Source organism: Phaethon aethereus, assembly GCF_964289735.1.
Source record: "Phaethon aethereus genome assembly, chromosome: 18".
In the NCBI taxonomy this organism is placed as follows: domain Eukaryota; kingdom Metazoa; phylum Chordata; class Aves; order Phaethontiformes; family Phaethontidae; genus Phaethon; species Phaethon aethereus.
Genome location: NC_138594.1, coordinates 6,679,378 through 6,750,439, shown reverse-complemented (window position 1 = coordinate 6,750,439; position 71,062 = coordinate 6,679,378). Strand labels below are relative to the sequence as shown.

Here is a 71,062-nt window from a genome sequence, read left to right as displayed (position 1 = left end):
AGTCTAATAATTGCAAACGCTTTACAAGTATTAATGACCCAAACCTCAGATGACTGGAAACAGGAGAATAACGACGGGCATTTTATGCTTGGAAATTGTAGGCTGTCATCTCAGATAAAATCCACAGTTCTGTTGAGAAAAGCAAGTGCTTATCTTGACTCTGTCCTTTAGTACAGGAAAGGAAACCAGAAAAGTGTAGTGGGTAGTTCAAGAATCACTAGGTTGGAAAGGACCTTTAAGATCATCAAGTCCAACCATTAATCCAGCACCACCATGTCCCCTAAACCATGTCCTGAAGCGCCACATCCACACATTTTTTGAACACTTCCAGAGATGGCGACTCCACCGCCTCCCTGGGCAGCCTGTTCCAATGCCTGACCACCCTCTCAGTGAAGAATTTTTTCCTAATATCCAATCTAAACCTCCCCTGGTGCAATTTGAGGCCATTTCCTCTTGTCCTATCACTAGTTACTTGGGAGAAGAGACCAACACCCTCGTCGCCACAACCCCCTTTCAGGTAGTTGTAGAGAGCGATAAGGTCTCCTCTCAGCCTCCTCTTCTCCAGACTAAACAACCCCAGCTCCCTCAGCCGCTCCTCATAAGACTTGTGCTCCAGACCCCTCCCCAGCTTCGTTGCCCTTCTCTGGACACGCTCCAGCACCTCAACATCCTTCTTGTAGTGAGGGGCCAAGAAAAGACAAAGTTACCAGAAACACTTGTCTGTAGCAGTACAAGTGACAGATAAAAGCTGCTGTGCTGATGAGCCTGTGAGCTTCAGGGATCAGGCAGATCATCTGGAGCCTTGATGTATGAGAGACAAGACATAACCTCCATTTCTTTAATCTCTCCAGATCACCTCATTGTACTAACTCTTTAAAATGTGCTTATTCCAATAGCTGCAAAGATATCAGATACATCCCGTGGGCTGGGAGGGATGACCCAGCAATGAGAGCATTGCTTCAGATGAGTACGAGATTGGCCAAGTGACATGCAGCCGAATTACTAGCGGAAAACAAGCTTCTGCAACCAGTAACAAGCTGCGATACATTAGAACTGTCAGGAATGTTTTTCAGGGTTGTTTAATCTCTTCTTTAAAGAGGAACCATCAATACTAACAAACTGCAATTGTGACAGCTCAACGCAGAAACCCAAATATTAAATTCTGTATCTGACTGTTCATGTGGTAAAGGGACTCAATGCTGCAGGAGCATCAGGTCTTTGTAGGAATCTTTTGACTCTTTTGCTATTGTATTAGATGTTAAAAATGTGATGGAAGGCCTCAAAGACAACACAGGCAGTTCACAGAGTTACTATCTGAGAAGCAGTTCATATTTTGGAACATATTTGCCATTAAAAAACTCTGCAGAAACTAATTTTTCTGCAAGTACATTCCCCAGAAGACAGGCATCTCAGGACAGAAAGCAGCAGGGTACAGTCCAGTTACTGCAAGCTCTGGAGAAATGGGATTTATCAATAGAAAACCTTCATTGCAGCTCCCGTGGAAAGAGCTATGGGATCAACCAGACCAGGACACCTCACCAACATTCAGAGTCACAAGCAGAAAATCCACATCACATTTCTCCCCTTGCAAGAAGCTGTTGGGTTATGTCTGTCAACTCATTTGCAAAGGAAGCTTTGAAGATAGGTCTCATTTTGGAAGAAGCAATGATCCCAGATCACAGCTGGAGAAAAGCTGCTCTATCTCTTCCTCCTATCAGCTAGAATGGGATAACTCCTAAGGATACCAAACAAGTTTTAAGCAAATTCCGCAGCCCTTTTCTCCTCCCTCACCTTGATGATGAGCTAGAAAGAAGGGCAGTACTATCCAAACTGGGTTTGGCTTGTAAAGCACTGCACAGAGGGAGGAATCTGGAGACGGCACTCGTGGTGGTGAGGGGACAAGAGCTGGTTCCTGCAGAACAGGGCACCAGGAAACAGAACTCAGCTTACTGTTAGTCTTTCAATCAAACAAGCCTGACTCCTGAAAGGGCAAAGCTGATGCATCTCAGGGTAAAGGAAGCTTTGAGAAATATGGAGTATAAAGGACAATAAAGACTACAGAAATTCCAAAATATATATTGCTTTTAACCAAATGAAAGAATGAAGAAACAGCAAAAAAAGGGAAGGCTAAAACAGGTTTATTCCTCACAAAATCCAAATAGGAAATTTTATGACTTGCTGCTCTTATTAACTCCCAAAAGAAGAATTGCTGCCTGAAAGCAGAAGCCACTCAGTGACCTGCAAGATGTCTGCCTGCACTTGGACAGTGTCACACATAACGAGGACACAGCCGGCAGCAGTGGCTCTGCAAGTAACTTATATTACCCCATCCTGCTGCTTCACATCACATTTGACATTTTTGTGTCAATAACTGTATTTCAGGATGCATTTGTGTGAACAGCAAACACCTTGAGGAAAAAGAAGTTAGCCTTGCTTGAGTTGTAGCTGGTTGGGAGAAGGAAGAGTGGGAATGAGTATTGATTAGTAGATGCTACTTTTGAAGCTTGCAAAATTGTCTTAGGTGACACTTCTGCAACACCCTCTGGCCATGTTATAAGCATTAATAACTCCATATCCATAACTTGCAGAGGGGGCAGAAATGAAATTTTCCCCAATTTCTACAGTTGGGGAAGCTGGTGGTGATATATTCCAGCAAGACATATCAGATCCTGACCATTCCCCTGTGATTTGCTCACCCTGGGGTATTTACATCTTTGCACAGACCGCCAGATGAAGCGGCAACCTCTCCAGCAGTCTGTCCGCACAGGAAAACCAGAGATGCACACACAGACTCTGGTTTAAATGAGATGAGCTGATGGCACTTCAGAGGTTTTGCCCTGGGTGATAAGACAAGGTAAAAACATCTCAATAGTTTGGCATAAATTTCTTTCCTCCTTTTCACTCCTGACCTGACTTTTTTCTCTTGGGCTTCTACTTAGAGGCTTCCTTTTAGGTTCCCAGGAAAGGTTTTCACCAGCCCCCGAGGTCAGGACACCACGATGACAAGCGCGTCGACTGGACAAAGTTGGTCAGTTTTCATCAAATCACTAGAAGTGAGACATCTTTAATCAGAAAGATCCATGACCAAGGGTGAGGATACAGGCACTGGGAAAGGACAGAGATGCAAGGAAGCTCTAACGACTTAGCAAAGAGACCAGTCAGCACCATTTGTGCCTCTTCAGGAGAGGAAATAGTCAAGAGAAACCAGCAGCACCTCTGGAGTCTTGTTTAAAGCTCCAGAAGGAGCAATGGGCACTGGAGACTCAGAGCCAGGCAATTTCAGCACTGAGGGAAGACTAGCCAAAAGGAAAACAATCTTCTTGATGTTTGATGAAAGAAAGAAAGAAATTCTGGGTTTGGTTCTTTTTAAATAGACCACATCCAGAAGTTAATTCCTGCTTTCTCCTACAGAGGAAAATGAAAGGGGAAAACAACAACAACAACAAATCAAAGTCAGCTGAGTCTTTCAAGCAGACTTTGAAAATAGAACTACTGAGTTAATTAAAACCAGAGGTGAGTTTTACCAAAATCTATTGCAGTCTTATTTGCCTTGTTAGCACCTGTGTCAGGGCAGTTTATTTTGGCTATAAGACTGCTGCTTATGATACTGCTGTTCAGCTGGCATAGGGGTTTTCAAGATCTGTGTTCCGTGCCTGTTCAGGCTCCCCTTCCCGGGCATGCCCCAGCCGTGCTGTTGCTGAAACACCCTGCACAGCAAATTAAATAAAACCACCAAAGCGTAAAGCAGCATTCACTGTCAGCAAGGGTATGTTGGCAACATAACTATCTAACAGAAAAATGAAAGGTCCTTTCTGAGCCCTGTGAGAGCTTCTGGTCCACATGTTTGCCACCTTAGTTTCCTCCATGATAGACAAAAGTATTTTAACTAGTCAGAATGAACCTAGTGCTCAGAGCATCTCTGCTGAGATATTCCAGAAGCTGGGCGACTGAACTGAGTAAAGACTTAACTTTCAACCCTAGACTTAGGAAAAGTCCCCGCCCTCATACATATCTACCTGAAATCAACTGTCAGGCTTTGTTGGGCTGAGCCCAAGCCTGAGTCCATCCCAGCAGCCTGCCAAGCAGCTCTGCATCTGCAAAAGGGGCAGCATCGTCCCCCGAGGCTCTATCACAGGCACAGCCACCACACGCCTGGCTGCACCTCCAGGTTCACACAGGTTTGTTTCCATAACCATCCTCCAGGGTCAAACAGGGACACATTTTTAGCAAAACTTCACTTTCTTCTGGGGATTTATTATTGATGTTGCTATGGTTCCCATCTTCAGCTCAGACCTTAAAAGTAAAGAGTATTGCTGTGTGCAAATTGAGAGAATTTTCCAATCGCAAACTCAGAGCGCAAAGGGATGCTGGCTCTTTTTGTACCTCATTTTTATTTATTACATTTGTGCAGAGGGGCAAGTTCTCATTGTGCTATACAGCCCTCAAATCAGCAGCACTTAAAGCACAGTTAGTCAATAGACCTTTTTTAATTCAAAAGCTGAATGAATTTCAGCTGATCGAATGACTTGCACAGCTTTTTTTCCCTATTGTACAATCAGTTTTAAAAGTCAACCCCCACATTTGATTTTCTGTGAAGTCAGAAACAGACTTCAGTCTGTACTGTTGTACAGTAACAGATCCAAAATCGAGTGAATCGATACCTTTTGAATGGATTTCCCTGCAGCTGTGCTCACACCTTTATTTACTTCCTGCAAAATTCTGGGTGAATTTACTTTACCTGCATAAGCCAAAGCCTGAGCTTATTCTTCTAGGTGTGTACGTAAGAACTATCCCTGCTGTTTATGCACCGTTGAGTCAATATAACAGAAGGATTAAACATCATGTTTTATTATGAGCACAACTGTGCACACACGGGCCTCTCGCATACTGGCATACAGTATTTAACAAACCAGAAATGCACGCTAAACTGCTATAAATGCAGTGATTATTCAGATAGTCACAGATAGGGCGTCCACACAGGGGAGGCAGATCAGAATAGCTACAGCACAATTATAACCCTGCTGGATAATTTCCTAGCAGACACGCCAGACTCCCCCAGCACACAACACAGCCTTTGAGCCAAAGATCCGTAAGTCAATTTACATGGAAAATTAGGAGGTGTCAGAAGAGGCAGAGCTAGACAGGTCTCAAGGATATTAATTCCTGCTTCTTTAGCCTTGAGCTTTCAACATATCATTAATTTAAGATCGCTGATGTTAGACTTTCGTCAATGCCGTGAAAAGAGGGAATACTTCACTTACGCTGTGCTTGTGCTGGGTGAAGATAAACCAGCTGAAGAATCAGGCTGCATGTGCAGGTTAAAGCACCTCAAGCCCAGGCTCATCGAGACCCTCGCTCCGACAGCGGACAGACCACGGCGCACTCCCAGCTCTGCCCTGCCTGCCGGGCTCCCCCCAACCCACAGCATCTCTCTGCACCACAGACCCGAACTGCGTGTGCGCAGCAGGGACGAGATGACAAATGACACTAAGATACTTCCACAAAGAGCTTTTAACTTCAAAGGTTACCCTTTTCCTATTTTCACCTCCTCTCGAGCTCCCTGACCAAGGCTGTAGGCACCCAGGGCAGTAACGCCTGCTCTGGAGCACACCTCCCTCCCTCCCAGCACTACGAGCTGTTAATCAGAGCTTGATGCTCAGGGGTTTAGAGGACACCCAGCACCCCACCAATCTAGTCTACCATCTATGAATTTATGATACATCTGCAAGCAATTTGCTCTGGGACAACGAAGCAGCAGCCAATTAATTTGCGGCTGGGTGCAGTTACATCAATAACAAAGTGGGTAAGGGATGCAAACTAGTAGTGCCTGCTACAAGCAAATTAACTATCCATTTAGGCAGAGCGGCACGCAGTAATGAGCTGATAGCCATATCAGTGAGTCATTAGAGGAGAAACTAGAGCTCCCGTTGGATGCTGTTACCAAGTTTTAGCTCTCCCCAGAAGCGAGGGCTTTGCACAAAGGCAGGGCAGAAGAGGCCGTTTCCGTCAGGTTCAACAAACACAGCTGTGAGATGCTGAGGTTTGGCCACGCTGCTTCTCACAGGGCCTCCAGCCCGCAGCCGAGGTGCTCCCCAGTCTGGCCCTGCATCCCCTGCCAGTGACACCCTGCGTGCATCCGCACGGCGAGCGAGGGCTCGTCGGCAGCGGCTCCGGGAGGCCGCTCCGCTCGCCAAGGAGGGCTGTGCTGGCCGGCTCGGCCGTGCAAGCTGCCCCCACTGCACCGAGTGCCTCCTGCCCTGCCCATCAGCACGGCAGCCTTGGCACCTTCGCTGGTTTGAATACAGACACCTAGGGTTTGGTTTTTTCCTCCTCCTTTCCCCAAGGAGCAAAGGCTGGAAGCCCAGGGGATCGTTATGTCTTACTGTGTGTCTGACACGGCAACTCCCATCACAGATCTCCAGTTCTGGTCTTTTGGGCATGATTGCAATATAAATATCTGACTTGCCCTAGTTAATGCCTGCAACCTCCAAGAATTCAGCAACATCAGACAGACCGGACACCATATATAACCCAATAACATGGGCAGCATCCTTCCTCCTTCAAAGCTCTCCCCCACAGCGCAGGAAACCAGCCTTTCAGGGGCTACAAGGATAGACAGCAGCAAGTTCTCAGCTCTCCAAATATCTGGAGGGTTCTGTGTGAGATGTGGTTGTACAGTCTCTCCCACCTGCTTGCAACCCTATAACGAGTCATTTCAGATTCTTATCCTTGACTACTGGTGCTTGGTGCGACAGGACTCTAACCCTCTGGCATTTCAACTCTGCCATAACAGGGTCATCATCAGTGGAGTACGTGCTGGGTGTGACAAATCTCTGCCTGGGATCACGTATATTTTCCTTCACCTTGAGAGGGAAGCTTCCTCTGAAGGAAAGGGCAGCAGCAGTTAAAAATCAAACCAGACAGCCAGACTGGGACTACAACCACATAGCCATGCATGTTGCTGCTGTAGGCAGTGCTGCTCCTAGCACCTTCACACTGAATTCACACCCTACTTTTTTAATAAGGCCTTTTGAGACAGGCCATGAAGTTACATTAAATTAAATACCAAGACTGAGACTGCCACATTGGAGGCACTCCTCTTCCTCCCAGGAACCTGAATGCTTTTTAGCTCAAAACTAAGAGGTCTAGTGAGGGGAAAGTGCTACACTTCCCCACTTCTCCTCAAAAGAAATACCAAGCAACAACTCCAGAATCTCATTTCTCTTACGAGTTGAAGTGGTGGAGAAGAAGCAACTAGGCAGCACTGTTGCAGACCAACAGAGGAGAGAGATGGCCTCAGCAGCAGTTTCAGTCTTCCAGTTGAAATAAAGACCCTGCCCAGCGGCAGCTGCAGCTCCTCATCCAATTTCAACCCTGCAACAAGGCAGCCGAGCTCTGGCCTCTCTGTAGACACCTCAAACCCTGGGCTCCAGCCTGCCAAACCAGCTGCCCCTGCAGCAAAGCACTTTCTCCTCCCAAATCTCTGCTTCATCCTGCAGCTTTTTTGGGTGATTTCATTTAAAGCCACAATTAAGGCTCAACCTTTCATGTTCTTTATCCTTAAAGAGCTGCAAAACCAGAAAATCCTTCACATCTGAGCAGGGCCAGGTCATCCTACATTAAAGATGGGGCAACAGAGCTGCATTTGTGCTCAGGATTAATTAGCACAAACTGAACCCAACCCAGGCCAGGCCCTAGTTTGCTGAGCAGCCACACAAGGAAGAAGCTGGACATCTTTCAGCAGCGAGCACCTGCTGAGACCTTTGTGGAAAGACAACCTTAACCTCACATGGGTTAAAGTTTAGAGCTCCATTCAGTCCTCTCCTCTTGCTCCAACTGGGGGGCAACACTTCCCTCCAGCCAAAGGACCCATGACTCAGCTATGAATCACCAACCAGCCTTTTCATCTCATCCACCCGGCACCAAACATTGCCAACACTGCACAGAACAATCAGATTTATTGTCATTCTAAGCAGCCTGCTGGGCCCCTGTGGCCCCCAACAACTCCTCCATTCACCATCTGGGTTGCAGAGGCAGAGGTATTTTTAGCATAGCCAACATTTTTAAACAAGAACTGGAAACGGTGCTTTTCTGGCCGATTTACCAGCGGTGGTTGCAGAGCGCGGGGCTGCACCGTTGCCAGCCGCGAGGAGCGGGAGTGCCGAGACACAAAGCCCGAGCAGAGCAGCAAGGCTTCGGGGAGTTTAAGCCTCCAGGCTGCCAGAGCAACGCACAACTTCAGCAATGCCCTTTGCAGCAGACATCAGCCCAGGTCTGTGTGCTGCATCCTCCAGAATGGACCCTGCTCCCAGCTGCAAGCTGAGCAACTGCTGCCCACAACAGTTTGGTTTAATCATTCAGCTCAAGTTGGAGACTCATGCTTTTGCCCATGGAGAGTTAGGGTGGCAAAAAGTGGAAATGAGAGGTTTCAGACAAGGAAAGAGCCAACAATGCTTTTCCCAACAGCTGTGCAGGCAGACAGTGGCTCAGCATGCTGCAGACACCCCTTTGGAGGGATCACAGTGGCTCCATCTCCACAGACTGGTGAGCCTCCAGCACGAGCACACCGTCAGGCAGTGATGCAGGACAGGTTTCTGGAGGTCTTCGCTCTCCAGTACTGTGGCAGACAATTTTTTTTCCCCAAAATGATAGGCAAAATTATCAAGTTTTCCAAGTACACTAGGGGATGAAGGCAATGACAGAGGCAGTGAAGGACTGCCAGCACGGGGTAACAGTCACCTTTATACTATAAGGTAAGCTACATACTACAGGAGAAGTACAGCACTGCTTCACTCGGATGGGACAGGGGTGAAAGGGCTCATCCAAAGCAAAACCAAAGCAAAGACACTTAAGCTTGCTTTGCAAGAATTAATTCACTATATTGCCCTCCAAAAAGTGATACTAACTAAACCCTGCCAGTCACACATTAAGCAAGTTCGAGAGCAGTTTTGTGAGCAGATTATATTTGGAATATGTTTTAGTTTCTTTTGCTAAGTGCAAGATGTCAGTTGGTTTCCAGGACAAAAATATTTTTATTTCAAAAGATGGATAAACAGTTTCCAGAGTTCATTACTCCACAAGCTTTTCTGACACTAACTGTAGCTGGTGACAATTCAAACTGAAAAAGAAGTCCCTTGTATGAGACAGGGACAAGACATTCGAGGATCTGCTCAACTTTAAATAGGGACACTTCAGAAGGCAGCAGCCACTTCCAGAGCACCTCAGGCACTTGAGAAGCTCAACATCTTTGCACATTGGGAAACCTACATTTTAAGGATCAGTTAATGGGCTGCAGTAGCTAAATAGCTTGTTCACATCCATCCTGGGAGAACTTAGTCCATTCTGCTTTTGCAAGGGAACAGGATCAGCCTCCACTCACCCACAGGCAACAAAGCAAGTTCCCCAAACCTTCTTCCACCACCCATGCTGGCAGCCTGGCTCCACCTCTGCAGGACATCCCTTGCCCCCTGGTAGCCATATCCCCACCACAGACCAGGAGCTGGGGGTCACACTCACCCTGCACTGGTCACTGCAGCTCACCTGGCCCAGCGAAGCCCAGCTCCCTGCAGACACACGCTCTGCCTGTGGAAAGCAGGACAGGCTAAGCTCCAGTGTCTCTTTTGTCTGGGATTAAAACTGCTCATCCAGCAGAGTTACAGGCAGAATTTATAATCTCCCAGCATAACACAGGCTTAAGAGAAAGGATCAGTTGGAATGAGACAGGAGACATGCCAGTGCCATCATCCCCTCCCAGACGTCCAAGAGGCCAAGGGTCCTACGCCTTCCAATGCCCATGGGAGGAGAGCAGGCTCTTGAGTTTGGACCCTGTCCCCTGCTGAGCTGCCAGGGCTCTCTGTGTGCACACAGCCAGGAAAAGGATCGATGTCCTGGCAGGCAAATTTGCAGTTGCATGGACCTACAGCCCAGCACCCTCCCTGAGCACAGGCTGAAGGAAACATTGCAGCAGCAGGCATGCTGCACAGCAGGAACCACACAGTAACTTTGCCATCTTCAAAAAAAAAAAAATCAGCAAATCTCTGCTTTAATCATGTTTACTGGAAGCCAGAGGACCACAAAGGTGCATCATTAAAACTGATCCATCTGCCCTGGAAAACTCATCTGATCCCCTTCAGCAGGGGAGGCCCAGGGAGGGAGTGCGGTACAAAAGGAAGAGGGATGGGTTCCCTCCCATTGTCCATGCTCAGCACCAAAGCTTCGACTCCATTATAAGACACCTCCATCTCATCTGCACAGAGGCAAATCTCAAAGAGAACAAGCGATTTAAATGGACCAGCTTTTATTTCCAAAGGGAAAATGAATTCCTATTTGTCCTCGGGATAGCAATTTTCTCCCCATGCTGCAGAGGGTATGAACAAATGAGCAGGGAATGAAAGGGATTAATGAATGAATGAGTGGGACCTTGGCTCCCAGCTGCAGGAGGAAGGGGGGAAGCCAGCCACAATGCAAAGGACTGCCAGAGCGAGGTAACCCATATGGCTAATGTTTAGCATTACAGACACCAAGAGCTCCTGGGGACACCTCCATTCAAATGGAGATGAATTGACAAGCATCTCTGAAAGGATTCACTTAAGGGGAAACCAGAGAGAAAGGTAGGAAGGATTTAAAGTTTAGACCAACCACGTATTCCATAGAAAGGGCTGGTTTTGCAGAAGTGCTGAACTGCTGACAACACTGTTCCCAGCAGCTCCTCCTTGAGATGGACCCACATGATGCTACTTCCTTCCCAAAGTCTTAAAAACTGCAGAAAACCAAAAAGGCCTTTGGTATTTACACCAAGTGTTGCTCATTTAAGGCCTACTGACTCTGCTGGCTGGATCAGGGACACGCAGCCCTGTAAAACAAGCACAAATTAAATCTTCCTTTTCCCTTATTTTCAAGCTATTTTAAGTCAAGTCCAACATCAGGAGATCAGAAGCAAAGTTTGGGATTAGGATTAGTTTTCAGCTTGGTGAGAGCGCTGGTCTGATTCACACAGCAGGCAGTTCCTGGTACTGATGGCTTCCAATACACTGCATCACTGCACCATTTGCTCCCAATGCCCCAAGAAAGATCTTTGCTTTGGCTGCCCAGTGCTTGGGAATGACGGGACACACAAAAGCTGCATGAAAGCCATCACAGTTTGTTTGGGTGAGAGAAGCAAGTGACACCACCGTGTAAAGAGGTAGCAGCTACTGATCATGCTGTTATAATGCATGGCTTAATTTAAAAGCAAGCTTAACTTGCAGATTAATTATGGATGCAAGCTCATCCTCTGACTGGATGAGCTTACAATAAATCATCTGGGTGTGAAATTGCACAGCAATTACCTGATAGCACACTCGGCATGTAAATGTTGGTAAAGAGGTGTCACCTAAAGGAGACTGATGTTGGGAACTGCAGGCTACAGCCAGCAGAAGTAAGTCACAGTGCAAAGCAGGTCGGGGGAGTAGGTGGCAAACAAGAACAGAGATCAAAATGTTTAGCACCATTCAAATCAGCCTTCAGAAGCAACGTGAAAAACCAGTGCAGGATTTTCAGGGGCCAGCAAATTATGATGGAAGCTACTGGAATTTCTCCCAAGCACCAGCTGCCAGCACAGCACCAGTGCTGCTGGGTTGGGCAGTCCAAGAGGCAGAGGGAAAACATCTCACCTCCCCAGAGCTGATCCCAAAATGAGCAAGTGGCTTTGCTGAGGAAAAGTGGCACAGTCCTGCAGAGCTGGAGGAAGCCAGGAGATAGCAAAGCATCTCAGTCCATCAACACTAACACCACTTGTAGCCTCATAGGTGAGATTCAATTTTCCAGAGGAGCTGGGATTTATTACCATGATCAAAGGGCTAGGAACAAATGCAAGCACTGTTGGATGGAAGTTGTGAACACTACAGCATTATAAACACTCATCCAGGGCTCGAGTTGAGAGAAGCAGCTGAACCAGGCTGCAATCTGCATCCAAGGCCAGGACCCTGATTGGAGTCAGCAGGAGATGTGGATCCTTCTCTAATCCACAGCCTCCTCCTTCACCGAAGGCTGCCCACAGGGTTGCTCAGCAACATAAGGGCTGATACTGCCAATTTATCTGGAGCAAGCCCTCAGGCTCTCAAGAGGACATGCTCTTACCTGACACTGCGTGCAAGTTGCATTTGCGCTCAGCCATGGTGAGCTGCCAGGGAAAACCAGGAGTCCCCCGTACCCCCATCGCTCACAGGGCTGTGACCCTGCCTGCACAGGATGCGCCAGGCAAAAAGCAGCACATTTGCATGGCATGGCTGCCTGCAGCCCCCCATTAACACATCCTCTTCCAGAACACAGGATCCTGGCACCAGCCCCGGTTGTGCAAACTGGAAGTTGCAGTAGAGCTAGATCCAATCCAACGTCAATGCTCTGTCATTTTCCAGTAAGCTCCTGACATGAGGCAAGCAGAGGAAGCACACACCTGGACCTGTCTCTAACCAGCAGGATCCTTCTCCAGGCTGAAAACAGGTCACCATTGAAGTCCTGCAACCATTGCAGTCCACAACTGCATGATTTCCCTCCTGCTCTTTCCCCTTAACTCCCAAACACAGCTTTTCAGCAGCAGCAGGCTCACCTGATGCACAGGACACTCCTGGAATAGTGTTTGCTGTGAGCGTGGCCCCTCCACCGGAGGGTCAGGATTTGTCCAAAGCCCCATGGCAGTGCCTGACAGCATCCAGGGATCTCGACTTCTTAACCCAAAGGGCCAGCAAACCAGCAACAGCCCCAGCTGCAGACCCTATCTACTTCCCAATACTAAAAAAAAAAAAACCAAAAAAAAATCTAGAAAGTCCAAGTTCATATTTATGACTCCTGATTATCTGCATTATCAGGAAATTAGCTATGCTGTCAGGGGCAGCCGAGACAAGCTGTTCCTCCAGCCTCCAGAGAGCCCCATGAGCCATGCCTGGAAGGATCAAAAGCAGGAGGAAAAAAAATATCATTCTTTACTAGGAACGAAAAGCTTCATGAGGAATAAAAAAAATGACAAAAGCTGCTTTGCTGTTGCAGAGCTCTCAGGGAAATAGGGCCAATTACAAAACCTGCCTGGGACTTAGCAGATAGCTGCTGGAAAACATGTTGATTTAAAGAGAAATTAGGTTGGAGAAGTATTAGCAATACAAGAGAGACACTTTCCATGCTTTACACCTGAAGCCAATGCAAGTGTCTGTAGCACTTAATCCTTCTCAACACCTGGTTGCACAGCTGGAGCTACAGGTCCATCACCCTGGGGATGGTGGTGACTGCCCAGGGCTCAGGCCCAACTCTGTTCCTGCTCTGGGTAGTTCCAGACTCGTCTTGCAAGTGGAGCCTTTGCCTCTTCCACCTCTGACTGTCCAAGCTCCTTTGCTTTAAGACTACATGCAGTGGAGAAGTAGGTTTTGGGTTTCAGTTGTATGCAAGTTTTGACATGTAGGATTAAGCTGATTGGTCACACATTTTATTCTGTGCAATGGGAAAAGCACAGCTCTGCTACACTAGTACTCAGCATCTTTCAATGCTGAACACATGATGGGGCCCCAGTCTTGCAACCCTGCCCCTGGGCCACCAATGCCTCGCAGAACTGTCTCCATTTGCCTCTAGGAAGTATTTAGCCTTTGGGCTGACACATCCAGTTTATTTACTTGCTTGCCTGTGAGCTGGTTATCTTGCTACTAACTAGTTAGTTCTGCACCAAAAGCAAACTGTGATCTTTGGTGTCCCTAAGAAGCAAGGGCATCTCTGGAAGGTCTGAGTCTCCATTAATCTCCAGACAGTTCTCCATTCACAGCAGAAGGGAAAGGTTTCATTAAGAAAAAGGTGAGCCATTCCCCAAGCAAGACAGCAGCTAACAAAGGAAATCACTCAAAGTCACCTCCCAACACATACAACTTAATTAAACAAGGATTCTTTCTCAAAGGCACCATCAGATTTCTGGAGCCGTGGGAGAGATGAGGGAAGAACCAAGCTGCCTGCAGCCCCAGGGGCTGTGTTAGCAGGTCACAGCTCCAATGCCAGAGAAAGATGCTCCATTTTCTTGCAAATAGAGCTCATCAAGACCAATGCTTCCCTGAAGGTTTCCCATCCCTGAGTGGTGCCATAGCCCAATGCTGCATCATCCCATTTGCATGCCTAGATACAGGGCTCAGACCTGGACTCCCTCCATCGTTAGGGCTCCCTGTATCCTCCCTTGGAGACCCGTTGACTCCTTGCAGCTTGCAACAGATCTGCTTGACCCACATACCTTTCATCTCCAATTCATAAGAGAGAAGACTTACTTTATCAGTTGTTCTAAGCCCGACACTCCATTTGTCTCTACACCACCAGTCAGACCCACTGGCAGCTTTTCCATCTGCAGATATGTCATTTAAATGGAATTATGCCAGTAGCAGGGATCATGCTGTTCCTGTTCTGTAGCCATGCTTTGGAAATGGATGCAAACTTATTAAATATCACATTCTGACTTTCCTCGGATCTGTCAGTACAGCTCCCTTGGCCTCAATGCAACTGAAGTGCTGTGTGCAGCTGAAAGCAGGATCTAGCATACAGCGCTCTGGAGTTATTAGCAGTGCATGAATAATCCAGATACAATGCCCTTTTAATGCCAACAGCAGTGATAAAAGTGCAAGAACAGAGCCAGCAGAAGTAATTTTTCTGCTCACGTATGAGCACAGCCTGCTTTCTACCCACCGCCTCCGGCAAGCTCAACACTAGGGAAGACCACATCTGCCATCAGTTCACCAAACACCCTCTGGACACCAGAGCTTGTGGAGGCTGAGTCCAAGGCAGGACCATACACCCACCTAACCGCACAGCTGGCCTGTCACAGCCAGTATGAAGAGGTTGGCTAGATGTTCAAGGGTGACCAGGAGCCCCAGGACTTGGACCCTGCAGCCTCACACCGCTGACAAGAGAGCCCGCTTCGACATCCTGGAGTGGGAAACACCTCCTCTTCCCATCTGACCACTCTAATGACTATCACCTTGTCAGCCAAATGAGGTGCTTGGTTTAGTCAAGATGCAAGACAAGTCTGGCCAATTCATGCAGTCCCATCAAGAGACAAAATTTCCCCCTTGGGGTTGAAGTCATCAGCAGATCGCACAGTATTTCTAGCTTCAATTGGTCCAATTTTATCCTTCAGACACAGGCTCTCATTGTGACTTTTTTTGCAAGAGTAAAGTGCTCTCTGCTATCTGGGAAAGTACTTAGTGTAATTAAGTTACTCAGTCCCTTGTTTGATAAGGACCAAGCAGATTGAGTTCTCACATTCTTTCCCTCCAAGGTATTTCCTTCTACATGCCTTCCAAGCTTTCAATATCCTTTTAAAAACCCTGATACCAAAGCTGTACAGGTGATTTTAGCATCTCTGGTCTTGCGGCTGCCCAAAGGGGGAAGAGCTCACCTCCCTGCCCTTGCCACCTACCCTGTAACCATTCCTCCTTCCCACCCAGCAGCAAGAGGCAGGGAGACAACCTTCCCCATCCTCCACACCCTTGGAGGCTCCTACATTTCACCTATTTGATAGCAGTGCTGCACAGTGGTAAGAGCAGCCTGCTGCAGGCATCCTGTTAGAGCATCGGGCACTGGTAAGAGAAGGGTTTGTGTACCCAGGGTTACCTTTGGATGCGTAGGTATAATCAAAGGGCTTAACCTTGCCTGTTCCCACCCCAGATCCTGCTAGGCTGGCAGGATTATTGCTAACCCACATGGCAGATGCTTTCCAACAAAACTCCCTCCCTCCTAATGCTGTCCCCTGTACGCAGGGCAGCTTGCTAGTAGGTATTTCAGAGTCAGCTCAGGAAGAAGCATAAATTCAATCTCATTTTAGGAATGCACCAAGGAAAAAAAGTAGTCTCTCTAGAGGCATTAAGATAAAGTTACACCTAGCTCAAGTTGACACTGCACAGCCATTTCTGCTGGAACAGCTTCTTACTTAAATCTACCCATCCCTACAGCTCTCAGCAACACCTGGAACTCCTGAAAGAAGGAAAATGGGGCTTTCAGAAGAAAGAAACATTTCTATTCACTTCAGGGGCATTGCCCTCACTTTTCCAAGTACCTTGTTCAGAGCACTATGTACAAAGATCACATCCCAGCCAGTCCCCCCAAGTTCAGCCTGAGCACACCTTTTAGATTTTAAAGCCTCATAGATGGACAGAGAAAGTGTCATAATGCAAACCATCAGTGCTCCCAAATGAAATAAATGAAATAAAAGCTGTTGATTTAGCTGCACACTAATGGGACCTACTCAAGCCACACCTGAGGCAGAACACAGCCCAGGTGTCTGGAGGTTCACAGCCCTCACACTAAATTGTGCTTCCTGATGTACAGCAGCACACCAGCAAGGGAGCAGCTGGCATAGGAGCCAAGAAGCCACTCCAGGATCAAACAAGGCTGCAGAGGGTCCATTTCCATCATATCCTCTATTCCCCATTGCAGATACACACTGAACTCTTCACTCTGATTAAAGACAAGTATATAGGTACCTTTTCCTCCTGCAAGACATCTTGCAGCTACCCCTTTCATGCTGAAGTCTCAGTTCTGTGGTTGAGGGAAGCTGAAGCACCTCTTACAAGAGGTTTGGTGGGCTGCCATAACCACTGGCAAGCAAGAGCTGCCCTTGCAGCTCTAAATCAGAGGCACCTGCCAACTGCTATTGGGAAGCTCAGTGCCCCCAGGATGATCAACAGCAGGGCAAAAGCTACCCCCCCAAAGCAGACAGGAGCTCCCCCAGCTGCCCCTTGCTTCCAGGCAAGCACAGGCAGCAGGGACCAGCACAGAAGTGGACTATCAACTTTCTTCAATTTTTAACAACTTTATGGAGGGAGAGGGGGAAAGCAGCTTGGTTATTTGGAAAAGACTTATGGGACAATCCCTGTATGTGTGGCAGGAGCTGGCACATGCAATACTTGTCTGGATGTCCCAGGGCTACTGCCCACAACTAGGTGGACTCCACACCTCCCCCAGCTGTTCCATCTAACACATCTGCTGCCAACATGTTTTTAGGTGACTAAAAAACACCTTTGCTGGGTAAGGTGAAAATTACTCTATCCTTCAGCATAAAGCCTTGTTGAAGAGTAAAAAGCAGGTAACTGGCTTTGCAGGCTGGCCCCAGACCCATATGTGGCTGGCAGAAAGCTAACAGCCCTGAGGCATTGAGTGTTTTTCCACTTACACAGCCTTTTTAGTGCAGAAATGTACCACTTCTAAAAATCTGCCTTTTTAATCCAGATTGAATCCAATCACACAAAATACCACATAGACATTTGAGAGATTCTCAGGTTCTAAGTTTGAAACAAAAGGGAGTTACAGCCTTGATGTGGGCTCTGAAAGTGTGTACAACTTCAAATGCAAGAACCACTACTTAGTTGGAAAATGGCCTTAAATCAAGGTCAGTCCTGTGCAAAGGTGGCAAGAAGTCAGCTGGAGTCTTTAACACCTACTGAAAGTCCCCAAGGGACAGGGCTCCCTGGCAGAATCCCACAAGTAGTGGGACATTTGGGATCAAAGACCCTCTGGGCATCCCATCAAACCCACCAGGCTCCCAGCTTGGCTCCTGAAGCCATACATCCAGAAGAAAGCCCAGAGGGGATCAATATTAAGGGGGACTGCAGGTATCATACTGCTGCAAACCTCCCCACAGCATTCAAGAGGTGCTCAGGAGAGCTGAGTACCCAGCAGCAGGCAGCAGTGCAGAACACAGGGGCTGGCAAGGAGAGAGGTATCAGACAAAGTAGTCGACAATGTAAAGAGGCTACTATTTGTTTGAAGACTATCACGTGAAGCTTCCTAGCACCTTCCTCTTCAGAGCAGCACATGCCAGCCTCTCCAATGCACCCCACAAGCACTTTGACAGCCGCCATGGGCCAGCTTTCAAGCAGCAGCCCGGTTTTCAAATAGCCCAAAGCACAATCACAACCAATCTTACTTCCCGCTACACTCCTCAGTGCCTGTTTTGTGCCAGCTGCTGGCTGGAGACTCATCCCTTCCCACCCCATCCAGTAGCCATGTTGGCAATTTGCTTCCCATAAGCAAAGAACACAACATCCTTTTTAGCCTTGCGTACAGAGAACAACTCAACATACCCTAGTGCTGTAATTGAAGTGGTCTCGATCTGTCACCATCAAGGTGCTGTAGATGGGACTTAGTGTTCACAAGGCTGATTTGTTTGTGGAGCTGTTAAAATATCTTCATTATTCTAATCTCTTGCTGTATCACTTGAATTAGACTTAAGAGCTCAGAGGAGCACACATTGTTCGTGCTCCAACTAATCAACACAAAAACCTTCAAAACGCAAGCAGCAACACAGAAAAGAGTTTAGCAGTCTCAAGAGTTGCTGGTGCAGACACTGAGCAGCTCTTCACCCTTCCTTAGCACCTTAAATCACCAAGTGCTTCCCAGTTCATTGTGGTTATGGACTCAGCCTTAGAAGCAGCACAGCACAAACTGTTCATCCCATTTGGTTTAAAGCCTAGGGTGCCCAGAACAGGTAAGGAACAGCCTGGAGCTTCACAAGCTAATGAGACACTGCAGAGAAGATCCTTGATGTCCCAGTTCCTTGCCTTAAACAACATTTCCTCCTTTCCAGTCCACAGCACAAGCCAAAGACACCCTGGGAATCCTGACTCAGTTGCTTGTCTCCGAGCCAAAGGCCTGTCCCCACCAGGCACCTCCTGCCACAGAAAGCCCAGCAACATGCAGCAGGTTTTTGAGTACTTCTCCAGACCAAAGCCCTGGGAAGACATTTCAAAGTACCTGGTGAGTGCAAACACATTGCAGGAGAAGTTATGAAACCTGAGCAGGGAGCATAACCTATAGCCTTGAACTCTAAACAGTGAGGCTCCTTTACCCCAAGCCAGGCATCCCAGTGTAAACTTTCAGTCTGTTCAAGTGAACCATGAGCAGGATGCCAAGGCAAATTGGGGAAATGAGAAAAGCTTCAGCCATTCTCTCCAGACGGAAATAATTCAGCATTTCTCCCAGCCTAGTGCATTGCACGATTGAGGTAAGAAAAACTCCTGACTATTTCAATCATGCTTGCTGGATTTGGTCCGTGGTTCCTTGGCTTTTCACATGTAATTAACAATGTGCAGATTCCAGTAAATGATATCAAATAAATCCTTAGACTACTAACAGACAGCGGTTCTAGAAATTCACATAGTGGTGATTGAAAGCCTAGATTCAGGTCATTACCTGGGGCCTTAGCTAGCTCATTGTGAGCAAATGCCTGCATAGCAATACTATATCAGTTTTCCTGCTGCAGAGCAGAGCCCCAAGAATTGTGTTGTAGTCTGTAGATGGTCACACCGAAGTGCTTTCTACAACCTTATCAGAAGGGAGAAGGCAACATTTAAGCTCCTCCATTTCTCAGTCAGAAGGCAGCAGAAGCTGCCAGTGAACCACAGCACACACACAAGTTATGTAGAAGTATTAACTGATTAATCCCCAAAACCCTGTTCTCAAAGACAGGTTTTTTTTTCCTTAAAAAAAACCCTTGTCCTTACACCTCCCAATCCCAGCCCTTACAAGTGGCAATAAAGGTTTAGCCCAGAAACCTTCCTCAGTAATCCGCTTTTTGGGCAAAAGTCTCTTTCCAATGCCCTGTGAAAACTCCCAGCTGTAACACACTGCAGAAATAATCACAGGCATCACAAATATCCTACAGCAGCAAGGAATTTGCCAAAAACTCACAGGTGAGGCCAGAAGACAGACTGGTCCCACACTTCCCAGACAAGCTCTAACACTGTTATCTACTTTTCATCCAAAACTAAGCACTTCAGTGCATATTTAAGGTCTGCCAAATCCTGCTAAAATTGATTGCCAAATGCACCCTTCTTATGTTCTACTGTAAGAAGTTGTCTATATGATGCTCTAGAAGCTCGGAGTGGAGATATTTTCCACTAGAATATAATTAAGTATAATTATTAGACAACTGTATGCTGAACTACTGCTAACCAGTGATAACAGGGTTGTTGCACAGTGATGATATGAGCATAGCTCAGAGCTAAGCAACTGTGATAACATCACATGAATTGCAACACTCAGAAGAATTTAAGCACGTGCCAGTTTTAGGGAGTTTGTAACATCCTTTTCTGTCCCAAATCACGTAGCCTGTCTACACACAAAACCTCTGGGACTCAGGACATACTTCATGGGTTACAATGAAGTCAAAGTGGATGGGCCATGTTAGTTGTCTCAGACATCGTTTTCCAAGTGGTACCATTTGTTGGCAAATAGATAAAGTCTGAGCCATGAACAGCTGAGGCACAGCTGGTTTCTGCAGAGTTACTAAAATATTTCCAAATACCATGCCAGGAACTGCAGGAGTTGTTAGCACAGGGATTAAAGCAGGTAGCTGTACCTGGCAGAGCTGCTTAGCTCAAGCATAGAGCCCACAATTCCCCCCTGGCTTGTGCCTTGCACGCTACATGAAACTAGAACAACAATCACAAGGCTGTACTTTCTCCAATTTTCTCAAAAACCACTATGAGTCTATTTACACTAAGTTCATCCAGGAGTTAACCACAAGGAACTTGTGGTTACAGGGGCTGCACAAACACGACTTGGACACAACAGAAAAGGACTGAAAGGGCTCAAGCTCATCCCCTCACACCACAGCTCTGCTCCTCCTCGGAGCACCAGGGTTAGCAGCAGAAGGGAGAGCTGGGAGCAGGCTACCCCATTCAGAAGAGGCAGCCAGCCCAACATTTTCAACCCTGAGAGTCTTTTTATACTTTATCAACATGTTTTCCCCACCAAGAAAAAAAAAGAAACCAAGTGGGCAAAACCACCACACTTACCTGCTCTGAAAGCCAATGCCCCCGCAGCACAGCACTGGTATGTTCACTGTTGTGTCTCTCCAGCCAAATCAAGCACATTTCCTCTTGGGGCAAAGGCAGTATGTCACAGGAGTGCAAGGAGCAGCCTTGGCCTCCACCATCAACCCCCTCACAGCGACACATACTACCCAGATGATGAGGGCTGGATCCTGCTCTGCCACCTGGTGCCACACACTCATACTCTTCCTCCCCAGCAGCTTCCAGTACCATATCCATCCTTATTTCAGCCCACAGGACTCCCCACGCAGACCATTCCTCCATAAAGTCAAGTTTCACCACCACTCAGCTTAGAGACCCTTCAGACATTGTTTGAGCTCCAAGAGGAACATTTTGCAGCTGTCCACCCTCTCACAACCCTACCACAAAGACTCACTGCAGAGAGCCCAGGACAGTCCCCATCAACTGCTTTTTAGGTCTCCTGCCACACACAGCTACTCCACAGAAGATGCACCAAGGTCCCACCTAAAGCAAAAAGACCCCAAACTTAAAAATAACACCCCACAACCAAAAACCACCAGAAGCACCACAGCTATGGCTTCAAGGCAATTGTACAGAAACTTAACATTAAAAGTCCTAACTTAAACCCAGAATAATATCTAAAGAGAAAAAACCCAACCCACCTCACTTTCCATTTGAAAGTGGGGAAAAATAAAGTGCAGTCCCGCAGGACCACCCACACCCAGCTGATGACACTCAGTCCATTAGAGCTGATAAGAGGTTTCAGCTGGGGATAACATGAGTCCCACCAGAGACAAGGCTCTGCTGGTGCCCCTGTGAAGAACAGGACCCCCCCACCCCAAGCCCTGTGACAGCTAAAATCCCGATATTGAAAAGAAATGTGAACCAAGATTAGTCTTGACATTTCTGGGTCTTGTAATTACGGTGGGTGACAAAAGAAAATTCTGGATCAGAGCCTTTCCCAGAACAATTTAAACATATCTATTTTAAGGAAAGACAGAGTTAAACAAAGGGGTGACAGCCCGTAAGTTGAAAGCTGCAGGATGTAGCATCCTGGGATTATATTAAAATCAAGCAGTCCGAGTAGCCTCCAAAACACATGTTTTTTGGAAATCCAGTAGAAAAAGCACTGCTAGCGCACAGCCCGCTGTCCCTCATGCCATCCATGAGTCCTCGTCCTACCATGTGTCACGGAGAGGCACTGCTGACCAAAATCACTCGACTCCTTTGCAGGATGAAGGCTCAATTCAGAAATAATCAGGCAGGAAGTGAAAATTAGACCATTCAGTAGAAAATGGAGGGGAATGGTTTTTGCATTCATCTGCCTGTGCTGGCATCTTGTCAAAGGACTATTATTGGGAAACTGCAGTGGGAACCAGGGACTTTGAGGGGGGAAAGCTGTATTTTTCCTACTTGAGGCTTAGTGACTTCTGCGAACTATCCTGCAGCAAGAGAAGATGGGCTTGAGGTGAAACTTGAACTTTTGGTGCGTTTCCCCGTCAGGTCCATTCACGCCTCCCCAGGCAGCAAATCCAGCTGTGTCAGCAGAGGCGCGAGGCCACAGTGCAGGGAGGTTTCACATTTTGCAGCCTGGCTGGACTGCTGCGTGCTCCACACAGCCTGGTGGCACCAGCACCACACCGACTGCTGCTGGAGCCTGAGCCACAAGAAACAGTGACATCCACCGAAGGGAGAAATCTCCTTCTCCAGCACTGCTGCTTCTGCTCTGGGGGCTGCGGCACATGCCCAAGAATGCACAGCACCAGCCGTGGGGGCTGCGGGGGGCTCTGAGAGGATGGGGCTGCCCCATGCTGGATGCAGCTGCTTCCAGATGGTTCTGGCTGGTTCCAGATGACTCCAATGGCCCCATCACAGGGCACAGCTGAGCCCATCAGTGATGCTGGTGGTACTGCTGGGGAAATGTATTTAAGAAAAGGCAAAAAAAAAAAAAAAAAGGGAGTGTGATAGTGAGGGGGAAAAGTGTGAGAGATGGCTCTGTGAGCAGTATAGTTAAGGGAAAAAGGCTGTGGGGAAGAAGAGGCGGTCCAGGTGCTGGAGCTGGCTCTTCCCTGGAGGTATCCCCAGCAGAGCAGGTATCCATGCCTGGGGCTAATATTAATTGGCAATAAATTAATTTTCCCTGAGTCAAGTCTGTTTTGCCTGTGATGGTGATTGGTGAGTGATCTCCCTGCCTTTATCTTGATCCATGTCTCACTTTACTTTGTCCCCTGGCTGTTGAGGGGGAGTGAGAGCAGCTGGGTGGGTGGCTGGCAGCAGCTGAAGTCAGCTCACTCCAAGGGCCCTGGGATACGGCCCTGGGGCAAAGCTCGGTGCGCAGCCCTGGCACACTCCAGTGCACCCACCGGTGCCCGGCTTCTGTGCGCGGTGCCGCACGCAGCCCGATGCGCGGCCCGCTGCACGCCTGATGTGTCTCGGTGCTAGCCGCGGGCCGCTCTCGCCCCTGCTGCCCGGTGCCCGCTCCTCGCAGCCCTCCGAGCCCCTAGGGGGCGCGCTACCGCCCGCCTCGCTCCACCGGCGCTAGGGCCCGGCGGCGGAAGGAAGCGGCTTCCTGCGACGCGCCCATGGAGGCCGGCGGCTCGCGCCGCCTCAGGTAATGGCCCGCGCGGGCGGGCAGGCCTCGGCGGGACTGCGCCGGTGCCGCGGCCCCGGGGGTTGGTGCCCGGGCAGGGTGGGAGTCGGGGCGCTCTCCTCTCACAGTGCTTCCCGTCTCGCAGCGCGGCGGAGCTGCTGGCGGCCAGCGGCCGCAAGGCCCCTCAGCGCCCCGGCGGCCAGAAGGACTTCATCCCCGACGGCTCGGCCGAGCAAGCGGAGAAGCTGCGCCTCTGCCGGGAGGAGCAGTGGCGGCTCCTTTCCGAGGAGCGTGTGGAGCGGCTGTGAGTCCCCGGGGCTGGGGGCGGCCGGGGGTCGCAGGGCTGTGCTAAGCCACCGAGCACGGGGTTGTAGACTCCTTTTTCCCCGGGAGGGACCCCGTCGGGGAGCTCTGGGCACAGCTGCTGTCCGCTCAGGTGGTGGTAGTAGAATGGAGCTGTTAATAGCCAGCAGATGTTGGCACAGTAAGTTCCCTTGCCCATTCCCTCAGTTCAGCTGCTCACAGCGCCCTGGTGGGAGCAGCAGCAGGGGGCACACCCCGGCTGCTCCCTCAGGGGCAGAGGGTGATACCGGCACACCACTGGCTTCAAGGTGTGTGTTCAGAAAGTCCCTCAAAGGGCACGTAGTTTTCTCAGCTGTGCGCATAATCCCATAGCCTTTGCAAATAGCAGCCACTGACTCCTTGGGCATGGTCAGTTACACAGCTCCTTGTTGATGCTCATGTGTGGCCTTGTGCAGATTTGGCTGACTCTCAGTGTCCCTGGTTTATCAGTTTTGGTGGTTTCAACAGTGCTACCAGTCTCTGGAGCTTATCATTTCGTGGGAGACTTTCACACGCTACCTCTCAGCATGTGTTTTCCCTGTTTGGCCTGGTGTTTTCTGGTAACAGTTACTCTGTCTGCACTGGTCAGCAGCAGCAGAAACTATTCGCATAAAGTCATACCGCTGGGTGTGAATTAGAGACTGGTGACCTTCAGCAGACAGGCAGGTCAGACAGCGTGCACTGTTATCTTCCACTGTTGTCACAGTCGGCTTTGTTCAAATACATCTGTAAATACGTGTCTGGGGCAGCACTGGAGACTCTCAGGATGGGAGGGCAACTGGGTAGGTTTAGGTTTCCTTTCAGATGGGGAAATTGCACTACTGACTAAAGATGTAGAGGAAGTGGACCCTATAGGTCTTCAGCTGGTACTGCTAGATCCAGAGGATGATGTCATTCGAAGGCCTTACTTACCCTGTAAAAATGCCACTTGGAAGTTTGCTGCCTTTTGACACCTTCCTGAGCTTGTTGTGTTGCTACAATAGGAGTTGAGTGTAGGACACATTAGTAATAATAAACCTCTGCAGTAGTAATAATAAGCCTTTAACCTTCTCAGGGGGAGTCTGGTGAAAGCTGAGTGGAAGCCAGGACAGGGCATCGTGGAGCTGCAGTCTCCTGCGGTGAGTCTGTTACAGAGGATACTCAGTGTCATCATCTCCTGCTGGTCTTTGCGGATTCCTTAATTTGCTTCTTGAAATGGGAGAGAGCCTGGTTGTCAGCAGGGAACAGCCAGAGCCCATCAGGGATTTGTGCTTCTGTTCCAGGGGAAGTTCTGGCACACCATGGGGTTCACAGAGCGTGGCAAACAGTGCCTGCTGCCCGAGGAAGCTCTGTACCTGCTGGAGTGTGTAAGTAGGATACCTGTGCGTGGATGGGGGCATTGGGTCCCTCCAGAATGATTGGAGGAACTGTAGCTGCTTTAAACTGAAGTCTGAAATCACTTGACTTGTGTTGGTCGCTGCTGCAGTTCAAGCAGCTGATAAAGACCTGGTTCTCAAGGAATTGTCTCTTAGACTGTTTGCTGATGGAGCTGTTTGTCTCCAGGCCATGGGTTCATACGTTGTCCTCCAAAGCAGCCGCTGTGTCATTGACAGCATGTGTTAGTTGCTCAGTGGCCAGTTTATCCAGCTGGTATCATGTTTGACCACTCCTGTGTCAAACATGACAGTAGAAACTAGGAGAGTTTTAGCTGATCCAAATTTCTGTTAGTACAGCTGATAAGTCAGCTCTCTTATCAGAATGAGAGAAACATGAGGAGCATGTTAAAAGTTTTCTGAGGTCTCTATCTACTTTCTTGCTCTGGGGGCATTGAAACACATTTATATATCAATTACTTCTTTACCGAAATCTATAGGTGTAGGGACGTGAACTTCCACAGTCCAGGAAAACTTACCGTTCAGGGAGTTTCTGGAAACCAGATGAAACCATTATCTTCTGTTCCTTGCAGGAGTTAATTGAGTTGATACTGAGAAATCCTTTTCCTCAGAACTGGTGTACAGTTAATAAGGACATCTGAGACTGGTCAGTGCCTTCTCGGGCATAAGTTGGCTTCCTCCCTTAGCCAGTGTATCCTACATATTTTGCAACGACAGGGTTTGCAAGTTCATTAGCACAGTTTTCTGTGCTTCAATAAGAACCTGATAGGAATTAGTGAAACTCTGTCCAGCTTGGCAGGGCCACATTTAGGCACTAATTTGGATCTCTCTGTGTGAAGGTGGTTGGCATGGGCGGCGGTTATTTATCAGCCAGCGCTGTACATGCTTTACACTTAAGCAGAGATCTTTGGGGTTGCTGCTTGGCATCTCTGCCCAGTGTATATGGCAGAAAGAAATTTAAACGTGGCTGGCAGGGGAGTGAGACCAGGTTGGTTTCAGTGCTTCTCTGCTTGCGGAAATGCTGGTTAGGGCTCAGCTGGATTTCTTTGTTGTAGAGAAGATTTTTTTGTCTCTCCACTGAAGCCTGTTACCAGTAGAATAGATGCACTGATATAAAGGAGAGCTTTTTTCCCCTTAGCAAAACTTAATCAGATTATAGGCATCTGATGCCATCCCTTAAATCCCAACTGCAAAGGTAAGGCGCTTTTACCTCTGGCAATTTGACAAACAATAGACTGTAAACAAATTGATGACAAGAAAATTGTTTAGTCGGTTGCTGAGTGTGAAATCTGTCCCCAGAAGCAGAAAAGACCTGTTAGATGCTTTCAGCTCATCCCATGGGAGAGGTGTGGTTCCTAGTGTTTTGTTTTCTTTATGAGTAAGCACATTTTAAAAAAGGCGGGGAGGGGAGATATGTAGCCTAGAATTGCCTCCTGGAGGTTGCTACTGCCTGGGGAAGCTACCTATGGGATCACTGGGGTTGCAGTAAATGCTTCTGAGGATGCCATCAATTCATCTGCTCTGGCTCTCACAGTTGTACTGGTCCTAAATGTTTTTGTAGTTGTGCTTTGCCTTGAATCACTAAAATCATCAAAGTTAAAGGAAATTATCTCCCAAAGCAATGATTATTTTAACAATTGAGCATCATACTCCCAGCTGCATCCTCTGAACAAATGCAGTGCTGGAGCAGGAGCTGACAGCTGTGGGTGGGAACTTCTTGCTTTGCTGTGAAAACCAGGTGATGGGGGAACTGGGGATGAGAGAGGGACTCTAAGTAATCCAGGTGGCAAATGGGGAGGCATAGATATCATGTGAAGGAGGGTGGGAAGAGACTGGTGTGAGCTTGGATAGATTTGTTCCCTGTGATTCTCTCAACACCAAACTTTTGCCCTGCAGGGCTCTGTTCAGCTCTTTTACAGAGATCTGCCCTTGTCAATCCAGGAAGCCTACGAGATCCTGCTGTCCCAGGAGGCAATGAGCCTGCCACATTACCAGGTGTGTTTGGACCTACAGCTATTGCAGGGACAATGAAGGCAGAGACCCCAAGCCTCTGCCACACAACCTCTTCCAGTGGCTGAGAGCAGAGTAAGGTGGTTAGGGAGGGAAGGGGAGACGTTCTCAGCTTTTTCCCGCTCACCTTCTTCCAGCTGATCAGTTCCTGTTTCCCCACCTTTGCTTTGGGTCTTAACCCTGGTGTTTTCTCCTCTGCCAGTGCCACATTGTGTTTACTTCAGTTCTGCTACAACTGGGTAAATTGTTTGGTTCTAGGGTAGTCATTTAACCCTCTTGCTTTCCTTTGCTTGAAGGTGTTCAGCCACTTGAAGCAACTGGGTTATGTTGTACTGAGATTCGACCCCAGGTAACCAGCTTTTTCTTTCCATGCTCCTTTCTCCTTTCTGAAGATCCTGAGCAGCTCTGTGCCCACTGCATGGCCCCAGTGGAACGACAGAGAAGAGGACTTTGATCCTGCATTCCATCTCTTGGGAGGATTAAAGGCTAAAAGTGGCTCTCTACCCTTCCTTGCTCCTCCCTCTTGAGGAGGTGATTGGGAACATGAAATTGGGCATGAACTGAGGACCATCCTGGTCCTGCTTGTGGATTTTCTGTGCCTGGAAGAAAAGGTTTTGTTGCTGTATTCTGGGGTCTGAGCAGAAGGGTAGTTTCACTCTCCTGCCCTGCTGTCAGCCTCTATGTTGGTGTCTCCTTACAGCACTGTCCTGTCTCCCTACGAGAGGCAACTGAACCTGGAAAGTCACTGCCAGAGCTCTGGGAAACACCATCGCAAAAGGAAGAGGAGTTCCAGCCCCCGGTAAGGATGTGGCCCAAAGCCTTTTTCCATCTTCTCCCAGGCTCTGCAGATTGGGAACAGCATCCTCAGTCCTTTGTGCTGTGGGTGACCTGTCTGGCACAGCTGCTTTTGGCTGTCCCCAAGCAGTGCAGTGCTTTCCCTGAATTCTTTGCAGTGTGCCCTTTCGTCACATCTGTACTTCATGCAGGTCTGATAGTGGCAAACTGCCCTTGAGCCTCCCGGCTGCAGTGGTGAGATGCCAAAATAGAAGGGCAGAGATCAGTGTAGAAGAAACACTTACCAGATGTCTCCTCTTGCTCTTTTTTGAGGGAGTGCAGACACCACAGTGTGCATCTTGCACTTATCCACCCCCTCAATGCACCTTACATCCTAAGACTGTGCAGCAGAGAGCATAGCTGGGTCTTGATCCTTGCACATGGCCTCTAGATGTTGCCAAAGTGCAAACAGAAGCTGAGATAATTAGTAATTTTGCTAATAATTGTGACAGCTTCCAGTAGGTGGCATCATCCTTTAAGAAACAGAGAGGACAAGACTGGTCTGCAAGTCCTCTCCTGTTAACAAGTAAATCAGTGCCTGAGGACTTAGGAAATATTTGGAACTGGGAGATAAAACTGCTGGTTTAAGAATTGCTCCATCTTCTCTGGGACCAGGGACTGAATCTCATACCAGTAAGAGGTGCTGGCAGGAAGGTTTCTGCCTGGCCTGTGCTGATTTGGCTGAAGTCCCTCATGTTCATGTGGAGGTGTTTGAGTCAGTATATGGGCTGTGTGGAGGTTGCATGGCAGGTGGGGAACGTGTGTCTATACAAATCAAGGCTGGGATTCTCCTGGGTGTTGAAGTCCAAGCCTTATGCAGGACTGCTGAGAAGTTTATTCTGCCTTTGGTATTCACTGCTTGTTTTTTTGGCCTGCTTTTCTCCCTTCTCATTTTGTTACACAAGCAATTGCCCTCCATCCGGCCAAGAGGTTGTTGTCAAGGGTGTGCAGACCTGTCTGGGGGTTCCTGCCACCTTTGCTGTCCTTCCTTTAGACTTGGCAGACTTCATTCTCCCTGTTAGCAGCGAGGAGGCAGGATTCAAGGGCAATAAAGTTCCACCACACACTCTCCTTGTCTCTTCTGCTGCTGCTTCTGTCTTTTAGGTCACATGAGAAGAAACATAAGGTATCTGAGGACCTTCCAGAAGCTGAAGGGACCTCTGAAAAAGCCGAAGATGACTGTGGAGACTCCAACTGCCTTCCCATGGATGAAAAGCCTTTGTCAGAGGAGCCAAAGGAATCAGATGCTGGCAGTGGAGAGGGGGAGTCAAACCCAGTTCCTCTTGATACTGGACAAAAGGACTCCCTGAGCCCCTCCAGGAGCCAGGCTGGAGACCACAAGGAGAGCAGCACTGGCACCCATGCACCCCGCTGGGATTTTACCACCATCATCTTGCCAAACATGGCCCCAGACCAGCTGTGCACACATCTGCCCTCACCTGACAATGGGCTCCTGCCGGAGAATGTGCTGGGGAGGGAGGTTGATGCAGCTTGCTGGTGCGCGTGCATCAATCAGAAACAGGAGAAGCTGTCACGGAAGGAAAGGGAGCAGCGAGAGAGGGAGAGCAGGTACAAGAGCAGTGTCAATGCTGACCGGGAGGTGAGACGCTGCTCCAACTGGCGGGAGTACAAAGCCCTTTTGGAGCAGAGGAGCCAGCAGAGGGTTTGGAAACAACCGCCGCATCTCTGGGACCAAGCTGTCACACCGCTTTTGCGGCCAGATGAAGCTACCTCATCAGGTAGTGGCTCTGGGAACTTGACAGGGACCCCCTGGCAACTCTGAAACATCACCTGGTATGCAACAGCAAAAGGGATGATATGGAGAAGCTGAACATCAGTTTAGGCGACAGTACCTTGAGAAGGAGAATCTCATTAGAAGGCCTAGGCAAAGCAGGCACTGAGGAGCCCAGCCATGGACATGGGAAGAGAGAAGAAAGCTTGTCCTCTGCCTTTCCTTGTCTTTCTATAGCCCACTCAAGTGCCAGGATAAACAGGGCCTTGGGAGGTCTTCTAATCCATTCCCCATGTCCTACTGTATTGCAGTCCTTCCTGCTAGGCTGTTAGGCATGTGAAATCAGGGCCAGCAAGATGCAAAGCAACTGCAGGGTGTTCTGGGCTGTGCGCTGGGAGGAGACGAAGTTGAGGTCTTTGAAGTAGCCAGTGGTGACTGTGGTGCTGCCAGCCATTGTTGGAGGAGGAAGGCTTGTGGGTGGTGGTGGAGTGTTTGGAGTGCCCTGGGAGAGAAATAGCTGGTCTGATCCTTTCCTGTTCCTTCTCCCTCCAGCTGCGCTCCTCCAGCAGATCAGCGTGCTGCAGCCCTCCCACATCCTGGATGGAGCCTCACGGTTAGTATCCAGCCAGCCAGCTCGTAGCTGTTAGGAAGTGGGGATGTCTTGTGACTGTCCCTGCTTGTGAGGTCTGGGAGATGCTCACAGCAGCAGTTTGGGAGCTGCCCGGCATCCAGGATGCAGAGAGAATCCAGCGCTGTGCTCCATGACTCTGTTGCTTCTGTAGTGAGGGGGCTGACATTTCTCTGAAGTACCAGGTCCTGCAGCAGCAGAGCTAGGGCATTCCAGGCCAATTAAAACATTGGAGTTGCTCTCTTTTCCTGCTGTTCCCTCTCTGCACCCAGCCAGGTAATCTTCCCCAGAGATTTGGTTGGGTTTTACCTGTGCCTTACCCCTGGAATGTGCTCCAGTGATTATAAAACCTTGGGTTTTGGGACTTGTGGTTCCACTCTTGCCTCAAAGAGTCTGTCGTGTTTGTGTGTAGTCTCTGTAGGCAGAGCAATGCTTTGCTTCTGTATCTCTTGCTGGTGCTTCTTGCAAGGGGGTCTACAGAGAAGGGAGTGTGGCAGATATGGAGTGGGAACTTGCTCTGGTCTGACTACAGGAGAGATCTGGAAAGTAATTAGAACAGCTACAGGGTCAGTCCATTGAAGAATGAAGCCTTTCAAAGGGCCCAAACTAACCAGGCTTCAAGAGCTTTTGCTCCTTCTTTCCTCTGCTGTATCTATACCCTACAATGTTTCAATTCCATAGGTATAGGGATGTGTTCTCTCTTCTGTAGGCTGCAGGAGGACCCAGAGGGCATGAAGATAGACTTCAACGTGTATCAAGCAGATGCTGTGGCCAAGTTTAAGAAGACAAACCCTGGGAAGCCATATGTCAGGATGTGTGTTCGGAGGTATCCATGGGTCTTGCACTGTGTTGTAAAACATAGTGGTTGCTGTTGCAGAAATGAAGTCCTAATGGTCTGTAAACGACTAAGCATCTTGTGAGCTTTACAGATCATCAGAGTGCCTCCCTTGAGGGTGGTCCTGCCCAGTATTATTCTGTTTTTCTTTCAGTTCCTCCTTTCTTGGAGTCTGTGGCTGACAGTTCCCCCAGCCCTTGCACTTAGCCCACACTTTCTGGTCATCTGGTTGCTGGTTGTGTCTGAGTATTGCTGGAGTCAGGAACAAGAAGCCACAGCTGTATTTATGCAGTGCTTGTGAAACTCCTGTAGAGCTCAGTCTTTCAGGGAGCCGTATGGTACCTGGATCCTCAGCCAGTGCAGATCCCTATAGATTTCTGCAGAGATGTACCTCTCCAGAGCTTGCTGCAGGCTCAGAGCCATGGGTTTAGTATTTTGATCTTTATCAAATATGACTTTAAGATCAGTATGAAGAGAGGATAAGTGTCCCCTTTCTTGCTGGATCCAAAATCTGATACTTGAACTCAGGCAGGTACAAAGTTCAGTCTCTGCCTTTTCTAATTTTCATATATACTAAAACTGTCCCTCCTCCACTCTCTGCAGCTGTAGTAGCCAGGGCAACAAAGGTGGTAATGCAGTTTGACAAAGGTCTGCCATGAGTAAGGTGATCCTTGCTTTATAAATATTTTCATTTACTAGCAAACAGACTGCGGAGTTAAAAGGAGGGAAAAGCAGGTTAGATGTTGATCCCAGCAACCTAAAGATCTTCCTAGCACAAAAGTATTAAGATTGCACTGGATTGGCAATTTGCCAATAGCCCTGTGAGCTGCATCTAACAGGCACAGCGTGGAGCAGCATGCAGTTGCCCTTGTTTTTGGCAAAGGATTTGACAGCTCCCAGTTCCCGGCATGCAGCGTAACCCTCTCAGGGCTGGCAGCTGCCTGCTTTTGACTGAAAGGGGTGTGGAAAGTCATTACCAACTCCTAAGAGACCAAAGTGAGCTGTTGTGATAGTTGGCCAGGACAGCTTTGTCTCTATTCCTCTTGCTTTGAGAGCAGTGGGATATTTTTTTTTCCTCTCTGTAGCTTTGACGAGCAGATTCCATCCCTTCGGGCTTTGAAGCAGGTTACGTATCAGAGTGGAGACATCCCGGTGGTCTTTGCGCTGGTGGATCATGGAGAAATTGCCTTTTATTCGCTAAAGGAGTTCAAGCTGCCAGTTGATGTTAATCACTGAAGTTGCTGTCACTTGCAGAAATGGTATGGAACAAAGGGAAGAGCTTTACTCAGGATTTGCTTTCTTGATTAACAAAATATTACAGAAAATAGAGCCTGTGATAACTGGAACCTTGAGTAGTTGACCACTTTTATTTGCTGTTACAGACTTCACTCAACCAGATGGCTCGGGCATAACAGCAAATTTACGGCAAACAGGTGTGTGTGGCTTAGCTGGGCATTTCTGGACTGGAATACACACTACTTTGTTCTTGAAGCCGCTGGTTCTCCAGCTTTCTCATCTCATGGACCACTAGTCTGCCTTTTCTGTGTCATCTTTGGCTAACCTGTGGACCATTAGAAAACACTTTGCTGGTGATCCTCTTGTCACATGTTAAGAACCACTGTGCTACACCAGCTGTGTGGTTGGAGAGTCATTCAGGTCAATCACGGACAGAATAAGCTGATCAGATCAGTGGTGGTGTCCTGAGCCTCTGTCATTCAGCTGCGCCAACAACCGTCAGATCAGATTCTCATCTGAAAAAGGCACCACCGTAAAACTCAGCCACCCAGAGTAAAGTTTCCAGACACTTGAGCAGGAAACCGTGCCTTGAAAGCCATTTCATCAGCCAGAGGTCACAGAAAGCTCCAGAGCATTGCAGATGGCGCCCCAGCCTCATGTTGTAGCAGCTGTGCTGACACGCATTTTGGCCACACAGCATTATGCCGTATTAAAACTTGGCCACTGATACCAGCACACTGTGTCTGATAGTCTCACCAGGGCTGTACTGCAGCCCACTATTTCAGCCTGACATCCTCTTTCCTGGCTGTGGATCCTTGTCTTTTCTTTTGCAAGAGAGACATCCCTGAGTAAAGAAAGAAGCTACAAATTCTTCATGAGCCTTCCAGCCCTATGGCTGTTGTGCTCCAAACTGAGGACATCATTGCTTTCCAGGCCCTGCTGTGGGAGCTTTCCACCAGGATATCCAGGTACCAAATTTGTTTTAACCTCTATGCAAAAGTGCTGTTACAGGTGCCAGAAAGTCTCTCGGTGGATGGAAGCGTGCTGAGCACAGCTGTGTTTGGTATCAAGGTTTTCAGAACTGTAATAGCAACTGGTTTAGATGCATCTTATTGGATAATTTCTGAAGTTCTTTTGGAGATGTGGAGAAGGCTAAGCAATAAAAGGAAGCCTTTTCCAACAGTGTGAGCTCCTCAGTGTGGTTCTTAATTCCCCCAGAAATGTTAATGCAGAGGGAGCTGCTCTGGTGAGGCTACTGGGACCCCAGTAGGCACCAGCTGGTGAATGCCTGCTCATGGTCATGCAACCCTGCGGCTGCGTAACCCCACTCCTACACCAGTCTGTGTTTGCATCCAGCTGCCGCTTCCTTCCCTGGGTGGGCAGTGTGACTCAGCACCTGGAGGAGTCCGTCCGTCTGTGTGCAGTTCCTGTCGGTGCACGACACCTTGCCACCTTCCTCCTGCGTGGTCAGAGGTATCGCAGCCTGGGGTAGCAGGGATCTGCTGCAAGCACTGCGCCTGGTCCTGTATCATGCGCATGCCCTTGTTATCAGATGCTGGAAGTCATGAGGGCTCTACTGAGGTGAGGGTCTGACAGCTCCTCCCACATGCCCTCTTCTTCCTTCCCTCCAGCAGTGGTTTTGCTCCGATAAGTCTTCAAACACTGGGGTTGTTGGCACCTCCAGTCTGTGCCCTCAGCATTCTCCCAGACTATTTTGCAGATTAAAGGCACTGGGAAAAGAGTTTCTAAGAACAGGCGCAGCCAGAAGAGCTCCAGCCTGCTTACAGGGCTCACATTTGTCCTGGAATTGGGTCAAACTCACTCCTGTTGATTTCAATCAGTCTCTTCTGCTTATGCCAAGGTGGAACTGTATCGATGAACTCTACAAGAGCCACCCAGTGAGTTTCGCTGGGGTAGAGACTCCCTGATTCAGCACAAAACAATTGCAATTTAATAACCACTGCAGGGAGGATTGAGAAACTGTGGCTGCCTTGCTCAGCACCACAACATCTGACAGCGCCTTTACCAGGATGGGATTATGATGCAGACTGATACCACTGCTTCATTTTGGCCTGCGATGTGGATCAGCTGGATGTTGCAAGAAGATGACAGAGATGAGTAGTTTATTTGAAAAACATCCTTTTTGGAAGCTTGGCTGAAACGTTGACTGTTACTAGCCCTTTGTTGGAGGTAGCTTCAAGCTTTAACATGCATACAGAGAGGTTGGCAGGCCTTGGACTGCCATTGCACTCCCCAGAACTCTTGGTTCCTCACCCAGCTGTTGTTCCACTGCAGCCGAGCTGTGTAGCAAGGTAGCGGCCGTTGTGTGGCTTCAACTTTCTGTTAAGTCTTTCTGTCTCTCTTTTGCAACCGACGACAGGTTCGTACCAACTCTCGGCCCTGCGCTGCCTCCCTGCGCCTCGGAGGCTGGCGGGCGCACCGAGCCGGGCGGAGGGGGCCGGGCACGGCATGGGAGCCGGCTTTCCCAGCCCGCCGCTGGCCGCTGTCCGATTGGCTCCGAGCGAGCAGAGCGATGAATTATTCATGAATGCGCCGGATGAAAGGGAGGAGAGGCCGCGGCTCAAGATTAATTTGCATGCGGTGCTCCTCCCAGTGGGGGCGGTTTGCATGCGGGGCCCCGCCCCGCCGCACCCCTCCCGTAGGTGCCCGGGGAACGAGGCGGCCGCCGCCGCGCAGGCGAGGGGGAGCGGGCGCGGAGCGGAGCGAGGCCGGGGCGGCCCGGCTCCAGGCCCCGCAGGTGAGCGCGGCTCGCTGGGGCTCCACGGGGGGGTGCAGGACCGGGGCCGGCCTAACAAGATAGGCTGCGGGGAAGGGGGTCGTCGCGGAGGGGTCCGGCCAGCGCGGCCCCGGCAGGGCTTGCTGTGGAGGGCTGGGGGCGGCAGTCGACCGCAGCGCGTCGCAGGCTTGTTCCCGGAATGCCTCCGGCGGGCCTGGCAGGTGGTTGGCTGGTCCCCCGCCCCCGGGGTGGGGGGCCCGCTTCGCCGAGTGCCTGAGCCCTCCGCGCTCCGCCGCTCCGGCCAGCCTGGCTGCCGGCCCCGGCCCGGCCGCATCGGGGCTGCCACACCTGAAGCTCCGTGCCCCAGCGCACCCCGCAGCACTGGCCTTGGCTCGCCTGTAAAACTTCAAGCATTGGTGTTGAGGGGTTGCGTTTATTAAGGTTTTTTGTTTGCTTTTTTTTTTTTTTTTTTGGCTTACCAAGTTTGATGCACAGTGTTCTGGCCGGGGCGTGTGGCTCCGGGGCATCGTACGGCGGCTTTACATCCTGGGATTTTTCCGGCGGAGGTCGCGGCTGTGGCCGCTGCTCCATGACTTCCTGCTTTAGCCCTCGGCACGAGTGGGGCTGGGCCGGGCCGCTCCCGGGGCGCTGGGCGCCCGTGGGGGGCCGCCGGGAACGGCCCCCTGGACGGAGGCTCCTGCGGGACCCGCGGCCGCTCAGTCGCCGTCCCAGAGCGGCCCCTCACACCGCTTCTGCCTCGGCCTGCCGCGGGGAGATGTGCCTGCCTGTAGCCTGCCCGCGGCCGGCGCGAAGCAGATGTGATTAATGAGAATTGCAACGTCTCTTTTTTCTTTTCTATTTTCCTTCAAGTCTCTGCCCATATTCAATATAGCTTGTTACTGTGTGGTTTTTTTTCCTTTTCCTCCCCACAGTTGTAAGAGCTTGATGGGTGAGGTGGCATGTTACTTCTAACAGCAAGCAGGTGAAACAAGAAGGTGAAGCAAGTTGTGTAGCCTTTGTCTCGGGTTGCCCTGCACTTGTGGCATGGGAACAAGCTGACATCTCTCCTGGAGGTGTGGCTTAGCCTTGGCTTTGGAAAAAGTTTTGTGTGTTTATATTTGGTGTTGTTAATGGCGCAGAGCAGTTGAAGTAGTCTTCTGGGTCTGTTTCTGCAGTGTAGTGGCACAAAGCTTTACGCTCGTGTGAGGATAGTGACAAGACAGAAGGACAGCTTCACTGAGATAATAAAGTAAAAGTTGTCCGTTGTAATGTGTTACTTCATGGGGAATGCTGCTCTTTGTAGTCATCAGAGAGCACTTCAGTCAACTGGAATATCTTGCTTTACCAAGTGCCAGGTGAAGCTGTATGCCCAAAGCAGCTGCCTGGTGATTTTAGCTTTGATTCAGGAAGCTGGCGCTTCTGGCAAGCGGAATGCAAAGCGGTGGTACGTCCCAAGGCTTCTCCGTGCATCCTGGCACGTTCCTTGTAAAGACAGCCTGGCCCATGGAAGGGACAGGGATGATCTGTGCAAGTAGTGAGCAGGCCCTAATCCTGCTCAGTGCCGCTTGTAGCTACTAGAGAGGGGCTCCATTTAGCTTATGATATTGAAAAGGGAGAAGAGTTCTTGAACACCTTCATAAGGTGCTACTGAGGAACATCTTTTATTTGGTTTTGAACAAAGCGCACCTGCTGTAACTACTGACCAAAGAACATTATTGGAGGCGTTAAACCTGTTGAGAATCCTGTGTCTTCTAGTGGCTTTTTGGTACAGTAATGTGATTATTACTGGGAATTGCTTATGGAACATGTGTGTGTTTTTTCTTGGCTGATATAGAGGCTTGAGAGATGTCAAAGAGTAAGACTTATTAAATGTATATAATGCAGTTAGTACAGGGCAATAAAAGTATGTGATACTGCTAGTAGCCTGATCGTTCTTTAAAAGTGTATCAAAGGAGGGACTGGTGGTAGCTAAAAGTTTGATTTCTCTGCAGAAATTCTACAGAAATTCCAATTCTCATCTAAAAGTTTCTTCTACCTAGACCTCTCTGTTGCTTTAAGAAGCAAATGCTTTCGTGGTTTAGTCCATTGACCCGCTATGTTTGGTGTAAAATGCTGTTCCAAAGTTACAAGCTGCTCTTCCATTTGAATCATCCTTCTTAATAGAAGCATACGAAGAGTTTTGCATCATGTGCAATAATGTTGTTCAGTGCAAAGACTTTGTTCTGCTGTAGTGTTTTGAAACTTCATGTTGTCATACTCCCATGACAAGGAGAACACAATAGGAGTCATAGTGACACACAAGGTTTGCACAATTAGTAAATTCATTGCAGGTGGGCGGTCCCTGGTAACTCCAAGCATAAGGCTGTGAAAGTACTTGAACTTGCCTGATCTGTATAATTGGTTCTCAATTATTTTCCAAGAGTTCTTGGGGAATCTATCTCTGATCTTTTATTTAATATTTTCTGTGTTTTGGGAGGGCAGACACCTGCATGTAGTATTGACACAGTCTGTTCAGTTGTTCATTTAACTGTCTCTCCAGGTTCACAAAAATAAATCCTTTTTACAGGAGGATCTTTTGGTTTGCCTCTCTGCTAGTGCCTGACTGCTATATGCAAGGTGTATCTGAACACTGCCCTGCTTATAAAACTGCGAGTGCTGGGGGGCTAGCAGTTGATCAGCAGCTGTGTTGTATAAGGAAGATCTCTGCATGGTCTCATTAAACTATGAGATTAATGTTGTTAGAGCATCTTCCAGGTGAAGCCTTATCCCCAGAAAAGGGAGTGGTATCTTACACTTTCAAGCTTTCCATATACTGGGACTTCCCTTGCTTTAGCTGTTCTGCTTGGCTTGTGCTTTCTTCTTGAGTATCTTGATAGTGTATTACAGCAGAGCATGGTTGTAGAGATAACTTTACAGTGACAGCCCAGTTAAAGAATAGCTAGGGGTTGTTTCATTGATTTCAAGCTAAAAGTGTTGTTAAACTTGTAATTTCAGAGAGAGTCACGTCTGAGTCTGATGGCTCCTGTAATCGATAAACTTGATAAGACTAATATTTAAATGATGCTATGATAATTTTTATTGTTGTGAGATCATCGGTGCTAAGGAATAGCTTTTTCCTGTGCAATTGATCCGGCCTCTGTTCTGTTGCTGCAGATTGTGTTGGTAACAGGAACAAGGCAAACTTCTGGGTGCAGGAGGAAACTTAGTTCAGACAAGGCCATGGCGGCAACTGTTTGTTATAGGAGCACTAACTGCTTGTAATTCAAACAAAGCTTGTTGATAAGGCCTCTTTTGTTTTAGCAGCGTTGATAAAGTATTATCAGATGCATAGGTAGAAGTTCTCCCTTTAAGGACCTGTAAGCAGGAAGGGGTGACGAGGAAGGAATGAAAAGGAGACCTAAAGCAAGGCAAGATTTAAGAATTCTTGAGATACCCGATGGCATTTTGAAAAGAAATGGACCTTATCCCATTGAAAACCTGCTCATGGTGAGTAAAGGTTGCCTAGGAATCACACAGATGGTACCTTGCAATTCTATGTGAGCAAAATAAACTCATTATGGGTATGTTTTTGTTGTGGAGTTAACTTGGGACCGTATCCACACTTAATACTGTCTACGTAGTAAAAACTTCTGACCTGGGCTTCCTCATCTTGTAAGACTGGATTAACTTGTGTGATTGGGACTTACAACATTGGCTGTCTTATACTTTTGGCTGGAAGTTCCACTATCATGGGAGGACATAAGCAAAAATTGCAACAAATTTCTACAAAAGGTAATTCCCCGCCAGCCCATGCCTAGTTGATGGAGAAAATCTAGTGTCCCAGCAAGCTGTGCAAGGGCATCAAGACACATTGCTGTGTACAAAAGCAATAAAAACAAGCAAAACGTGGAGCTCTGATGGGATTGCTAACACACAGTGAGGAACAATTAATGCTTCTCCTAGGAAGAAGCATTTGGCCTTCTTATTGAATACGGGTCTGTTATGAGACGTGGCGTGTGTATTTGCCATAAATCTCAACATCTAAAATGAACAGAGCTGAGCAAGGAAGCCAGAATGAAATCTGGTTTTGATGTTAACTGCTCCTTAGTCTGTGATTGGAAACAGGATCATCTTGCAACTCATGCTTTCATTGCCTTTCTATATGAAAATAGCGAAGAGCTTTTGTTTTGTGTCTGGATCTACTCAAATGAGGTGAAAAAGGGTACCTCATCATATTTAGCTAAGCATTCAGCTAATGAAACGGCAGGAGCTCGATGTACAGAGCTCAGACACTCTGAGCTTTGCTGTCAGGTGTCCATGTACTGGACATGAGCAAAATTGGGATTGACTTAGCCTTGGGATATTGTTGCCTACAAACAGCTGACCTCAATGCATTTTAGAAGAAGAGAATGTTGCACATAAGTTTCTGGTAAAAGGCTCATCTTTGAAAGCCTAAAGAATTGTTTCCCTGGAAAATAAGAACATTAGATACATGCAGACCTGGCATGGCTTCAGAGGCTACTGGAGAATTCCTCCCTGGCTACTGTTAGCCACAACTGTTACCATATGGTTGTAAATGCTGACTGGCAGATAACTGCAGAGCACATGGGATTGGAGTTTTATATAAGACACTGAAGGTGTGTGGGAGAGAAAACTGGTCTGCTAATATGTAAATGTGCATCTGGAAGATAAGATTATACGGATTGTGGAATCTTTTTGTTTTTCTAGAATTGGAAAAGGCGCTTGCTTATTGTACCAAAAAGAAAATTCTTCTCATTGACAAGAGCCATGTACACTTGTAATAATAATTCTGCTTGGACAACCTGTGCTACAATGGATGCCATTCTCTTCTGTTCCTTCTTTGCCTTTGCTCAAAACTGCTTTTCCTCTCATCTCCTTCTATGCTGTGACACTCGGGAATTTGTTGGTCGGACACGAAACCCTGATACAAGTCAATGAGAGATGTCTTTTGTAGCATGCCTTCTCTGATTGTAATGGACACATCAGCTTGCCAGGATGGTGTTTCTTCAAGTGAGTTACTGCTTGATTCTGAACTACTACGCTCCTTATCCAGTTGAGCAAGTTGTGGGCTGGAGTGTGAATGCTAGATCTCCTTGCATAAGCAGGTTAAAACAGCATGCTTCTAGATGCAATTAATATTTCAGGATAAAACATTCTAGCAGGGTGTTAAATACAAAGTTGTGCCTCTCTCAAATCGAACCTGGTCTTCTCCTTACTTTGCTTTGTAACAGAGTTTGTCTCTGCTATCACAGCTGAGGAGATAGATCTCTTTTCTAAAGTGGGGAGGATAATTAGTGGAGTTTCTCTGTGGGTTTGCCTAGTTTAACAGGTCCAGGATATTGATTGACAGTGGGAAAGGGTGCGTCTCTTTGGCACTTTCCTTTCCTTGTCTGGCTAAGGGCAAACTGTGTGTTATACATGGGTGTGATATGCTCTTCTTGCATAGCATGGGAGCTTGTCACTGCTCTGTAGCTTTTCCTAATTTAAGAGTAAATATCGCCTTGTGTAAATTTGTCCCTCTTTCTCTCGGGAATATCTGGTGAAAGAAGACTTATGATCTGATACAACTCTTGAAATTTCAGTTCAAGTACCTAAATCATTGTAGAAGGATATACTTTCCAAGTAAACTACCCTTTTACTCTTCCTTTCTTTTTTGTGTTCCCCTGCTACATGTGTTTCTCTGCATATTCTTCATCCCTGCGTGGGGTGATGGCATGGTTCACAAACACAGATGTCTAACTGCCTGCTCAGAGGCACTTTTCTCTGTGGTGAGCAGAGATGCTAGTGATTCTAGGTGGGGACCAAGTGACTCAGGCTCTTGGTGCTGATGTGATCTCCTGAACCAGGACTGCATTGCAGCCCTCTTAGTGAGCTCTGGACAGTACTGTGTAGTTGGCTGGAGATTTTGGACTGTAAGCAGGAAAGGTAAACGGGGAGTAATGCAACAAAGGGGTACAGGTTCTAGCTCAGGGAGTTTCTAAATGGACTTCTCAAAATATGGCTATGGAGCATCCTCTATATAATACCATTTCCTTTTTTTGGTCCTTTGCAGATGTTAAGGCCTTGCTAGAAACCAGCTGAAAAACAGTTCAAGCTCCTCAGGAATGGCTGACTGATTTAAGTCATTAACCAAAGGCCATTGTTATTGGCACAACCACACACATAGCCGCCTTAATTGCCAGTTCTGCTACTCCCATCTATACGGATAGGCTATGAAATCTCTCTTCCCTCAATTGCTTTCCAGTTCCGCAGTTTGAGCAAGGGCCCAAGGCCCTCTGCTCACTTGAGAGTCCCTTTGGTGCTCCTGGTCCCTCTCTTTCCCTTGCGATACTACCCTTCTCCCTTCTACTCCCCACCTTGCTGTACGTGTGTATGTACCTCTTCTAATCATGGGTTACTATAAAATATCTATACTGATTCTTCATTGCACCTCAGAAGTTCTGTCCCTCACTGTGCATGTGTGTTGGGTATAGAGTAGCTGGTAAATTGCTAAAATTTCTTGTCCAGCAAATTAAAATAAAACACTGACTGGAATGACCCGTAGCTGCTTCATGAACAGCTGAGCTGTTTGTACATTGGAAACTGGAACTTGTGAAAGATGGCCAGGGCAGGCAGGAGCACTCATGCCAAGGTAAGCTGTCAGGGTGGGATTCAAACCTTTGCTTTTGAGTTGGCAGAGTTTTACTTGCCACTTAGCACCTCTGCAGAGGGGAGATGTGACAAAGAATCTCTTGAGCTGTACAGAATATGAAGCTGTAGCCTGGTATCCCCAGTGGGATTGCTAAGTTGCAAGCAGGATCTCATTTGTCCTGTTTGGATCTTCCTGGTACCGTGAGAGACACGAGGCAGTGAGGTCTACGGAAAGGCTTGTGCTTCTAGCTGCACGTTGAACTGCAGGTGCAAAATTTCGTTCCCCTACCCCCACCTTGAGCAGGGAGTTAGGCTTGATATTTTACAAAAACAAGTTAATAATTAATGCAGCTACCCTGCAGGCAGCACAGAGGCCTTTCTGCCGTACCCATGGAGCAAGCAGAAAATGTGATTCTTTCTCTTTTTAGCTCAATAGCTGGAGGGTTACCTGGGGTGAAGAGTGATACTAGTCAATAATGCCTGTGAGACTGGGAGTTAGCCTTTAGATTGGGTTTGTCTAAATGTTTATGCAAATACTGCAGTTTTGCTTGTGTCTTTTTTGGATAAGGTCAACTGCAGTGATCGCAAAATGACCAAGCGTAAAAACTTTTCTAAAATACTCTTGGCTTATCTGTACCAGTTTGCTCTAGCAATGTGAAAATGGTATTATGTAAGTCCTGCACCAGAGATGCTGCTCTGTGGTGGTATCAGGTTTTAGTTACTCGATAGTTGTCTCATTCTGCTCTGGCTGATTTGTGTTACTTGCTAAACCAAACTAAATAACCTATTTCTGCTTGCTTCTCTTCTCAGGCTGCTTTGTTCATACGGCTTTGCTTTTTTTTTTTTTTGGTTAGGATTTTTGGTGCCAAGATACTACAGCGAGGAAAATGAGAAGGTTCTTAAGACCCGGACATGATCCAGTGAGAGAGAGGCTTAAACGTGACCTTTTCCAGTTTAACAAGGTACAGTGCTTTTCTCAAACTTCAAGGCATATGTGTGCAAAACAAATCTATCCTGAGCCACTGCACAGTATAAAGGCAAGGAAAAACTACTTGAGTGTGGGTGGAAAAGTTAAATTTAGGAGAGGTGGCTTGTTCTCTTTTTCAATTTTGTCCCTTTTCCCTCCGATGTGCCTGACTAGTTTTCTTTAAACTCACAAGCCTGTTCTCAATTATGGCTTTTATTTTTAAGAAAAAGGATATTGTCATGCTGCTGAGTGGCACTTGCTGAAAGAAGAGATCTTCACAGCAGCTTTTATATACTGAGTGTTATGTAGTTTGTCCTGCTATGTGCTGTGACTACTTATGTTATGGGTAGTCTTTGCAGTACCACTATGAGAGTAAACATTTCTCTAAAGATACGCGTAAGCCACTGCTTGTGATGCAGCTGAAGCCGGCGTTCTTCGTCCGTGATTATACTTCGGGTTTATAAGTATACCTCAGTTTTTAAATGTGAATTTAAAAGTCTCTGATAGAAATTTGATAGCACCTAGGCAGCACAATGGACATTAATAATGAATTTGCTATTATCTTAGTCTGAATCTTTATCGAGTTTTTTTCCTTCCCTCTGTGAAGCGGAAACGACAATGGCTGTGCTATCTACCCAGCACTCTGGGCATTTTTCTTTTGAGCCCTGGCCAGGAACAGAGTGCTTTCATCTTTGTAAATGCCTAAGCTAATGGCTGCTTACACCTTCATTGGGTATCAGGAGTATATTTGTAGATTTTACATTTCCAAGGTTTAAATGGAATTTTGCTGAAAAGTATAATGGATAACTGAAGTCAGCCTAGGAAATAACCTCCTTGATTCATTAAAATTCTAGTGTAGATAAATACTTAAAGTGGATCTTTGGATATTTGAGATGAACGATTTAATGTAATTTGGTTCTAAACCACACCATTTCCATACATACGTCCCTCCCATTGGGAAGACAAAAGGAACTCAAGAGTACTTCAGGCCTATTTGCTGTTCACTACCATGAGGAAATGCTAGTGTGGATGCAGTAAAAATTTCAGTAAATGAAGACGATCAGGACTGAGTTGCTTGCATTTAGCTGAATGCAATATCAGCTTCAGAAAAGACATCGCAGGATTGGTTCAGAATCTCTTATAAGCGTATAAAATTGTATATGCCTTGGAAAAACCTTTGCTCTTTCAGGGATGTCTCTTCCTTGAATATGCCTTTCTCTTATGAGAATGTTTGGCTAAACTTTACCTGCCAGAGACAGGATAATTTGGATGATGCAAAACAGGGTTGAAAGAAACTAGCTTTTGCAGAAGAGGGAAACTTTCAAATACATTAGAAGTTGGCATCAGGATTTGTGACTCTTATTTGATTCAGTCCTGAAGGTAAATATTGCATCTTGTTTCTAGGGAGGTGACTACTTTGGACACTTCCTAATGTTTTACTCTCATTAACAATTTGGTAATTAAAGGCCTTGCAAAATGCATTTGCACTTTTAAGCCACAGTAACTTGTTCTTTTCTAACAAGAATCAGAAAGGGAATGAGCATCTTTTACATTATACTTTTTTCTTGCATAAAGTTTTTGGGTTTTTTTTCAAGTGTTGTGTGTCCCATTCCAGTATTTCCAGAGGTAATGGATCATTTGAAAGACTCTACCCTTTGATACAACAAACATCTACTCACAGCTAGGTAGACTGAGAAGATCTGGGAAAGTCAGATTTTAATTCTGACCTGTTAAAGGTTGTGGCTTCAAGGAGCCAAGAAACATAGTGCTTTCTGTGCCAAGACTGTCCTTGTCTAATGTGCTAGTAAAGCAAGCACATTAGTGCTGGTAAACAAGTTTTTAAACACTTGTTACTTGAGGTCTTTTAAACACTTCTGGTTAAGAACCTGCTTGGGAAATATTGTGCGGGACTATAAAGTTGCTGATCAGAGAAGTTGCATGGTATATTTGCACCTCTTCGGTGTGTGATGCTGGTAGTGACTAAATGGAAGGTCTGTACCTTAAAAGTTCTGGAGATTCCTGCCCTCATTTTATTGTTTACACTGAAGTTGAATCTGAATGCATGATGCCACACAAGTTTAGTGTTAATATAGTGGAATATATTTGGCCATGCTGACCAAATTAGACTGGACTTCAATTAAAAAAGTCTTTTTAATTGGTGGTGGTAGATTTTTCTGTGTGTTTACTCCCTCAAGTATAAATAGGTTGCAATCTTTTTACTGTTTCCCTCTTGCATTTCTCTTCCACACAAGAGGGTGGTCCAAATGGTTTTAAAGGACTGACTGACCACTGGAGTATCTCTTCAAACTGTCCTCAAACCTATGTTTGTTTCAAAGAACACCGTCCTAAATTCTGCTAGTTGCTCAGCTTTGCATATCTGTTTCTCTGTGTGAGTAAGAACTTCCCATACTTGTGTGTACCTGTTGCAAGAATCTGTTTTTAGCTCAGTGGATAGTATGAAGGATAAGGTATGTGGACTTGGCAGTCTACTTCTTTAAGTTTATCCTGCTTTTGGAACTAGTATTTGGATGCCTTTGGCTCAGTCCAAGCCCTGCAGAGCAAACATGTTCAGGCTGGCATTGTCAGACTAGATGATGGGTAACACACAGGTGAACCAGCCTGTCTTACAGCTGAATGTTACCAAACTGGGAACATTGCATTTAATTTATGGATTTGTGTTTTTCCCCCCCTCTTTTCAGTCTTCCTAACCCTTTGCTAATGAGTGTGATGGATAGCTTACCTTAAATCTGAATTGGTGTCTATGCAAAGTACATTTGACACATACAAGCTTCATTGTTTCTTCAAAAGGGCATATTAACAAAGGTACAGGGTTTGTATTGCTTGTGGTTGGGTTTGTCTCTGCTTTGTCATAAAACAATTTGAGAGGAGAAGCAGAGAGAAATGAAAGAAGGAAGACAGCACTGAATTTCATCCGCACAGCTTTAGTGTGGGCTGGGAACAACTGTTAAGTTTGGCTCCATTTTTTCCTGCAGTAAATATGACTGACATGAAACATTTCTGTTAGTTAATGCTGCTGACATCAGGCTTACTTTTACTGAGTCTGACAAATCTGTGGTCCGAGGAAAATGAAAACGAAAGCTCCTACCTTTCCTCAAAGAAACAAAGCCTCTTTTGAGAAGGAGGGCACATTGTGGGCACTCTAGTTTCTTATTTCATCTCGGCTGAAAGGCTCCATTGTAACCTCTCCTGCCTTCTGCCCCCCTTGCTCCCCCTTGCTGGGTTTACCTGCTGAGCAGGTGAAAGGGTTGGCTGCTGAAAGCTGCCTGAGAGAGGGGAGGAATGGCCAGCCAAAAAGCTGACTTGATGGGTATAAATAAGTACAAGAAAAAGATCGGGTAATCAATACAGTGAATATGAATGCCTGGCCTTGGTGGTGTCAAATACGGCCAAAAAGCCACCCTGATGCTTTTCTTGCCTGGCTGTGGAAACAAATGAACGACATAGGAGGGAATTATCTTCATGACATCTTATGGGCATCTTAGTTGAAGATTCAAAGCTATCAGAAAGCATTAGTACGTTTGCTTTACTGCGTAAACTGTTGTGTAACACACTGTGGTGGTTGCTGATACTCTCGTGCTCCTGTATGTGGTACTATTTTCTGCAGTGGCCTTCTATTACTAACTGTTTACTCCTGGATGTAATAGTGGCTGTAGCTTTTGCAAATTTGTCTATGGGATGGGGGGTACTTCATATTTCCTATTTGAAGGAAAACCTGGAGAAAAAATTGCACTCCTATTATTATTATTACTGAATGGTACACACTCGCTTATGCAGTTCATAGGTCTCATACTTGAAAATTAAAGCTTTTATTGACTTGTCTAATGTGTTTACAAATTAACACATCAAAACCAAGGTATAATTAGGCCAATATTAGGGCTAGTATTGACAGCTTCCTAACAGGCAGTACAGTATTGTATAAGTCATGGTTTTCTATTATGAGAATTGTGGCTAAAGCCTTATTTTCTGAGCTGGAAGAAATCTCAGAATAAACACAGTTTCTAATTGATGTTTCATTGAAAATGGCACCTAGTTGTGCTGCTGACATGTGAACAAGCAACTGTGAACAAGTTGAAACTAAAACTAACAGTGGAATTACACTGGTGTCTCCCTAACAAGTTCCTCACTGATATCACTCTGTGTTCCTACACCTGATTCAATTAAATGTCTGATTTCTTGTTAAGATAAGATGCTACCTTGAATCTTCTTCCCAGAACTGTATACCATAGCTTCATACTCCCACAACTTTGACAATTAGGAAGCTTTTCTGTGTTGTCTCAGTAGCTATCATGGTACAGAGACATTCCTCTTTGCCTGTGCTGGATTAGAAAATTGCCCTGTTTCAATTCTGAGTCCATAGATAAACTCCTAATTTCATATGGTCTCCTCTAGCAAGTTTTATATATGTAGCTAAGTAAAGGTTGGTTAGCAACAACTTCAAGGGTGACATTAAAAAGATTGACGTCTCAAATTTTGTTTTTAGTAATACAAATGTAACAATCTCCAGCCTTATTTATATTCTGGGAAGGTAATTTAAGTTATCATAAAGGGAGATAAACTTGGTGGTCTTGGAGCCAGTAGTACTAATCTTAATTTACTACATGTAAAAGATTAAAAATTAGTAACTACTCCTTTGCCCAGTCTTAGGAGTTGGCAAGCAGAAAATTGGGAAATGCTCAAATATTTCCAATTTTGTATCTTCTAAAATGGCTCATCTTCCCCTAATAGGACCTCAGACCAATGATTTAGAGGAAGGACGTCTATTTTTACAATTTATGGATTGTGATCAAATGGCTAAAACTGAAGCAATCTGGCAGACTATGGAGTCAGCCATATCCTCCTATGTCTGTGTCCTTGAACAGGAACAGTAAAAGGGCTTTAAACTACTTTGTAGCAGCTGGGAGCACCTCAGGATAATGGCATGACCACAGAAATGAAATGGGCTTATTTGATTCTCATGCAAGGGTTTAAGTTGGGAAATATCACTATGCAGGAAATAAAGTCCAGGTGTTACTTTTAGGTTGAATAAGCCACAAAGCCAAGTGATGTGGTAGTTCTGTCTCAAAGACATGATGGAAATGAGGATGGGAATGATGTGCAAGTGCTTACTTCTGTAGATGAAGGGTTCTCTGCCTATTCTTTTTTCTTCCTTTTTTTTTTTTTCCCCGTGAATGGTCCTCAAGCTGTTTTGTAACAAATTCCTATTCTTTAGCTGACCAGCTTGCCTTAGAAGAACATATTTTCCAGAAGCTGGGACTGTAAGGAGAACGATGTTTTCCAGGAAGTAGCCCTAATTAATCTCTGGGCACACAAATCCCTCTTTACATGGCTATATGTTATTGAACACTCATGCATACTAGTTTTATCTAAACAATGATAATGGCTGTAAATAAGCACTTCTAAAAACTTGACTGAGCTATTTTACAAGCAGCTTGGTTGTATTGTTAAGTACGGCATAATATTATTCCATAGTGTGTAAATGCATCAGCCATGCTAAGTGTGGTGTGTACAACATACTCCAAATCTTGTTCTTGGTGCAGTGTAAATTGTACTCTAGGGAAGCCGCTAAGTCTGAGCAACTTGCTGCTCCCCATGAGAGCGACTACTAAATGGCTTTGAATTAGTCTGAGATGGCCTAGCAGGCTCCTGCTCTCATTAGATTCCACTGTTTCTTGTGCTACCTCTGGAAAATGGATATTAGTTATGTTAGTTTTCCTGACTGCCCCATAAGAAATTGGTTTAGTTTTCTTGATGAGCGCTGATGTTCATTCAATAGTTCTTCATAGCTTTGCACCATTTCTTGATGTCAGTCAACAAGAGGAGGTCATGAAGGCTGACCTGTGTGGAATTTGACAGATAAAGCTGACCTTACAATACACAGTATTTGTGCCAGACTTTGAAATTGTGCTGAGCAGTTGGTTTACAGAAGTAAAGTTGATGTGGAGTGATGGAGTGTATTGTGGTGACTAAGATGTGCTTATGCAGAGTTATTTATAAACTTAACACAAAGAGCTGCTTGGGTTACTGTTTTCAGAATATTTCTCTTTCATTTCTGTTACACTTCTGCATATCCTGGCTGCGGAGCCAGGGGTTCTTGGAATAGATTCACCCTTAGGCTATTTTTCAGCAAATCTAACCTGTATTTGAACACTTTTCAACAGAAAAAGCTGCCATTAAGTGCTGTATTTCAGATTGCCGTGCCATATTTAATTTCTGTTTTTTATCTGTATACAACAATGCCCACAAAACATGCTGTTGATAATGATTTTTCTTTCTCTCTACCAGACTGTGGAACATGGATTTCCCCATCAACCCAGTGCACTGGGCTATAGCCCATTTCTCCACCTTATGGCCATTGGAACACGATCAGGAGCCATCAAACTGTATTCTTTTGAACAACCTTGGCTAGATTTCTCTGGCTGCATCAGAATGTGCAACTTTGAAGACGCTGTAAAAAGTTAAACTAAGTATAGATTTGCAGGCAGGGGTCACTGGAACATTGGAACAGTTTGCCTGGGTTTGAAGTGATTTCAGTCTGGGATTATCTTGCCAAGAGCTGAACTATAGCTCAAACAGAAGCTGAGCTGATGCAGATATTAGACAAGACTCTTTGCTCTTGCTATGCAGAAGGTCAGGCTAGATCTGGCCTAAGTTTAGCAATCCTTCATGTTGTAAATTCCAGGGTTGTTTAAATATTTGGGGCAGGGTTCTTTTTTTTTTTTTTTTTTTTAAAGTAATTCTATTTCAAAGGTTAAAACTGAAGTCAGAAATGCTTTCAGCTTCCTGAGTTTTTGACCATCCAGGCATTAAAGACCTAAACATTTAAGGTGGTGACTTTTTTTTAGCTAATGATGTCCAGTCCACTTTTGTGTATATGCGAGGCACTGAGGTGATTCCCATGGCGCAGTACCAGATAGGCAAGCTGTAAAACAGGCATATCATGCAGCCCAGAAAGGAAAAGTTGGTGTTCTCCCTGCCTGCTTAATCATTCATTCCTGGTGGTGTTTGTGTGGTGTTTGTGTTCAGAGGCTGGACTCCACATGCAGGCGGTAGCCATCTGTCTCTTGGTTACAAATTAGTTAAGCAGGATTGTAGTGTCTGAGAAACCACTAAACATTTCTGAGAAAAAACAGGGTTCAGACATCTCTTCTGTATATGCTCAAAGGATGAAGTCAACTTCCATGTTCTCCTGTAGTGTGCGTAACCTGCCACAAGCATATAAAATCAAAGCAGATTTGCATTGGTTCTTTTCAGTCCAGATCACTAACAGTAAAACATGGTTTCAAACTAATCTCTTTTCATCTGGCTTGCTAGCAAGCTTCTTATCAATTAATTGTAGCTGTAGGTCATCTTAAATACTGTAGCTCCTCAACAAACTCTTCAGATATGGTGCTCCTGGGGTGGAGTTCATGGGTTTACATGAAGAAAACAATACTGTAATGCAGATTCACTTTATACCTGATCAGGTAAGTGTATTTTCAGTACCTCTGTGACTTGTGTAGACCTCTCTTAAACAGGTGTTGAGTTTGTTCCAGGGAACTGGGCTCCTATTACCAAATATATTCAAATGCTTCTTGGTCAGGAATGCTTATCCCAGTGTATTTTGTGCTCTCAGCAGCGCTTGTTGCTGCGGAGATGCTTGGTAAAATTTAAGAGTAGCTTTATTGTTCGTAACCACTAGTCATTTATCTCAAGCAACATATTGGGAATGGTAATAAGACCAGAATAGTTCAGGCAGTCTGCTGCAGAAGCGAGAACTTCCTTTTCCCCTTGCAGCCCTTATTCTTTCATTAGGACTGGGTGGTCTTTCTTCTGCAGAACAGATAGGACAGTAGCTGCTGCTGAACTGATTTAATTATTTTCAGGAGTTCAAAACCATATTGCTAACCTCACCTGCTGCAAAGCTTGTTGCCTTTGTGTTTTGGGGTATTGAATCTTGCTCCTGGGGATTGCTGAACAGTTATTGCCACAAACTAAAAATAGGAAGGCACAATCTTCCAAACGTCTGGTGGCTGTCTAACCACTTTCCCTTCCTTTGACTGGCAGTCTGGTGTCTTGGCCACATACTTTGTTGCCTGATGCCCCCAGTATAGCATAAGCGGCCTCTTTATGAGACGGATTTAATTCTTGAGGTGGTTTTGGGTGTCTGTTTGCTTAACTAATGGTATAAGCTGAAACTCCCATGGGGAGTGTTGCACCAGGTGTGGCTTCAGCAGGTAAAATGCTTCAATTTGAACATACAGCCAGCAGGGCTGGGCTCATAAAAGGACTCTGACACAACCCTCTAGAATGAGGTTGGACACGAAGAATGCAAGGAGTGTGGTGTAGTAGACTGTATCAGCCCCACCCAAAGCTGGGGTGTGTTGCAGCAAACCATGCTGAGCGAGAAGGTGGTGAGCTAAACAGCCTGCAGCTGCCTGGCTGAGCTTTACAACATAGGCTGATCTTTTTCAAGAGCCTAAATCCTTGTCATCCTCGTCAGTGACAATCTGTGCTTTTGTGCTGTATAAGAGGGTTTTCAGTCTTTAGGCTACTTCTTGTCTCCCCTCTAACCCTGAAATCCCTCGCTGTTAGCTAGCAGTGTTGCTGCAGTATATACCCACCACTATAAAGAACCGTGGCTGGCTCCTCAGTCCTGTTTTAGCAGAGAATTATGAAAAGCAGCACTTTATTGCTAGATTTACTGTGTTATATTTAATATTGTGATTCTGAGAAAAGCATATTGTATGGTTTTGTAGTGCCAGCTGGTGACATTGCTAGATGATAACAGCTTGCATCTCTGGAGCCTGAAGCAGCACAGCGGGGCATCTGAGCTGCGGGAGGAGCACCACTTCACGTTGAAAGGACCACCTGGGTAATCTGCAGGAGTGTTTTTGAGATAGTTTGGGGATAAGCAACAAGCAAGTAAGAAAATTCTGCTGCTGTTCTAGCTAGAGCTTGTCGTGTTCTTACAGACTCTCACTCCTGGGAATCCATTAAAGGGACATCCATGGGAATCAAACAGACTAGGGCCCAGGAGACTACCTTTTAAGGCTGTTGTACCAATGTAAAGGGTGACATCTTTTTTTAATATTGTGCATCCAATTCTATGTGTACAGGAACTGTAAATCTTAAGGGATACTTAGATTTACTTAATCTGAAGTCAGAGTTTAAAATACTGCTGTGGTTTTAGTTTCACTTGATTTTGCCAGTTTTGGGTGAGCTCCTTTGGGGACACCTAATGAGAGGCTTCTGTGAAAAGGCACCTGGGTCTTTGTCCACATGCTTGTCAAAAGTCCTTTGACATAATTTGTCTTAAAGCTAGTGTTTTCCTCCTTCAGAAAAATAATGCCTAGATAAAAATTTCTGCCTATAAAACAAATGACACTTGTAAATATCCCTGTTGAGTTGTTACTTCTCTCAAATTCAGTAACAATAGTCTTCTTGCATGCAGGTAATGAGAGTCTCTTTGCATCCCCAGGTCTCCACCAAGTGCCACACAGATAACAGCTGTCCTTCCCCATTCCTCACGGGAAGTCCTGTATCTTGGCACAGAGAGTGGCAACATTTTTGTAGTGGAGCTTCCATCATTCAGAGTACTAGAGGACAGGACCATAACCTCTGAGGCTGTGCTGCAGCGGTGAGTGAGCAAACAGGCACTGCTGTGTAGAGGTGGAATCCCATTAGCAGACATTTCCTTTGTTAAAATGTCACCCTAGATTATGCACTGAGGCCTCACTGTTGTGTTAAGCATTGTCCAAATCTGCATGACTCCTGTGAAAGTAACTTTTGGTCCTGGTATGTGTTAAATAACAGTTTCTGTCCTGATCACCCCAGTACTGTCACCATGGAGGTACAGCATATAGGCAAAACTATACAGGAGACACTTGGAGTGAATCTGCAAACGTTGTGCCCTGTCCCTTGTATTTACTTTTGCAAAAAATGTTATGCTTAGCTGTAATTAGCCATTTCTTTTTTTGTCACTGTGGCGATTCAAGTGCTGCTGAAAGCTGTGCTACTTCAACTCATTGTTGCTTCCTGCTGACATTTCCATGTTACCTTTATTCTGTAAGGGTCACAGAGAATAGGGTCGGTGATCCAGACTGTCTTTACACTCCTGGGATCTGGTCCTGGAATTCATTGTAAACCTTGGGTTTTCCCTGAAGAAAATGGGACTGAATGCATGTTCATGTGGCAGGCCTTGTGGGATGTCTTACATAAGACTTTTCTGCTCCTTGAAGGATTCTTGAAAAGATTGTACTTATTCTCATCTGTTTGAACTTTTTGTTGCTTAATTTCTCATTCTTATGCCTTAACTGTTACTACAGTCATATTGGGTTGCACCTGGAATAGACTTTTCTTGGTTTTCTCTTCTGCTTCTGTAGGGTACCAGAAGATTACTGTAACAGGAGATCATGTGAATTGGTGGAAGCCCTTCAGGAGCATCCTAAGAACCCTGACCAGCTCCTGATTGGGTACAGCAGGGGCTTGATTATCCTCTGGGACCTGCGGAGTATCACAGTGACACACCATTTCCTGGGCAGCCAGGTATTCCTTCAATCCAAAGTCAGTTCAGCAGGGGAGGAAGGGTGCTCTCCTCTCAGAGCACTCTGAAGACAAGTGGGTGCAGGGAGAGCCTGACAAAGTTTCTATTTTAGTAAGAATGCATTGGTTTTGGCGGGGTTAACAGCTCTCTGGTTGTATGTCATTGTATGTCTTCCTTTTCAGCAACTGGAGAACCTCTACTGGCAGAGAGATGGCAATAAATTCATTAGTTGTCACTATGATGGAAGTTACACCCAGTGGCCAGTATCCAGTGACAACAGGCAGCCTGAGCCTCTGGAAAACCTCGTGCCTTATGGTCAGTAAGTGAGGTTTAATTGTTCCAGATTTGTCTAAATGCAAACTCATTTTGAGCTTGTATGGGATATTTAAGTTGCGTTCTCCTTGGTGTTTAATCCTAATGGCAAAATGCACAGCTGCCTTTTTCAATGGATCGTGAGCATAGACTAAGGGATTTCAGTCCAGTTTTTCTTGGATTTTAATGGTTTGAAGAGAACTGGTGTCCCTTAAGAAGGGTGCTGGTGATTTAGCTCTTTGTTTTAGTTCAAATGTCTTGTTCATCAGGAGTTGCTTGGATCTGCTGTAATTAGTAGTGAGCTAAGTATACTTTTTGACCTGAACAGGGATGAAATGATGCCTCTGATTTGCTGAAACCCATCAAATGGGAATGACCTCATCTTTCAAGCATATAGAAGCTTCTAAAGCTCTATCACCTTTACATTAGTTTCAGGAATGGCTGTGTTTTTAACAATCCTTTCTAGTTAATCAGCTTCTACAACAGCACTTCCACTCCCTGTTAGCCATCAGCAACATGGTTCAAAACGTTCCCTGAGTCTAAACCTTGTTTTGCTGAGGAGTACTGTGGTCAGTGTGTCCCAAAAGACTTGTTGTCTGATGTGGCTTGGTCTGGGGAGGTGGTGGTGCCTACTAATTCAGGTGGCTCCCCTTGAATTGGAGGCTGAGGTGGCCTAGGTGAAGTAGAATAAGGAACTTCTTAACGTAAAGATGCACTTCTTGAATTATGGCAAGTAACTCTGTTCTCTTAGGTCCTTTTCCTTGCAAGGCCATCTCCAAAATCTACTGGCAGACAACAAAAAATGGGTAAGTTTGTGGTGCATGCCTTCAGTCTCACCTGTTTAAAAGCATTTAAAGGGTGCAGTGTGCAATACCATAAGAGCCCTTTAGGATAACATTATAAGAATTTTTTGTCGAAGTTTGACTTGCCTTATGTCTTTTAAATTTTGCTTACTCCTCACTTGAGCATACACCAGTCTAACTCTGTCTTTCTCTTAAGGCTTCCTTACATTATATTCCAAGGAGGGATGCCCCGGGCTAGCTATGGTGACCGGCACAGTATCTCTGTTGTCCATGGCAGTCAGCAAACAGCCTTTGACTTCACGTCACGAGTGATAGACTTCTTTATAATCTTCGGTTCAGAGCCTACTGCAGGTATGTGATGAAAGGGCATTACTGAGGAATTAGAATAACTGTGTACGCATGTGGAAATCTGCCTGGTATAAATAGCATATGAAATGTGATGAGGAGGTCAGTTGTTTTGGGGTTTTCTGAGACTTTAACAGAGAATCATAGAATCATTTAGGTTGGAAAAGACCCTTAAGATTGAGTCCAACCGTAAAAGAGGTTTGCCATTTAAAAGTGAAGTGTAAAATACTGGTATAAAGAATGGTCTGGTTACAAATGCTATACATTCCTCAAAAAATTAAGCTATTCAATTAATGAGAAGAAATCTCTTAGGCTTATGTCTGTGTAAGCTGGACACTGGACATAACCAGGTCATGAAATGAAGATGTGAATATTGTTGTTTGGAAATAGCACTTCAAAGGAGGCAATAATTAAAAACAGAATTTACTCCCACTGAGACAGTGTTTCTTTTAATTACTGCCTGGACTTATGACTAGGGCTCTAGGTAATAAATCAGCAAAGGGTAACACAGAACCAAGGGTCAATATATAGAGAACTTAATTCACTTACTGCTGGTGAACATGAATGTAAACATTTCTAAAACCAAATAGCACTCATTCCACAGCTTGCATAGAGCTTGTCAGATTCTTGCTTCTGTTGAAGATCTTTGTTTCCCTTACTTCCACAGTGCCATAATATTCTTTCTTTTCATGGAGTTGTAAAGGATTTTCCCCAAGAACTGTTTGCCTAATGCTGGTGTAGTTCTTGCTCCTGGTTAACTTGAAGTAACTGTGTATAAAATGCTATTTCAAGCTCCACAAATGTGCAGTACTGGAAGTTGGGTCAGACCAAATCACAGAAGTCCAGATGCTTTTTAGGAGCTTGTAGGCAAATCTTCTGTTCTGAATCTTCTCAGGCTTTCTAGTTTTTGGTTTTTCTAGTAGACTAGTTTCCAAACCTGTCTTGTGTACTGCCAGTGGTGGTGGTGACAGCTCCCAGCTTACACACTCTGCGGGCGTGGGCATTAAAATACTTAGATGCAAGCTGTCTCTCTCTGGCCTATCGTACAAAGCAGACTGCAGATCCAGGGGAGGACTGTCTTGGGAAAGTGGGCATAAAGTACCAGCTTTTGGTTTCCTCCCTGCTTCTCTCCCCGGACCTTAACAGACCCTCTCAAGTCACTGAAAAACCAATAAAGAAATAGGCAGAATGTAACTGAGATGAAGTGCCTGCATGCGTTTGTTGTTATAGGTTTTCCCTACCCAACACTGCCTTTTATAAGCATCTTCCAAATGTGCAGAACCTATAGGTCTAAACCTTCAAGCTTAATAATAGCATTAAACTCGAGGTACTGTTTAGCTGTTATCATTAAAGAAACTAGACCCTTTTACTTTCTATGAAGTTGTCAGAGCTGAGTTTCTAGATGATGGAACAAAAGTCTTAAAGATGAAAGAAATTGGAGCTTTTTTAGGGTAGAGATTGACTACCTAAAGCTCAATTCCTGGATACGATTAAAAGTCCTTTAAGATGAAGTAACTGAACAGAACAGGCTTTATATTTATACTTCCCAAGGACTGACTTAACTAGTTAACACAACTTCTAGTGGGTACAGACAGAAGCTGCTACAGGAAGCTGAAGCTGTTGCACTTAGATGAGGAAGTTTTTTTTTTTTTTTTTTACAATAAAATGAGGTTTCTGTGGTTGACAAGCTTCCTTGTGGCTGATTTCCTAAGCTTAGTGGATCTACACAGCTTGCCTTGTTTGCCCTTAAGCAGTCTTCCCTGCAATGGCAATGCGAAGGTATTAATTGTATACCAAAGCCACTTAATTTAATGAGCACAAAGCTTATGCATTGCAGCATGGTAGTAGCTGGCTTTCCACTACCCTGAATATGCTGTGGAAACAATTTTTAAAAGGCTAGCCCTTCCTGTTTTCTTTTTTTTTTTAAATTAGCAGGTGGATGAGTGTATGGCAGTCATGACAAATTCTAGTATGCTTGCTACTTCAGCAACTTAAAATAGATTCTTGCCATAAGCAATGAACTCAGATGTGTGCCTTTGCAGGGAAAAAATATTGTTAACGCAGAGTATATTTGGTTAATGTTGGCAGCAGCAGTCAGAGTACAGGGCTGATCATGTATAAGGTAGTATAGGTATAATATTATTTGTTTTATTCAGAAGTCCTGTAGGCAACTGCAAGTGACAACACATAAGAAAGCAAAGTAAAACTGAATGCAAAACATTTTTTTCATGAAGAAACTGAACTGATTAGTGGTGTGTTATGGCTGTGGCTAGTCAGAGGTGAAACTTGGGGTGTCTAACTAGAGTGGTGCCAAGTACTAATTACTTGAAGTTAATTTTGCTGAGTGAACAGTGTTGGTATGTGTTTACTTAGAGACGTGCCTTCTTGCAAGTATATTCCAGGTAGTCAAACAAAGAAGGGAAATAAAAGTCCAGGTTAGCAGGGAAGGTCAGTGAAAAGCTGCTAGTTTGCATATGGCTCACTGTTTATCACCCCCTGCCCCTTTCCAATGTGACACATTATAGCTATGCATTCACTTAAATTTCTGTAGCTGTGTTAATTGTTATTGGTGTGAACTGATTCGTGGTTTTGGTTTTCCCCACCAGTTTCTATTGTGACTGTCTCATGAACATTACTGCAGTACTGTCCTTGTAGACTAATTTTTTTTCACTTAAATTCTAGTTGCAATGAAAAAATCTTAACTTCTTAATTGTATCAGGTGTAAAGTTACATCAAGAGATTTCTTTTGTTTGTAATCTTGTCTAATATATGTATGAATATATATTAGATGATGTACACACTCTTTAAAATGTGTCAGAACATATGAAAAGCAGGGAAAATGAAGAGAGAGCTGAATTGTAAATACTTGTCAGTTCAAGCAGAGAAGCATTCTGCAAAACCCAAGGCATTACTGTGTTTAAGCAGCTTAGCCTAGATGGACTGTGGTCCTAACACAGCACTAAATGGGTCATTGCTGGGGTGTATGCATGTCTGTCCACCCCATGCTGTTTAATTAGCTGTAGGTGAAGTCCTTTAGAGTTCTGGCTGTTACACTGGTGAGTATGAGCTTGTGTTACTTAGCCATGTGTGGTGTTAACAATTTTTTTTTATTCTGCAGTGGAATCTGTAAAAAGGCACTCTCACAGTCCCAGTAGTCATGTAAAGAAACCTGAATTTGTAGTAAATCTGTTAGTACCTTGAAATTGGTTAATATCAGTGCCTCAGTAGGCCTGGTTAACACAGAAGCATTTAGAGGTTTTGCCAACAAAAATGTTTGTGTAGAGCTCTGTGATAACGGCTTTCAAATAAGCCTTACAGGAAGCTTGTTTCTATTAACCTTGGATGGTCATTTTTGTTAGCCTCAATGAGTCTTGTTTCTGCAGAGTTTGATGACCCTTCTGCTATGGTGGTGCTGGCAGAAGAAGAGCTGGTAGTTATAGACTTGAAAACTGCAGGCTGGCCAGCAGTCCATCCTCCATACCTGGCTTCTCTCCATTGCTCAGCCATCACCTGCTCGCACCATGTCTCCAACATCCCGCTGAAACTGTGGGAGAGGATTATCAGTGCTGGGAGCAAGCAGAACATTCACTACTCAAATATGGTATGGCAGTTTTAAATGTACCTGTGTTCCCATGCATTTAAATACAGTATGACTGCTCAGAACGTGGGTGGTCTGTGCTGCTGTGTGTGGAGGGATGAGTCCCGACAGACGTCCTGCCTCTTAATAGGGACAAGAAAGGCTTTTTCCCAGAGCACCACCAATGCAGTTACTCACACTGGGGGATTAAAATGTGATATTTTTTTCAGGCTTTGACAAGCTAGAAGGAAAGTCTGAGTGTTCCCAGCTGTCAGTCGTAACAAACTTCTCGTTTAGAAGCATGAAGCTTTCAGCACAGCTTCTTGAGGAAGTGTGTAGAATATCTTCTAAAAAGCACAGCTGGTGTCAGAACAGGAACATCGAATCCAAACAAAAGCTAACAGCATGGACTGTTTCAGTGCCACTTGCACTGAAGTTTATGCTCTCCTGCTGACTGCATATTCTCTTCACACTGTCACTGCCTACGAAATCACAGTTTTCCCTTAATGTATTTGTAGCCGTGGCCGATTGATGGTGGTACCAACATAGCTCCAGATCCTCCGCAGAGGGACTTGCTTCTAACAGGGTATGTACTTAACTGATAACAGTCAAGGGGCCCTTTCCAGTTTCTGCTCTTCCTTGTGAGCAAACTGAGGCTTTCCTGTGGGATTAAAGTCTGCTCATCTTGTAGGGAGAAGGCTGCACCTTTACAACTTCGTAAAGCTGGGGCTACTAGCTTTGTAAAGCTAGCTGATTCTACTACTTCTAAGCAAACAGATCATGATGTCCACAGATAACCTATAAAGCTGGCTTATTTGTAGTTCTGATGTGTTATCCATCCCCCCACAAACATCAGTGTAGAAGTGCAGGCAGTAGTCCAGACTGGTTCAAAGGGAGCAATGCAAAAGTGGAACTTATTCTTGCAGGTTTTGAAGCATTTTTCCCCCTACCCTACACTGTTCTCAATCTTAAAAAAGAGGTTAGCTTGGACTCCTGTCTGCTTTAATCAGCATGAACAGATCTAGCTAAATGGTGGAAGTAGCTAGCAAGAGATTGTCTCATTGCATAAAAATGTGTCATTTTCTTTTCAAAGCACTTTTAAGAATTTCAGTGGGCTGTTCTTCAGACTTCATTCTTGATGCAGCAAGTTGTTAGAAGTTCTTACCCTTACGTTGGAAGAATGTGGCCAATTTTCACCTGGAGTACTAAGATTAAAGCTTGATTTCTTTGCCTTCCTCCCAGTATTATATTTTTGTCAGAATGAGTTGTTCCTTCCATATACTAAGCTTTTTTCCTTTTCAGTGCTTTTGGGAGTAAACATAAATTGTACACTGGTGTCAGATCATTGAGAACAAACTGGATTAAAAGAAAACCCGACCTAAAACAAAAACAAACACTCCCCCCTCCCCCCCCAAACCTTTCTCTTGAAGCCCTAAGTTGCCACAGCTCAGGACTTTCTAAACAGTGTGGTTTAATCTTTGGTTGTGTTTTTTCCCCTCTGTTTTATCATCCTCCTCTGGGTTATTTGCTGTTCTCCTGTGTGATGTGTTTCTGTAACCCTGCCCCATACAGGCATGAAGACGGTACTGTGCGGTTTTGGGATGCATCTGGTGTCTGCTTACATCTCCTTTATAAGCTAAGCACAGTGAGAGTATTTCTCACAGATGCTGATCCCAATGACAATATGAACACCCTGGGTGAGGACGAATGGCCTCCACTTCGCAAGGTAAGATAGCTATTGCTTGTGGGACCTTTCTGAAAACCTGAGGAGTTTTGATTCTTATCCTAGTTAATGCATCTGCAAAGACCAGCCACTGTGTATTCTCTTGCCTAGGTTGGTACCTTCGACCCTTATAGTGATGATCCTAGACTTGGGATCCAGAAGATCTACCTGTGTAAATACAGCGGATACTTGGCTGTAGCTGGTACAGCAGGACAGGTATTGAAATATAAACGGTCATCATAAACGTTTTAGTGCAGGTTGTCACAGCACAACTCGGAGTTGTGTTAAAATTGGAAGTACTAATTTCTATAGTGATAAATCGATCCAGTTGCTGGAGATGTTGTTTCGGGGTTCTCTGCTTTCTCTCTTCTGTATTTTAGACTTTAATGCTATTTATCAGCCCTGAGAGATGCTGTCATTTTGCAGCTGCTGAGAAGGCCTGCAGCTCGGAGGACATCTTGAATTGTAAAAGCTGTAGCAAAGTTTGTCCTCTTCCTTTCAGGTACTGGTGATGGAACTGAATGACGAAGATGCAGAACATGTTGTGGACCACGCTGAAGCAGATCTCCTGCAGGACCAAGAGGGCTATCGATGGAAAGGTCACGAGAAGCTGAAGACTCGAGATGGACCTGTTAGATTTGAAGCTGGTTTTCAGCCCTTTGTCCTTGTCCAGTGTCAACCACCAGCTGTGGTCACCTCATTGGCCCTTCACTCTGAATGGAAGCTTGTGGCCTTTGGTACCAGTCATGGTTTTGGGCTTTTTGACCACCAGCAGAAACGACTGGTCTTTGTCAAGTAAGTATCTTCTTTCCAGGAGGTCTGTGGTAATCACTTTTTCAAGATGGCCTGGAATTGCTAACAAAGCAAGTCGTGGTAAGTGATTTCTCAAGACCAGTCAGTGTAGCAAGAAGCGCTGTTTCATTGGACTTTGTCCTTGAAGATCTTCAAGAATACATAAGCATGTTCTGACATTTGTGTGTGTCTTGTTGGACTCTTGGGAGTGATTGCCACCCAATAGAAAGTGACCATGTGCCTACTCTTTCCCTCTTTCAGGTGTACGCTGCATCCCAGTGACCAATTGGCTTTAGAAGGCCCACTGTCTAGGGTGAAATCCCTGAAGAAGTCCCTCCGTCAGTCATTCAGGCGGATCAGAAGAAGCCGTGTGTCCAGTAGGAAGCGACGAGGAGGTAGTGGAAATGCCTCAGAGGTGAGGGGTCCACCTTTTTGGGGTCCTGTCTGTTTACAGCTTGGAGAATGCAGAGTCCTGCCTTGAGCAGGAGGTGGTCTGCAGTCCTGCTATGGTCTCAGTAGCTACTGGTATAAGGGCGAAAATGGCAAGTTCTGGTGCTATCTGTTAGATAAAATAGTCACTTTTTAGAGAAAACTTACTGTCTATAGTTGAACATATGATGCAGAATATACCTGTTCACTGGTATGATGGTGCTTTCCCTTTCTGTTGCTGCCTCTTTTACTATCTCTCTCCCTTATGTCTTTGACTGACTGACAAAATGTCTCCTCATCTTTGAAGGTGCGAGAAGCAAATGCCAAATTTGACCAAGATGCATTGCAGGAAATGGAACTGGCTCCAGTCCAGCGGAAGATTGAAGCCCGGTCTGCAGAAGACTCTTTCACCGGCTTTGTGCGCACCTTGTATTTTGCTGATACCTTCTTGAGAGACAGTGAGTAGAAAAAACGTCTCTCCTTTCTTGAAATGAGTTTTTCCTCCTCCTGCCAAGGAATGTATTAGGATTTACTGCCAGGAAAATTCGGCACCTCCTGTGTCCTACTTTGTGCTGTGCTGAAAAACTAATATAGAACGAGAGCATATGTTGTCATGCAGAATTGTTGTTTAGCCATTCTGGCTGCTGGCTAATCTAAGACAAGTAGTAGTTCATCTTTAGATGCAGCCTTTATGTATGGTTTTCCAATGTGCTGGAATGACATCTGACTTTTTAGTATAAGCTTTCCCTTGTCTCATTACTCTAAAGTTCACCCCTGTCCCCAGCAGAGTCTTTTAATTTTGGTGACGCTGGTGGCTGGTTGTGCATCAGAGCCCAAACTGATATCATGCACAAGTTTACTCTGCTCATATGTGAAAACCACAGCAATTGTGGTGTTGGATGGAAACAGCACTCTGTTCCCTTTACTTGCATGCCATGTCCTTTATCAGGGCTACTGATAGACATGTTTTAGGAAGAGGATTGCTAAGAACCTGTAGTTTCCCTGGTATATCTGTCCTAATATAAAGATATTTAGGATGTAAACAGAGGGAGGATGCGTATAGCTAGTGGAAAGCAGTTATCCAAGGATGTCACAGATGGTGCCGTGCTCATGAGCCTTCTTGTTGCTCCAGGCTCCCGCCACTGCCCATCCTTGTGGGCAGGCACCAATGGAGGTACAGTCTATGCCTTCTGTTTACGTGTTCCTCCAGCAGAGAGGAGGATGGATGAACCTGTCAGGGCAGAGCAGGGTAAGTATGCCTTGTGAAAGCAAGGTCCTGATGGATCTGAGCTATCACTTGTATAACTAAGAGTTACATACAGAAAAGCAAGATAGCTCAGTTACTGCTTTTTATCAGTGAGAGTGGAGCTAAATGTAGCAGTGTCTGAGCTAAGCGATGCTCACTGCAGCAACTGAACTCAAGTGAGCTTCAGCACTGCTTGATGTGCCTTGGCTTCATTTCCAAATAACTTCAGAAATTTATGCTTGCATTAGCTGTCCTTGAAGTTTACCGTTAAGCCCCAGTGCACATGTACCTTATTCTGACAGCTGGACCTGTTATCTTTATGTAATAATAGTTACTGTTTAACATGAATCAGTTCAGTCCAAATACCCTTTAACTACTAAATCTTTTTAGGCAGGGTTTCTATAGCCATATTGTATAGGTCTCCATCTCTGAGAGGGTGTGGGTGAGGTTCTAACACAGTGTCTCTGACTAGACTCCTGTTTGGTTTTTCTATTTATTTTCCTCCTTAACTGGCTTGTCTAGCCAAAGAGATTCAGCTAATGCACCGGGCTCCTGTTGTGGGTATACTTGTCTTGGATGGACGCAGCACTCCCCTCCCAGAACCTCTAGAAGTAGCACATGACCTTTCTAAGAGTCCTGATATGCAAGGCAGCCATCAACTGTTGGTGGTATCTGAAGAGCAATTTAAGGTAAGTATCGCCCAGGAGGTGCATATGGACTGTGCATAAACTCTGCTAAAGCGCTGAGCAGTGCTCAGTGGAAAGATAACTGTTGGGAGTGCTTATTCTTCTGTGCCTGATACCCCTGGGACAGCGTTTTGGTTTGGTGCAGTCCATAAATCAGATGCGTGCTGACAAATTGGATGTTCAGCATAGTAATGCACATGCTAAACATAGATATTTTATTCCTATATTACATTATACTCTTTGGACAAGGCTGCTTCTGCATCTGGGAAAGAGCTTTTGCTGTGGTTAGTACAGAGCAGGAATTGGTAGGCATTTCTATGAATCAACTGAAAAGCTGCTTGTTCTGCACACTAACTAGTCAGCATAAAAGAGATGACTGGAAGTAGCTTTCTGTTGGCTGGCCGTGACTTTTTAATGTGGAAGAGCACACAGTGTAAACCCTGTTCTCTTTCTGTAGTAATTTGTAGCCAAATATGGATGGGTTTTGAAAGAACTAGGGGAGTAATGTAGTTTGCAGCCTGAAGGGTAAAACTGCTTGATGTCAGAACAGAAATAGGTTCTAACACTGACTGTGGCTGATTACTTCTTGCCCCATGAGCAGGGAGCCAGGTTGGCTCAAATTACACCTGTGTGTATTCACTGTGAATGAAAGCATTGTTAGAGGAGGGAGCAGCAGATGTCCTGGGGTGCGGCTGCTGCCATTGTGCAGGAAAGAGATGTCAGTGTCTTGTTTCTATTGACAGGTATTCACATTACCCAAGGTTAGCTCCAAACTGAAGCTCAAGCTGACAGCCCTGGAAGGCTGTAGGGTACGAAAGGTGACGGTTGCAAACTTTGGCAGCTGCAAGACTGACGATTACAGTGAAAATGACCTGGCTGTCCTGACTAACCTGGGAGACATCCAGATTATCTCACTGCCTTTCCTCAAGTTACAGATCCGCTACCCTTGCATCCGCAAAGAGGATGTGAGCGGCATTGCATCCTGCGTCTTCACCAAATATGGCCAAGGTAAGGTGTGCTGCTTCAAAATTATCTACCTCTGTTGGGTGTTTGAGACAATGGAAAAGGGATTATAGGGCTTAGTGTTTAGAATTGGCTGTGTATACATGTGACTATTATGTAAATATGTGCATTATATTTTTCTGGCCAGTACCAGTTGCCGACAGGTACTGACATGTGAATTAGCAGAAGCAGAAGTTAGTTTATTCCATTACTGTTAACGAATACAGTGGTTTTCAGCTAACAGGTTGCGTGTGCCCCGTAAGTAGCTTCCATCTGGCCACCCTCCTCTTGTCTGGAGTCAAGAGAATGGGTCTCTAAGCAGCAGGCACTGGGGAAACGGTTGCATTGTGCTTCCTATACATGCCTGTAGCTCAACACTCAAATTGCAAAACTGGCATCCAACATCCTATGGCTGCTGAAGGTGGATCTCTGCTTTGCAGTTCAGGTTTTACAACTTTCTATGCTGCTTTTCATAAGTGTCAGCACAGGACAATACAGTTACCTCTCAGCATAATCTTAAATTGCCCAGTCTCTAGGCTAATCAATCCTTGGGAAACTGGGGTAATATCTTCCTCAATGATTCCTCCTCATTTATATAGGAGGAAATGCAAGCCCTTTCTGCCAAATGTAGAGGATGCTTAGATATGTTCTTTTTTTGTATCTTCTCTAGTCCTGGAACTGTATTCTTGGACTTGAGAATTGCTTACAAATTCCCAATCATCTGCAGGTTTCTATCTGATCTCACCGTCGGAGTTTGAGAGGTTTTCCCTTTCTACCAAATGGTTAGTGGAGCCCCGGTGTGTTGTGGACATGCCAGAAGTTACAAGCAACAATCATGTGCACAACAAGTCGGTCATGGAGAATGCTGCAAGAAAATCCAGGTAAAGTCTGTAACACTCTTGCGTGCTGCCTGTATCTGAGTAGTGAGATCTACTCAAGTGTTTCCAGCAAAGTTTTGTATTTTATAAAGAATGTCATCTTTCAAACAAATAAAACAAAACACCAAAAAACCACCAAAAACCCCCCTTTGAGGTTCTTGTTAACAATGTTCCTAAATGGTTCGGCATGAGGAATATAAACTTCTCCCTGATTGTTTTCCTACTTGCTGGTGGGACAAAGTAGTGAAGCACTGGAATTGGTAAACCTAAGCTAGAGCCATAAACTGTAAGCTCTGGCTTGCTTTACTTGTTCCTTAATGATGTGTCTGACTGATACCTGACTCTTGCATGCTTCAGAGGCTGTGTGTTACTGATGAGGTTGAACTGTTGCTCTGTGAAGGGAAATCTAATGTTCCTCCTCTCCTCTTGGAACATCAGCGAACAGTAGATCTGACACTCATGGAGTTAGTATAGGAATTTTATTCCAAAAATTTAGAAGTGTTCTTTTGTGCCTGCAGACTTCTGCATCACCATGTGATGAAGCCCTTCCTACATTCTTGCTCAACAAACCATTTAGTTAGCATGAACTGGAGCTTCTCATAGCTGCCAAGAGTATACCTGAATTCTCTGCATCCTCATGCCTCAAAGTCAGTGTTTGCTTTCTGCCTCCTTTCTTTTTCTAGGGGATCAGGAAGGAATTTGGGAGACTATGGAGAAGATGGTAAGCAAAAAATAATTGTATTAAATGTAGCATGGTGAGGTGTAAACCCTGAAACATTGCTCCTATTGCTACAGTTGATATTTTCTACCTCATAAAGGGGAAAATAAGGAGAGACATGAGGGAAACATTGTGACCTACCTGGACACAGTAGTTGCTAGCTCTAAAGTAAGTTGCTTGTGGCAAGATTGCCTTGAAAGGATAAAATGTAGTTTCTGCTGGAAGGAAGAGGCTGTGGGAAGATACTGTGTGAAATTACAGATGAGATCTTCTGTTAGCCAAACTAGTATTGCTGGAAAATACAATTTAGTATGTGAGAGGCTTTAAGGATTAGTTGTGAAGCATTCAGTAAAGCCAAAAGGTACTTAATGGGGAAAAAAATAAATCCAGTTCTATTGTAGGTTTCCAAAACTGCACATCTTCCATGAAAAGGGGAAAATGTTGTTAGGTAACAGCTGTTTTCCTACTCTTTTTTTTCAGAAAGGAAGTCTGGGAGGCTGATGGAACATGCCTTACTCAATGACGAAAGTGAGTGAGATGAAGTCTTGCTACTGACAGGGCAGGTGCCTTTCTGGGTGGGAAAAGAAGGAAGCTGCTGGGAAATTTGTGGTTTCCAGTATTCAGTTCCAAGGGATCTGCAATTCCACAAGATGGGTAGAAATACCGAGTTTTCATGAATCGGTAGAAGTGGGGGGTTGGACACATAGTCATGCCCTCAGGCAGGGGTTGTTCCACATAGCTGCATTCACTGCTGTGATAAGAGGATCTTTACTTTTCCAATAGGACTTTTGTAAAATGACAGCTGGAACAGCCTGTTCCTTTGAGGCTCTGGTACACTGGGACTGGCAGCATTTCCTCTGGCAAATGACTGCTTCAGTCCTTTATGCCAGCCTGTTCAGTAAAAACCTGGTACTGTTGAAGAGGCAATGATATTTATAAGGTCTGACCTCTGTGTTGTGGGAGGCAGGTTTTAAAGGTTGTTCAGTGGGGAGCTGGAATGTGGCTAGGCTGCTGCCTGAAAGTGGATCTCCACTGGTTTGGCTCACTGCTTTAACCCTCTGCTTTCCAGAAGTCCTGAAGGAGATCCAGAGTACTCTGGAGGGGGGCAGAGGGTGAGTATCAACCAACTTCTGTTCCTAATGAGTGGGACTGGCAAGGGAGGGCATTTCTAATTGAAAGCAGGGGGATGCCCAGTGTGATGGCAGGGATCCTTGTACTGGAATCTGGTCATGTATGTGTCCCACAAACTACCGAAGGGCAATAGTAAGAGAGAGGCAGGTTCTCTTTCACATGTCCCTTGACATTTTTTAATGAATAATGCTTTGTCTCTTTCTCTCCGAAAAGCAGGAGAGATCACATTCCCAAATCCCAAAGGAACAGGACTCTGAGTATTCGCATACAGGTTTCTATTTGTGTCAACCCATACTGATCTAAGGGCAGGCCACATGGGCTTAGTTGGCCGAGGATGGGACTCTGGAGTTTTAATCCTGGCTTGACACTGTCACTTGGACGTGTTCAGTATCTCTGCTCCCATTCTGTCTATACAATAGAGCTAAGCTACCACCATGGGTGCGGGGCTTTATCTTGTCTCCCTAGAATACTGATGTTCAGGTGACAGGGGCTACGGAAGTGTAGGCAAAGGACTACTGTTTGCAACGGATGCAGGAAGCTTGGTGGGATTGGTAGCTGCTGGTGTATAAGGATAAGTGACTGCCTGACATGCTCTGCTCTGCGCACTTCCTCTGGACTCTACCTAATCCTGGTCTTCTGTCAGCAGCTGGGAGCAGATGGGAAGATACTGCACTACAATAATGAATCTTTTCTTGTGTCATTGCAGGAGCTATGCAGAAGGAAATTTGGCAAGAAGTCCATTAGGACATGGACTAAGTAATGGAGGAGGTAGGTGAAGCTAAAGATATTTCAGGCCCAGTGAAGTAGCCAAAGCAAGCAGAAAGTAGAAGGAAGTTTCTGTATAAAATTCAGCTTATTTACATGGTTTGTGATAGTGCAGAACTCTGATCTGAATCTTCAGGATGGGAAGCTGCTGGCTGAGTGATGTACTAGCACTGTTCATCACCTTATGTGCTGGATGAGTAAATATGCTGCATCAGTCTTAAAGGAAGAGCTAAAAATCCTTTGAAGGCTCCTGCCTACCTCTGAACCTTACCATAAAGCAATCTGGGGCAGTAGCCAGAGCTCATAGCAATAATCTGTTGAATATATCGACTTATTAGCTTTCAACTTCTGTTTTCTAAAATGGCTTTTGCATTCTTTTATCCCAAAGCAGATTGACCAGAACTCATCACGGACTTTCTGGCATTGAATTGAGTGCCATAACACTACTGATTGGGCAAACCGTCCCTGGGGAGAGGGCACCGCTGCTCCCTGCATCGCAGGCTAGCGAGCTACAACTTGCATGCATATGCATGCCTGTCTCTGCCTCCCCTTTTAGTGCCTCATTAGAGACATCTCCTCTTGGAGCCCGCCTTGCATTAGGACAGAAGTGGATCGCCAGGTCTGATGCACCACAAGCCTCTGAGTACATCTAACTTTTAAATGTTTGCACATTTCTCTTTTCTACTGGGCTGGGTTTTAAATTATAAATGTTACTGCCTTGGTGCAGGATTTTAATAAACGCACACTGTTACCTCCAACTGGTTTAAAATTATTTTTTGTACAATTTTTTAAAATCATATGGGTATTTCAGTTTTAACGGAAACATTTTAGAAATTTACTTTAAAAAAAAAAATTAAATAATATATGCTAGATTCCTGTGACTGCTGTATGTGGTAACTGAATGAGTAATCTTGGTTTTTGTTTGTTATGGTACTGTTAACTGGCTTTATGGATTTGGGTAGAATCTATTTTTGTAGCCATTCAAATCAGAGGAAAACTAACTGAGCTTGATTTTTGTTTCAACACTACATTGCTCTTTTTTGGAAATAAAACTCTGAATTCCTTTTTGTGATCCTTGTCTGCTCTCATACCTATTCTTTCCGTCAGCAGCTTCTTTCACATTGGCAAAAGGCTCATGCCCACTTACCTCTTGAAGAAGGTGGAGCTGTCCCTCTCTGAGCTGTAGAGGCAAAGAGCACTCCTGGAGATTAAGTGGCCTTGTTAAGCAAGGTGGTGGTTTGGAGAAGACACGCATGGCAAGCAAGTTGATCATATCACTGTCCTGCAATTAATACATCGTGTTGCCAGAAAAGGGCACGTGTTCAGATTGTAGTCCCCAGGTCATCTACTAGTTTGTCGTGAAGTAACTTGGGTGATAATACACTGAAAGGAGAAACAGGATCTGGCAATACCGCTGTACTAGTCAGCCAACGGGTTTTGAATTGAAACTGGTGAAACTGCGTAGAATGGTTCGTTACTTTCTGAACTTTTTGGTTCCCTTGCCCCTGACCTAACACCACTTTCTTCTTTTCCAGCGAAGAACAGAGTATTCTCTGATTTCTCTCCTGTAACTTTCTTGTAGCACTATGAGAGTCAGTGAGAAAGAACTAAATCTTCCCAGACTGGGTACTGAGCATGCTTTGGAAACCTCTCCTTGGAAGCCTTCTTGTTTGGGCTCTGTCTTTATCTTCCTATGCAAGGTGGAGGGATCCTTTATTTCCTCTCTAGGAAAAGAGGTGGCACTAGGGTGGCCCTTTCTATTCTGTGGGAGAATATGGTTGCAGAGTTGCTGTTGCTCAGGTGGCATTTCAGGCACCCTTCCTTCTAATGTATTAGTATCTTCTTTGAGACCTAATTTGTTGCTAATGTGGTTTTAGCGACCCTTCCCTCCTACTCAGCATGATCTGACAAAGTAGTGTACATTTCCTTATTTCTACTAGCTTCATTATTTCCTTGTTTCTGTTGTTGCAGGGTTGAGGCTAACAGGAAGGTGGCCTGTTGTTTTCCACCTCTTGTGCCAGGCACTATGCTGCAAATTTAGAGGAAGTTATGGTTTGATCAGCAGCTTCTGAGCTGGTGTGATCCTGTGCATGTGTATCGTCCTGGCACACCCAGGTGCTCCTTTCTGCTCCTTGCAGGTGGACTGATGCAAATGCTTTTTCTGAGTATTTCATTTGCTGGCAGGCTTGGGGTAAGTGACATGGCAGTCCTGCTCAGAAGGGGCAAAAGCAGTTTATAACTTTTCCCCATTTTTACTCGCGTTACTTGAAAAATCTAATAGGTCCACTGAAAGAGTTAGACACAAAAATGGTATCATAAATCATACACCTTGAAGTGAATTTAGATTTTAAACCAAAAAACTTTATCCAGGCTTCTTGTTATCTTCCTGAAAGCACAAGCCAGACTATTAATGGAATTGCAGCTAAGGTAAAACAGAGGAGTAGTTTAGGATGGATGCTGAAATATGGCAGATTATTCCTAGTAATGCTTATTTGAAACCTACAGCTGAAGGATTCACTGGAATAAAGCGCTTGGATTATTGTTGTGAGCAGAGGCCCTAAGAATCCTTTTAGAGCTGCCATGCCTAAAATACAAGATAAATAGCAAAGTGGCAAAGCAGGAGAAGACTGGAACTCATGTGCTTTCAACTATATTCTGAGGTAAGCAGGAGAGCATGGAAAGCCTCCTGACATTCAGAACTAGGGTGTATTTTTTGTGCTGTCAGAAAAACACTAGCAAGTAAAATCAGTGATGGGATGAGGTGTTCATGAAGGATGGAGTTTTCACTGAATGTCTATAAGCAGCATTTGAATGTAATGGGAAAAATAGCCCTCTGCATCTCTCCCTTTCAGGAATTGCCTTCTGAGCCTTGCTGTTACCCTTAGTCTGCCCATCAGCTGACTAATAATAATAATAATAGCCTGTTTCTGATCAGAGGATTCAGCTGCTGCCAAGCTCCTTGAGTTTTCTGCCTACCTCTACTTTTCACTTGAACTCCCCTTCTCTGGGGTCTGATAGAAGCTTGCTGTCTCCAAGAGCCAATGCGTAATGCTTGGAAGCACTCTGAGGGCTCGCTGGCCCTTATTAATGTTATTGCCAGTCAGGCTTTGGCAATGCTCTCCCCTTCTCCTGCTTTATGCAGTCTCATTGGGGTCTGGCACTGTAAAGTGTCCCTTTGCTGCAGGAGCTGAGCTGCTGTTAACACTGGCTGCCAGTGCTTGAAAAAAATCCTTTCTTATGGCTATACTGGCAGCATGTTCCCTAACCCTTGCAGACCTGTTTCTCTGCAGAGAGGAAAGTCTTGGATCACAACTAAAGAACAGCCAAAATTTTCCACATCTGAACACACATATTGGGTACCTAATAGAGGATGCTGTTTTATAGTGGCCTGAGTTTTAGGTCAAATGCT

General features: G+C 45.6%; 2 protein-coding genes across 3 annotated transcripts; both read left to right on the top strand.

Moving 5' to 3' along the window:
* Positions 1 to 23,371: 23,371 nt before the first annotated feature.
* Positions 23,372 to 32,369, top strand: TSEN54 (tRNA splicing endonuclease subunit 54; the record flags this gene model as incomplete). The annotated part of the gene is made up of 11 exons (XM_082008319.1): positions 23,372 to 23,400; positions 23,525 to 23,683; positions 24,776 to 24,839; positions 24,984 to 25,067; positions 26,991 to 27,089; positions 27,401 to 27,453; positions 27,805 to 27,903; positions 29,043 to 29,677; positions 30,223 to 30,283; positions 31,008 to 31,124; positions 32,219 to 32,369. The coding sequence occupies 11 exons, from the start codon at positions 23,372 to 23,374 to the stop codon at positions 32,367 to 32,369; spliced, it is 1,551 nt and encodes a 516-aa protein (XP_081864445.1).
* Positions 32,370 to 42,123: 9,754 nt separating this feature from the next.
* On the top strand, positions 42,124 to 67,648 carry LLGL2 (LLGL scribble cell polarity complex component 2; the record flags this gene model as incomplete). Of its 2 annotated transcripts, none has more annotated exons than XM_082008181.1 (25): positions 42,124 to 42,698; positions 49,007 to 49,104; positions 50,106 to 50,187; positions 51,460 to 51,575; positions 52,182 to 52,340; positions 53,086 to 53,248; positions 53,429 to 53,561; positions 54,310 to 54,364; positions 54,558 to 54,712; positions 58,090 to 58,307; positions 58,802 to 58,869; positions 59,856 to 60,009; positions 60,118 to 60,222; positions 60,509 to 60,801; positions 61,060 to 61,213; positions 61,535 to 61,685; positions 62,360 to 62,476; positions 62,996 to 63,162; positions 63,903 to 64,167; positions 64,889 to 65,042; positions 65,723 to 65,760; positions 66,238 to 66,285; positions 66,827 to 66,869; positions 67,105 to 67,159; positions 67,595 to 67,648. In XM_082008181.1, exons 1-25 carry the CDS (start codon positions 42,624 to 42,626, stop codon positions 67,646 to 67,648), a joined length of 3,120 nt encoding a protein of 1,039 aa, XP_081864307.1. In that variant the 5' UTR covers positions 42,124 to 42,623. The 2 variants fall into 2 exon arrangements, with proteins under 2 accessions (XP_081864307.1, XP_081864306.1); XM_082008180.1 differs by having other exon boundaries at positions 67,102 to 67,159.
* Between the last annotated feature and the right edge of the window lie 3,414 nt (positions 67,649 to 71,062).